This window comes from Falco punctatus (assembly GCF_963210335.1).
Source record: "Falco punctatus genome assembly, chromosome: 8".
In the NCBI taxonomy this organism is placed as follows: domain Eukaryota; kingdom Metazoa; phylum Chordata; class Aves; order Falconiformes; family Falconidae; genus Falco; species Falco punctatus.
The window spans coordinates 11,806,544-11,878,267 of NC_137588.1; the positions used below are offsets into that span (position 1 = coordinate 11,806,544).

The 71,724-nt window shown below is 40.6% G+C and overlaps 2 protein-coding genes across 2 annotated transcripts; both read left to right on the forward strand.

Moving 5' to 3' along the window:
• Positions 1–3,471: 3,471 nt before the first annotated feature.
• DUSP19 (dual specificity phosphatase 19) lies at positions 3,472–10,310 on the forward strand. Its single transcript, XM_080400774.1, has 4 exons — positions 3,472–3,765; positions 3,910–3,956; positions 4,977–5,129; positions 9,099–10,310. The coding sequence occupies exons 1-4, from the start codon at positions 3,546–3,548 to the stop codon at positions 9,318–9,320; spliced, it is 642 nt and encodes a 213-aa protein (XP_080256900.1). The 5' UTR covers positions 3,472–3,545; the 3' UTR covers positions 9,321–10,310.
• A 409-nt stretch (positions 10,311–10,719) lies between these two features.
• Positions 10,720–22,071, forward strand: NUP35 (nucleoporin 35). Its single transcript, XM_080400773.1, has 9 exons — positions 10,720–10,841; positions 11,596–11,766; positions 13,720–13,847; positions 15,511–15,571; positions 16,164–16,305; positions 16,682–16,751; positions 16,840–16,968; positions 17,525–17,692; positions 18,048–22,071. The coding sequence occupies exons 1-9, from the start codon at positions 10,823–10,825 to the stop codon at positions 18,123–18,125; spliced, it is 966 nt and encodes a 321-aa protein (XP_080256899.1). The 5' UTR covers positions 10,720–10,822; the 3' UTR covers positions 18,126–22,071.
• The last annotated feature ends 49,653 nt before the right edge of the window (positions 22,072–71,724 follow it).

A 71,724-nucleotide genomic window follows, 5' to 3' on the forward strand; every position in this document is an offset into this window, starting at 1 on the left:
TGTGTTGGCGCAAATGGTGGTGAAATAGTTACTATGCCAGGGGGCTTCTCCCACTCAAGTCAGTATGGATGTGGAGCTGTCAGTCCCAAGGGGCCCAAGTACCACGGTGTGCTTTGATGACAGTCTAACCTACATAGGGCAATTTCAGATTTAAGCTATTCTTTGCACTTGTTTCAAGTATGAGATCATCTTGAATACAGTCATTGCCAAATAGTGCAATACACTTCCAAAAAAGCTTATTAGAACTTTATACAATAGCATTATTATTTCCCTCTTTCTATTTTAAATAACTCCTGATGCATTCCATGGTCACACTTGCTTTTCTCATTACCACACTACATTCGTGATTCACAGTCATCCTGTGACCAACTGGTGCACACAGTTATTTTCAACTTCTCAGTTATTTTCAACTAATGAATGTACAGTCTGCAGCAGAGGCTTGTATTATTGGTTAGATATTAGTTGATAATATTTTGATTTTTGCCCAGTTTCTCTTACTCCTCAAAGTCATCTGGTTATTGCAGTTTGAAACATGATGCAATTAGTGTACTAATTAGGGTTTGATTCTCCGCTTCAGGTAAATCACTAACATAAGCAATCATCTCTCAATTTTTGGTGCATTTTACAATCAAGTTCAACCCTCTAACATACGCATTTTTCAGAGTGAAAGGCTGGTTTCTCAGATTTACCTGTCTGGAATGTCTGGTTATCATTTCTCTGATAGAAGGTAGCTCTTTTGCATTGATAAATACAGGCAGTACCTAGACCAAAATGAACAGTGGAAGGAAACAAATACAACAGAGAGATGACGTATCGTCATATGAGCTTTCTGAATATGTACAAGCAGTTTTCTGTAATAATTAGTGTCTGTGTTACACATTTCTTGGTTAATACCCACTAGAACAGGTTCTGCTGAATTTCTAGACAGACAAAACAGAAGAACCATGAACTTAAAAAAGATATAAAATTCTACTACATTTGCATTTGTAGGTAGCTTATTCAAGACCTGAAGATCCAGCAATACCATAAATGCATTCAACCAATGAAGCGAAGAGAGCATCCTGCTCCTACCATATATTTGGAGAAGTCTTCTACCCTCAGAAAAGCATGCAAGAGGGAGTGTTCATCTGTGAACTGAGATCCCCATTTTAAACTCTAATGTCACAATTCTCTTCTGTCTTGGAATGGAAAGTACAAACAACTTGACAGCAGCATGTAAACGCCTGTATTACAAAAACTAGTATCTGTGAATACTCAGGCTAGATCTAATGCTTATGATATGGACACTCTAATTACATAATAATATACTAATTCTGCATATAAACACCTGGGGAATATTTGGATTTCAGAGAGGTAGCAATAATACAGATTTTATGTCCAGTAGTGACCTCTGGTGTTTAAGCTATTTATAACAATGATAAACATTCCTAGCAGAAAATGACTTGTATACTTTGGCATCAGCTGCTTTTCTGTGTCCGCACATCTTGCAGGCTCTTCCTCAGAGGTTAAGGAACAACATGTAGTTGTATTATTAAGTTTAGTTGCAAGTATCTTACAGATCCGTCACAGTTTAGTCTTGCAAACGCCTACACAGCAAGCTCCATACTTGTATGGGGCAGAAGTTGGTTACAAAGCACATCCTACAGCCTTGCTGTTCTAAGGGCAGGCTTCTGGGTCTGGACTGCAAGCAAATTTTGCTCAGGCTTTGCCAATTTCCTGAGGCATGAGGCTCTCCGCATTCTTGCTGGATACCGTACTGTTCTTGGTCTTTCACAGCGGCAGCTGCAGCAAGCCAATGCAGCTTGAAAAACAGCCATGAAACACTATGAAATTGCTAGCTTAAAGCTTTCCATTGCTTTCTTGTTATTAATTGCATCAAAATTATGGAGTAGACCTTAACAAAAATGAATGAATCAACTTCTGCATTGTTATTAACTGCTGTGAGTCACAGTCCACTTTCAGAGAGGCTACTGAATACACATCCACCATGCAGAATATTACGAAACCTCCTACTTGTATTCAAAATTTAATTTTTGTTGCAGAAAGCAATTGCTGAGCATTATGAGAATTATGTTTTGTCCTGCAGTGTTCTGTTTGGCATCTTTGCTACCTTGATCCCTGATCCAGCCCAAATCCCTATTCTCTTCCTCTCCCTGCCCTAAGCATCTTCCTTGATCTTATCTCTTGGTTTAGAATCTTGCTTTTCCAGATGGTGTGGGCGGTGTTCTGCCTTTTTCAGATGAACTTGGGTTTACGTCTAATTCCTATCAGGAGATTGCCTCTGGCATTCCCAGAAATAACTTATGCTCTTGCAGTCCCTAACACCATTCTCTGTTTCTTGAATTGACAGGGCATTTGTAGACCTCTTTATGTGGAACTGAGTTGCCACTGTTCTGTACTGCGTTCTAGGGAACTATTAGAAGGACCTTTTCAGAGTCATCACATCCTGCCAGCACAGCTTTGAGAAATATTGTAACATCGAGAGGGGAAGTACCGTAATAATGCATCCTTATTTTACAAACCGGCATGGCGGATTGTTGAAAATGCCCTGAAATGTATGTTTGGCACAATTTAAGTTAACGGTATTACCATTTAACTGCACAAACAAAAATTTCACTTTTGTGGAACACTACAAATAGTACTCTGTAGAGAAGACGAGCACACAGGCATTGAGGGGATTGTGAATAAGGGAAACCAGTCTCACCTTGCCTCCCTTTTCTTCCTACATAGCCTCTTTGGTAAATTTAAGAAGAGGATTTTGTTTAGCCTTTGGCCACTAGCCCAGTGGTTCCGGAGGGAGGGTGTGTGTGGGAAAAAAATACCTAATTCAAGTATTTTCTAAGTGTTTTGCCATGAAGCAAGGCCTAATTACACTCAGACAGGCATTGCTGCGTGATTGGGTTTTCAAAACAGCAGCACTTATCTAATAAACAGGCATTGACAGTTGAAAGGCTGCTTTAATTAGACTGCTGCATTGTTCACTGCCAGACCAAAGCCCCACAAATACTAGTTAGAAAAAACCAACAACCAACCCACCACCAAATTTTTAGGTGAACCCAAAACTTTCTGACAGGCTTACAGTACTAAAAGAAAAGCACTGGCAAACCCCCTGTGACTGGCCCCGCTACAGAGCCCGGAGCGAGCTGGACGCCTCGCTGGGAGTCACTTCTCGCAGCGGTGGCCCCGGGGGCCAGGCACAGCCGGTAGGAGGCCACGGTGCCCACCCCGGTGAGGCCGGCCCGGTCCCCGCCGCCCAGAATGAAGCCGGGCGAGACAAGCCCCGCCGTGTCCCCGCGCCTGCACCCCGCCGCCGCCTCACGCCCCCTCAGCGCGGAGAGGCGACGTCCCCGCGCGTCCCGGCTCCGCGCGCCGAGGCTCCGCCCCCGAGGGCCCGGCAGCCAATAAGAGCGCTGGCGCTCGTCCGACAGAGGGGCGGGGCGCCGACGGAAGGGCGGGGCGCCGGGCGGAGGGGCGGGGCGCCGGACGGAGGGGCGGGGCGCCGGCGGGCCTTGCCGTCAGTCGCGGGCGAGCGGCGGCGCCGGGCGATGCACTCCCTCACCCAGGAGATCCGCAGCTTCTCCCGGGCCAACCTGCGGAGGCAGCGCACCCGCGTGACGACGCTGACGGGCAAGAGGATCATCGAGACGTGGCGCGGCGCCTGCCTGCAGGTGGAGGAGGAGGCGGAGGCGGCGCCCGGCGGCGGCTTCGTGCAGGACCTGAGCGCCGACCTCCAGGTCGGCGTCGTGAAACCCTGGCTGCTGCTGGGTGAGCGGGGCCGGGGGCCGCTGGGAGGACCGGGGGGGCGGGGGGACCGGGCGCCGGGTGCGGGAGGGGGCCCGGGGGCGTGGGGGGCCTGGCTGCAGCGGGGCAGCCCGCTTGGCGTAGCAACTGGGCCCCCTCTCTCCTCAGGGTCGCAGGATGCCGCTCACGACCTGGAGACGCTGAAAAAGTATAAGGTGAGGTGACACGGAGACCGGAGTGCACCTGGCGCAGTGTGGCTGGTGGAGTTCTTCTAAAAAAGGCTGGAATAGTCCCGAGTAACTTCAGGAAAATTGTATCACCTTGGCGGTGTTAGAAGCAGCTCCGTTTGCAGAGGGGCGGATGCCGGCGGCCTTCGGGAGAAGCCGGGGTGCTGCCAGCTGGGGGCTGGTGTGGAGGCGTCGATGGGACACGTCCTGCACTGTGCCATGTGTGTCGCCCTTTTGGAATGGGAGCAGCATCAGGCCGCCATGCCCTGTGCGGGTGGGTGGGACACACGAGGCAAAGCAGCAGCCCGAAGTCTGCCCCGAGCTTTGGTCTTTTCACTCTTCTGTGTCACAGTAGTGGGGCAATAAGGCCTTGGGGCAGCGGTGCTCCTGCAGGGCAGTGGGGCACTAGGCCGGCATCTGGGGGCCACATAAATGTCATTTCGCTGTAAGTTACAATAACCCACAACCTGGCCATAGCCTGGGCTGAGCAAGAGGGCAGGAGGCTAGAGGTGGTCTCACCTGCCAAGCGCAGGTATAGTTTACTTTGAAATCCTTCTGCTGCAGTAGATGGTACTAATAACTCAGTAGAAGAAAGATTGAGCTGATGGGTTAGGGCAGGGTTGAAATTTGGGTGATTTTTGTGTGGTCTGTGCTCTTACTCCTATAGCTTTCTCTTTTATTTTCCATCTGTGTGCTGACGACTCCTTTTTCTGTTGAAAATCCTTAATTTAGTTTGTGTTTGGTTGAGCACAGATCTTTTCCTCACAAAAAAAATCAAGGAAACTGAATTTTATCACAGTATATTTTAACATGCATTGAAACTTTGCTTGGAGAAAAGTATACCATAAACAGCATACATATGTACAACTGAATGCTGCTGTTCTGTAAGGTACAGTCTGTGTATGCCTAAAGAATAATTTACTGTTGCTACTACTGCTCATTTTGCTTGCTGTCTTCAGAAATTGTCTTTTTCTGGCCCCCCTCCCCCTTTTTTTTTTTTTGGCTTAGGTTACTCATGTTCTAAATGTGGCATATGGAGTCCAAAATGCCTTCCTCGATGACTTTATATACAAGACCATTTCTATTCTGGACCTCCCAGAAACTGACATCACCTCCTATTTCCCAGAATGTTTTGAGTTTATTGAGAAAGCCAAGATCCAGGTATGGTTTATCAATAATTAATGTTAGTAGTTATCCTGTTTAGATTATTTATTACACTACTTTAAAATCTAAAGCAGCTTTTTTTGTCAAAAGAAAGCATGGTACCAAATGAATAGTTTTGCCATTGCCTTTTCCAATTTTAGATAGACAATCCAAGCAATTTCTAAGCATTTCTAGAGACACGGTGCTGCTGTTAATCCCCATTCCCTGCAACGTTTTTTCAGAATGACTGTCTTACGTGTCTTAGAGAAGTTCTTCTTTAATACAGTTGGACTAGTAGCTGACTTTATCTAAAGAAATCCTTTTGTGAGTCCAAGTCACTACATCTGACAGAGGGGAAAGGAGAAACTTTACTTTCTGTACTTTATCCACTGGGGATGTTGTTCTGGATTAGAAGCAAGCCTAATAGGGCTTTTACAGATCTGTGTGGTTTGTCAGCAGTCATCCGCCATCCTTGTGCTTTTCCTTGGTTGTCTGTTGAAGATGAAACACATTGAGACAATTATTCACACACAATTACGTACCAAGACTGTCAAGAGAATGTGTTACTAGTCTTGGAGCCAACTTGTGATTTAACTGCTAACAAAATCCTGAAAAAGATGCAACATAGGAAATAGGGTGAGGGGGCTCCTTCTGGGGTCGTTTGGCAGATTTGTCTGTAACCAAGACCATCCCTGACTCATATTTATTAAGTTCAGGCTTACTGTGTAATTTACGACAGCCATTGCTTGGACCTTATTGCACGCTATTCCACCATATCTACTATATTCATTATTTATGTAGATTGGGATAAAAGAAGATAATCTTGTCCCAGCTTTCTTTGTGTCACACAGTGTTCTTTCCTTCTCTCATTTATCATTTACGAGGTATGTGATACGCATTGTTGCTTAATGACCTTTTCAAGGTTTCTAGTTACGGTTTCCACTTGATTTCTAAATGAGACTTACCATTCATAACTGCATCGTGTAGCTTTCTGCCTCTGGTGTTCATGTTCCAGTTACTGTTTTGTAAGCTAGGGAATTCTGAAAACTTTTACAGCAGTATTTATAGTTTTCTAATAGGAGAGTTGGGTGAAAGAGCAGGTGATTGATGGAAGAGATGTTCTTCAGGATCATTTCGTGAAGCATGTGATAGTAGTGTGCGGAGACAGAGCTCTGGAAGGTTTGAAGTACTTTATTTGCTTTGTTAAAGTAGCGCTAAAAGAGCTTATGATAAATTGTATCACAAATTATTATTCTGCTTAAGTAATCACAAAAAGATACTAGTTTCATGCCCTAACATGGGGGAGGGAGAGATGCTCACTGGTGAGAGAGTGTGATATATGAGAAATTATTACTAGAACGTGATTAACTTAATGGAGAAGTATGAGAGCACTTGAATTAGAGAATGCAAGTAAAGCTTGCACTGTTCAGTAAGTCATGCCAGCTGGTACTTGTAGCAGGATTGACTTTTCTAAAACTGTAACTGCTTAAGTCTGTAGATGCCATAGTACAAATTCTGATACTGATCAGAGCTCACCTTTTCTTCTAGGCTCCAAACTGGCAGGCAGATTTTCCGTGACATGTTAGGTGACCCATATCAGATCATAGTATGAGGGATTTTTTTTTATTGTTCTGTTTCATATTTAATTAGAAAAACTTTAAAATATTGCCTTTCCAGGGATCCATTTTCATGAATATCTCTCCTTATTGCTCCCTCTGTCCCTCCTAAAGAAAAAGCCCTGGCACCACTGCAAAGTAAAATAGGCTGTCAGGATCAGAGGAAGAAGTTCTTGGTAAATAGAGATTAATGTCCTATCTGCAGTCAGTTTCTCACTTTTATTCTGTATTCATATCTATATACAAAATCAGTTAAGAAGTAGCATGCCAAATGAATCTCTGTATAAAGCAACAATGGGATTTAGCAAGGAAAGCTAAATGTCCTTACGATTAAATTTGGTTTAGTGTTATTGCCCATGTTCATTCATGTCCAGTAATTTTCAGTTCTATTCCATGGATATCACTCTGTAATTTTTGGCAATGTACAACAGAACTGTCATTAAAAAATGAAATGCATAAATGTGAAAGAAGAAAATAAAGCATGAACTGCACAAAGAAAAAAGGACTGCTTCCAATGCTTGGTTTTTTTACCCTCACTGCCACTGCTAGATACTGATCTTGGTTATGGTACATTATGTCTAAAATAACTCCCACTGAATCAGTGAAAACTACTCCAGATCTACAGTGGATAAGCTTCAGCAATTGCTTTATTAGCAGTGGCATAAATATTTTCAATGTAATAATTTTGATGTCATTATTATAAAGGAGGTAGTGGATTTACAGGTCACCACTGGCACTTCCTCAGGTAGTTGAAATACATGTACAAATCTGCTTTCCACTCTGCCTAGTCTGTGTGATGAGGAGGCATGCCCCTCTGAATGTGAGAAAGGGAATGAAGATTACAATTCTCAGCAGGCAATGCAAAGTGGATGTGATTTTCATTGCAAAAAAGGGTGGTATTGTGGTTGATTGTGCTGGGATGCAGGAGCTTAGATTCAGTTCCTAGCTCTGTCATAATCTTGTGTTAACTTGAGCAAGTCATTCTTCTTGTCTCAGCTTGGCATTTCTTCAACAAGGATAATTACACTCAATTCCATACCACTTTGTCTTATTATTTAAACTGGAAGATTTTTGGAGCAGGAACCATTTTCTGCTCTGCGTGTTTATTAATATACTGGATAAATGCAACTCCTGGGTCTGTAACATAAACCATCAAGTTCCTGGAAAGGAACCCTGGTGGTTATGAGCTCTTCTTTTTTGTCCGAGTAAAATGCCCATTGAATAATTTGCACCTGCTAGGGCAGACAGAGCGGGCTGTTTATATCTAGAATAAACTCATTCAGCACATTGTGTCATGTATCAATATCTTTATTCAGAACATGTAGATGCTAGGGGGTTGGTTTTGTGGTTGTTTTGTTTTGGGTTTTTTTTTGGGGTGTGTGTGAAAGTGGCATTTGGCAGACAGTTTGGACTAAGCCTTCTTGAGTCATAGCCTGATGTACAAACACAACAGGATCATGAAGCCTGGGCCTTGCAAACGTTGGCTCACACTAGGTTGTCTAGTTGTCTCTGTGTTAACTCATGCCTGTTATTTCTTAATGAAACTTGTAGTGTTTGTTTAAAGAGTCATTCAGGTTTCAAAGATTGTGTGGGAAATGTTTAGGTAGGATAAAACCATTACTTTTACAGATAATTGAGGATAAGCCTGAATTTAAAACCCAGGAGAAACAGTTGTGACTTTATGCGAGTTTCGGTAGTTTCGGGTTTTACACCTTAGTCCCCAGTTAAGGGACTGTAGTTGTATCAGCCACTACAGTTGCGTCAGCACTGTGATGGGGAAGTAGACGTTTATTGCAAATCATGTGGTCTCTTTTCTGTTTTTTCTGTTTCTGTGCATGATCCTGCTTATCCAAAATCTTCATGGAAGAACTCCATAGCATGCAAGAAACGCGTGACTGAAATTCCAAGATGTTCTAAAATCTGCCTCTGTGCCTAGCTGTTTGCTGCCTTGTTATGTTTTTAACCTGGTAACAAGATACAGTCAAATAAATTCCTTGCCATATTTGAAATAAAATCTATTTTAATATTGGCAGCCAATTAGATCAGATATCTTAGTATTCCAGACATCTGTGATTTGTTTTTTATGTGAGGGGGCTGCTGTCTTGGGGAAAGGGACAGAGGAATGTTTTTTAGTTCTAAGGTATGAATTAGGTTTCAAGTATTTGATAACTATGAAGTGGCCTTGGTTCAAAAAATACTTAATTTGGGCTTATATATTTGTGTTTGGAGTCACTTGTATGTGTAAATATTTGCTTGGAACTCATCAAGGAGCTTTTAATAAGTCTTAACAGATTTTTATATAAGGTTTCTAGTACTTGTTACTATCTATTTAATGAAAATCCTGACTTAATGTTCCATTTGTTTCTTGAAGGATGGTGTGGTACTGGTCCACTGTAATGCAGGAGTCTCCCGTGCAGCGGCAGTAGTCACAGGTTTTCTAATGAATTCAGAAGGACTGAGTTTTGCTAGAGCCTTTTCCTTGGTGAAAAATGCAAGGCCCGCGGCTTGTCCAAATCCTGGCTTTATGGAGCAGCTTCACAAGTACCAAGAACAGAACATAAAGGCAAATGGAAGCATAAATGATCACGACTGATCAAAAGGGAGAAGTGAAACAATCTGTTTTGACTATACAGTAACAGATGTTGGATATACTGTAATCCGTCATTTTGCAGTCCCCTTTCACATGTGCACCTTAAAGTCTTTACATACTATTTTCTTACCCTTCTTTGACCCCCTTTTTTTCAGGCCAAATGGTATTCCACTGACTTCAGAGATGATTTTGCCCAGGAAGAAGCTCTTCCTAGAATGCTAATAAAAACATAAAGTTCAATTTTCCTTAAAATGCTAGAAAAAAACCCAGAACTGGTTGTTGGGTTTTTGGTTTTTTTTTGAACCATCAGAAAATGCAGGCAATAGAGAAAGGAAATAAAATGAGATAAGTTGCCCTGTTTAATACTAAACCACATTATGTATTCCAGTTGGTTTTAAAACCTAGGTAATAAAATGTTCATATAATAAAGTACCTTGGTACTGGATTTTAAATTCATATTGCAACTAAAGAGGATTTTATTGAATTTTGCGGGCTAGCCAGCCATTAAATATTTTTTGAAATGACAACAGATGGTCTTTTGAGGATGCTCAAAATGTGTAGGATGCTTTAATGCTTCATGCTTTTTACTGTTTCTCATCCAGTAGTGATTTGAAGTGCACTAACATGACGTTTCCAAAGTGCTAGAACCAGCCTATGAGGTTGGTGTTTGTTTGGGGTTTTTTTTGTAGATCATTTTGATGGAGATATGAAACATGTTTATAACAATCGATCTCAGACTTGATGCTAGTGTCCTATCATTGCACCCAGTCCTCAGTTGCTCACTCCATTCCACATCACCTGTAAAGAACAGATGTTGTAGAATAGGTAATTTTGACCCTCCTGACAGGTCTTGGGCATGTTTAAAAAAAAACACCAAACCAACCACAAAACTGCAAAAGATTTTAATAGCATTTTCTGTGGTCTTCACACCAGTTTTAAGCGGTTTGATATGTTAATATCAACAAAATAAAAAGAATACAGTGTTTGGATAAATTTTGTGCTGAAGTGATTTCAAAGGTTTGGTTTCAGGTGCGCGTCTGTGTCCATACCAGCTGGTCACGGCGCCTCCCGCTGGGCCGCGGGCGGGAAGGGCTGGCGGCCTTCTCCCGGGGGAGCAGGCTGTGCCGGGGCGGGTCCACGAGTTGTGGGGAATCATCTAGGCCACGCCGGTTCTTTCCCACCGGGGTGTGCGCGTTAACGACGGCCGCTAGCGGCCCGCAAGAATGAGGCGGGGTGGGGGCACGGGCCGGGCACCCCAGCGGGGCTGGCGGCTGCAGCCGGCGGCCGGGCCCGCGCCCCGCGCCGCTGTGAGGCCACGGCTCCCGCCCCGCGGCCTGAGAGCGGCGGCGCGGTGACGTTACGCCCCGTCCCGGCGCCGCGGCCGCTGGTAAGATGGCGGGCGGGGCGGAAGTGACGGTGGGGGGAAGTTCCGTCCCGTTTGAAAGCGCCCGGCGGAGCGGCCACGGCTTTTTCCCGCCGCTCGGGCCGACGTGGCCGCTTTCACCATGGAGGCGCCGCCCGCAGGTGAGCGGGCCCGCGCCCTCCCTGCCACTGTGCCCGCCTTGCCGCCGGTGCCTCCTTCGGCTCTGCCGGGCGCCGCCTCGCCTCGCTGCGTGCGGGCGTGGGGCGCTTCAGGTCGCGGCCGTCTCTCCGGGCGTGCCGGGCTCTGCCGCTCGGCGCCGCCCGCGCCTCTGTGGGCCAGTGAGGGGGTCGGGGCTGCGGCGGGCCCCCAGCCCCGGGCGGGGGGACGCGCTGGGGCAGCCTGGCGGCTGGAGCGGGTGAGGGGCCCCGGCGGCGGGTGCACGGGGTTACGCCACGCTGCCCGGGCCGCGTCCGCGCCGGAGGCACGCCGAGACCCGGGGGCAGCTCGGGGGCGCGGCGGGGCCGGCCGCGGGGAGGCCGCCGTGAGCCGGGCTGTGGCGCGGAGCTGGCTGGCTGGGGGGGAGGGGGCCTAGCCCGGGTGTGATGGCTCTTACAGGAGGAACGCCCTGAAAACAGCCCTAACATCGTAGCTGCCCGCAAAACCAGACACCCAGCCGTAACTGGTGTATTTTAAGAACAAAGTCTAAGCGTGGTGGTTCTTGTAGTTGCAAAAAATTCAAGCTTGTGATAATTTATCTTGCAAGTAACCGAAGTTTATTAGATCAGCCGTACTTGCTTACTGTGTGTCACTGTGTATCGTTTTATGTTTCTCTTATAGTGCCACTATTGAAGCACTGGAAAAGGTGCGATCACCTGGCTTCTTCCGGGGTTTTAAATTTTGTTTGCATTAACACAGGAGCTGAGCCGATGACTCTTGGCTCCCCGACATCTCCAAAGCTGGGAGCTAGTGCTCAGTTTCTTCCTGGATTCCTGATGGGCGATTTACCTGCGCCGGTGACTCCGCAACCACGCTCTTTGAGCGGCCCTTCAGTTGGTGTAATGGAAATGAGGTCTCCGCTGCTTACAGGTCTGGATTTGTTAAATGCTGAAAAGTTGTCCCAAAAGCAAAAGTTGGGTTTGTCTTACTCTTCTGCCTGAATGTTGCAGACTTGAATTCTTGTAGTTTTATAACTTGCTATAAATTAACCCAGCTCTTTGAATAAGTGAACACAAGTGTATTCAGTGGCATTTGGCTAAGTAGACTAAAGTTTAATAAAAGTTTTAAATGCAGCAGTTGTGATACCAGGAAAAGTTGCTTTTACATGGAAGGTAACATGAACATCTTCTAATATAAAATCAATTTCTATAGCTCTTTATATGTCAGTTGCATATGCAGCCATCAATGTTTTCTCTTTGTTTAAAACGGATTTGTGCTGGTAAACTAAATGCAGCTTCTGCAAGCTGCTGATTTCTTTGCAATGAATTCTAAAAAGTCACTCGGAGATTGTCAGAATTCTAAAAACTGGATGGAGAAAAACTAAGGAATGCCTCTTAATGAGTACCTAGTAGTTGTATTTACAGTCTTGATGTCTGCTGTAATCGGACTGGAGTAGTGACTTTTACGGACTGTAGGTGCTCATCTTTTTTCCAACTAGAAAAAGTCTTTACCTGTGTTTCTAAGATGATGGCATTATATGTCTGTTTTTCTTTCTTGAGAAGTGTGAGTAATTAACTTCTTCAATTTATTTCATGTCATGGGTGATCTTGGCTTTCTATTAAATCAGTTGGTGTAATCTAAATATCTGACAGTGCTAGCAAACTAGTAATTTTTTTTTTAAAATGAGGATAAAAGTACTGCAGATAGTTTTAGATATTAGTTTCTTTCAATTTCAAGCAGAATTGGACTTGAGGATCCTTATGGGTCCCTTCCAACTAGAGATATTCTGTTTGGTGGTCTGTTAGTCTCCTGCTTCTTGCTCTTGTCCACCACCACCCCACCTCCTGTCTCCCCCACATACAAACCTCTTAAGAAAATATTTATGAAATTGAAAAGTCATGTGAATTTCATCTAATTGTTTTTAAAAGAGTTTATTACAGCCTCAGAGTTTCTATTCTAGAAAAGGGGGAACCAGCAGGATACTATCACAGGTCTCCTGAAATGAGTGATTGAGTGTATCACTTAAACTGCAAACCTTGATGGGAGAGTGCTTTATATAATATACTGTAACAGTTCTTGAATGTGTTAAACAGTTCAAAGAGGAACTTTGAAGTTTTGAAGCTCAGAATTTAGTATTGAAAAGTACTTTGGAAAAGCCTAATTTTGAAACGTTTTGCAAGTGAAAACTGTTAAGTCAAACTAGTCCCCCTCACTCTGGGGTAAGCCCACACAAAGTGTGCAGAGATATGTCAAGATCTTGTCAAAGTCAAAAGTCAGTTTAATTCTCTGTTATACTGGTAGTCCCAAAGTTTACAAAATGAGGGAGCAGCTGGCTTAACTTGATCCTGACTAAACACAAGCTAGTCCCTGCTCTGAAGAGCTTACATTTTATTTGATATGAAATTACATGGGAAGGTAAGGGATTTTGATAGTGGGAACTTGACAGCATGTGCAATGTCTGTGTGCATTTTGGTATGGTTCTTTAGCATGTAGAATGTCCCAAGTCTTAAAAACCTTGCTTTTGCATCTCAGCTACAGGGGAGTTAGTCTCTGAAACATTTAAAATAACCTGCCCTAAAATAGGAAGATGTAGCTATGCTCAGAATTTCATAAAGAGAACAAGTGCATGTAAGTGGTGAATATACTATTTTAATAAGAGGTTTAAGTTTTAGATGATAACTTGTGTAAGGAGGCAGTTTGGCATGTGGTATTCTTATGTAGAACAGTAAAACCTGAACAGTTTGGTAGGCCAGATGGTTTTGCAAACGCCCAGTGAAACAAGTCTTTCATGGCTGAATTTACTGTTGAAGTTTCAAGAGCAAGTAGCAGTGGAGTAAGATTGCAAGTTCTGTCACGCTTTTCATTTGTTCCTTTTAATTGCAGGAGGATCTCCCCCACAACCAGTAGTCCCTACACATAAAGATAAGAGTGGTGCCCCACCAGTTAGAAGCATATATGATGAATTATCTAGTCCTGGGCTTGGATCAACACCTCTAACCTCAAGAAGACCAGTAAGTGGCTTAGGTACTGGCCTGTTAGCAGATATGAGGCAGCTTACTGCTTCAGTGATTTCTTTAACTCGGGTGTATAAACTGCTGTAACAAAAGTGACTGTTGAGTTGTCATATGCTGCTGTTCCTTAGGGTGTTTGGTGTGCATGTTCCTATGTAGTCAAAATGAGAGCTGCAGTCATGGAGCTATCTCCTATTGCTACTGATTTTTTTTCAATACTGTAGAGAACGAAAAATGAAAATCGCACCTCTGCTATGCTTTGTACATGACAAATGCAGACTTATTGCAACTTTTCACTTTGCAAATTTATTGGGCTGCTGATTGCCGGAAGAGTCCTAATATGTGCTCTTTTCTTTTAGTGGGCAGTAGAGGCACTTACTGAAATAGAAGGAATTTTGTGCAGAGTAAAACATCTAATTAAAATTTGGCCATGGATGTAGGGTTAATTTTGAAAGAGTAACATTAACATTTCTAGAAGGTCACTCTAATAATAAGCTCCACTACTTATGTCAGCTGAGCAGTCTAGTGTAAGTTGGTTCTTTTTTAGTGAACATGATTCTTTTGATTCAAGGAGAAGGCCTTTCACTGAATAAGCAGTCTTTGTATTGAGTGTTGCCTTCTGAAAAGTTTATTTTGAAAGTTCATGTTCTCTGTGAAGGACAGAATCAATACTGTCTTGAAAGAGTGGGTATCAACCCAAAACAACAAAACGGCGAGCAGCTATCAGAATGCTAGGTCTACTGGTGCTGCAGTTTGTTTGATCTTGTCCAAGAAATGACAGGATTCAAGCTAAAAATATGCTAAGTTTTTTTTCATATTGAAATACTTCTGTGTTTTAAAAAAAGTAACTGCTAGCAGCTAAAACCCAAAGTATACCTTCCTTCAGTGCAGGTGCACTAAGTAGTTGAGAGGGAAAGGAAGTCTGGTCATGAGGAATACAACTCGGGGTTATGCTCCCATTAGTTCTAAGTGCTTTAGTGAAAATCAAATGCTGGTACCTTAGGATACTGGTATCCTTTCCATCAGGATGACATGAATGTTGTGAGTTAATATACTACAGCAATAGTGAGATGCCCGTTTTGAAAAAGTTAAGCTATAAAGTTTCTGAGTATTGATACCCAAAGTGACTTTGTTTTACAAAGCATATGTGATTGGTGTTAGGGAATGTTTTTGTCAGCTCCTATTACCTAAAGCTCGCCCTAAGCCTAAATAAGCTGCCGCCTTGTATACCGGTAACTCTTGTTAGATGATAAAATACTATACAGACCCTGAATCGTGTTGCTTGTGTTGCTTCCCTTCTGTAGTTTGCCCTACATTCCTATACTATCTCTGATACCTGCATTTAAGCCTCTGATCAGGAAGGTTAACTGTGTTCTCTTCTAAGGCTTAGCAGTCAGCTGGAAATTCCAGAAGGTAATAGCTGAGCCCTACTGGATGTCCAGGCTATCTGCTAGGCTGTGTGCTAGAATGGAAAAACATTGTCAACTAACTTCATAATCGTGTATTAAATATACATGTAACTACCTGTTCTTACTCTTGAAAGTTAGGAGTGACTTAAGGCAAACAGTTAGTAATCTTTCCTGAAGTTACCTGGAAATGATCTCTTCTGATCTAAGAAGTGTACCTGTAAGAATGATTTGTTACTTTCTGTATTTTAATGCAGGCCAGCTTTTCTCTAACACAGAGCCCGTTGGTTGGAACTATGTCATCAACTCCTGGAACAGGTAGATGTCCTTTGAAAATGTATAATCTACTTTCTTACTGCTTTCCTTTACACAAAAGTCATCACTGTTCAAGCTACATCAACTTGCTAATTTGCAAAGGAGTTGCGTGTTTATTTGTTAGCTTTTCAAAAGGTATATAGATGTGAATAGGAAATATTTTTCCATTTTGAGACTGAATTTCAATCAACTTTGCTTACTCCTTATTCAAAACTTGTTGAGCTGAGCACAGAGGTGGTTGTACTTGAGTGAAGCAGCCTTCCATCTTCATAAGGTTTCCTGCCTTGTGTGTGAAACCATGGCTTCTTGCTGGTTGTTGTCTTTTGCTGCCTTGTTCCTTTTGGCTTCTGCATTAAGTTGCTGTTGTTTAGAGGTCAAGGAGAAAGCTAGGTTGCTTGTCATAACACTTAATAGCATGTTTGCAGGCATGAAGTTTGGATTGACTTACTTGTTAGTCTGTGTCTGCAAATCTCCATCAAACTCTTCCATATGCAAGTGAAATGATTGATACTGAATTTGTTCTTTCACTATAGGCTCTCAAGATTATCTGTCTGGCAAAAGTAATTTGTTAAACAATGCCATTTTGATTTAACAGCTTCAAGTGTGTTCAGTTCTGCAAGTATTGGGCAGCCTAGGAAGACTACTCTATCTCCTGCTCAGCTAGATCCTTTTTACACTCAGGGTGATTCCCTGACTTCAGAAGATCAGCTTGATGACACATGGGTAACTGTATTTGGGTGAGTTGATTCCCAAAACATTGGAAAAAAACACGGGTGAAGTCTTTGCAACATACGGAAAGAAGTACTTGGACGTTGCTGTTGTCTGGTGTTCCTAGGTTCTGCAGGACACACAATGCATGTATTGTAGTGAAGCACCTTAACTTAAGCTACATGTTAATTTTTTCAAGTTAAAAAGGCACTGTTCTGCTGTTAAGGTGTGCGGTGAAGTAAAAATGCCTAGAATAAAATATTCCTCAAGTCACTGCTGCTGAAAAGGCATTAACACACTGGTGTCTCTTGAATTTCTAAAAACCCTTCACAGGGTTTTATTTTTAGCACCAGAATTCTTAAACTACTCATCATAATTTTTTTAGTATTCTTTCTGTCTTTTCAGATTTCCTCAAGCATCAGCTTCCTATATTCTTCTACAGTTTGCTCAATATGGAAACATATTAAAGCATGTGGTATGTCTTACTTTTCGCAAATAGATCTCAAATTATCTGGTTCATTCTTCAAAGGGATAAATGTCACAGTTTTCACTTGATCTTTCAGATGTCCAACACAGGAAACTGGATGCATATTCGATACCAGTCTAAGCTTCAAGCCCGGAAAGCCTTAAGCAAAGATGGAAGAATTTTTGGTGAATCAATCATGATTGGTGTCAAACCGTGTATAGATAAAGTAAGTTAACAGCTGCTTTTATTTAAATATAAGGCACTCTGCTTTTGGGCTGCCTCTTTATTTTCCCTGACCTCTTTAGCATTTTTCCTTTTTTGAATTGCAAAGCATAGATAGTTCAGTTATAAAGGTATAGTCTATTATACCTTACATGAGTTCTTAAGTATTTGTCAAAATTTCCTGCTGAGAAGGGTCATTGTGGGAAATCCCTGTGCTTGTTGGAAGTTCCAATGCACAGAATTATGCTGATGTACAAGGTATGAAGTGAAACCGTAACGTAAGAGACAATGGAAATTAAAGAGTTGCCCAGACTGGAATTTGTGGGATTTAGGGGCTGTGATATATGTGTGATGGCAGATTTTGGCTGACGTTAGTACATGTAGTGAGCAGATTACAAGTTTCCACTACTTTGCAATGCTGTAATCCAATGTATAAATGATTGCAGCGAGGAAAATGCTTGGTGGTGGTATGTACTTGTGTGCTTTGTACTGACAGACAATTTACCTGTGGTCTTCTCTGTTTAGTATTTTTTTTTTACATTGTTAACCCTCTTTTTAAGAGTGTGATGGAAACCTTTGAAAGAAGTTCTACATCCCCAGTGTCTTCAGTTTTCACTCCACCTTCAAAATCTGTCAGCACACCAGTACAACCTGCAAATAATACCACAAGGATTTCTACAATGAGACCTCTTGCAACAGCATATAAAGCTTCCACTAGTGACTATCAGGTATTTTAAAGAAAACAGAAGCATGTGGTTTTGTGCTCTTTCCCTTCAGTTGTATGAGGCTGCACACACATGAAGTTGTGTGACCTTAGCCTTTATTTTCTCCTGTCATTTCCTTAAATATGGCGTTCAAGTACAAACTCGGTCTGTTCAGTCTCTCAAAAAATAAGAAAAAAAAATTGACTTGTCACTTTTCCAGAGGTTAGGGGCTTGTTTTGAAAATATTTTGAACATACTATGTCAAAATACAGTACCCCTAATGAAAAAAAAAAACAAACCTGGTTCCTGTAAGAAGAATTAATTATATGCTGACTGTTTCTTTTTATTTTCTCTCTTCCTCTTTCCCCCCGCCTTCTAGGTGGTTTCTGACAGACAAACTCCTAGGAAAGATGAAAGTATTGTATCTAAAGCAATGGAATATGTGTTCGGCTGGTAATACACAAGAGGAAGTAATACAAAGTTGGTCAGGGTTTGAAATATACAACTGGCATCTGTGGTTAGTTGTATAACTACTGGTGGCAGTAATTTAACTTACATCTCACCTGTTTTGCCTTCAGTTAATTCAGCAGACATGTAGCTTGCACTTTAAATGATGGCAATGTACACACGGTTTGAAAAACTGAGTAAGTGTAAATAAGTGCTTTTCCCCCATTTGTGCTCTGATTGCATGATTGTAGAAAAAATAGCAGCACTGACTTTTCCTCTGTAATTACTTCCCAGTAAGTTGGAAATGTTTAAAATGGCAGCTTTGTTTACTAATGCCTTTAATTTTATTGGGTGTTTTTTCCTGGAAAGGTGATGGGCAACCTGCTGGAAGAACGCTATACACAGCTGGCTCCCAGGGACAGGACTGCTTTTAGCATATGTGACTTAAATTTTTTTTTATTAAGATTCATTGCTGGTTTATAATCTCTGGCATCATGTTTTGAATGTCATAGCAACCTTATAACTCTTTGTATTATTAATAAAGCTAAATCAAGTTAAGGTTTTCTTAGGTGATTTTCTCAACAAGTATGAGTTCTGTTAGGAAAAACTATTTGCAGTAGTCAAAGTATGATGCTGCCTAATGTTTATTAAAGTGTTATCAGCAGAGCAGGTGCTGCTGATTTTACTTTAGTACCAACTAGTGTTAAAACTAGCTAATGTAGAAATCTCTCCATGGGTATTTCATAGCAGTGTGCACTTAAGAGGTAACAAACTGTAGCATTCTAACATAAAAATGTTGAGTAGAAATAGCTGAATAGACAAACGCAATGTGGCAGTGGCCAGAGCTGCCTTCATTTCAAGACTTTTCTAAGAAATTGTCTTTAAGGTATTGGCTGAATGATGATTGTGTTTTTCAAAAAAATTGAACTTCCAGCATCCTGAAGTTTCCATTTGGAGGTGAGCCTCTCCAGTAATCATATGTGTTATGTAAGCCCATAGTCTTCAATGAAGATAAAGGTCTCTTTCATCTGGGAAGAGAGCAAGTTTTCTTCAGTACTTGGGAAACTATGTGCAACTATTACTTTTTGAGTTTGTGGCTGTGTTTAGTGTGGGTCAACATCAGTATTTTAGTTTGGCTCAGTAGTGTGCTGTTCAGGTGAATGTTCAGACATACCCATTTCCATGCTTTTGCTTCACGCTGCAGTGTGGTCTTGGAGTTCTTCAGCTGCTCTTCTCTGATGAAATTAGAATGAAAAGATAAGTCCAGGATGCTCGGATGTCCCTCGGATACTAATGGGCACCCAGTTTACAGGATTAAGCTAGAGAGGGTCCTGAGTAAAATCCCCAAAGCACTTAGTGGGAAATAAGGTTTCTACCTCAGGGCACGTTGGTGCTTCGTTGTATGCTTTAGCAGTAACCTATGTACAAGTGGATTCGGAGATACTTGAGATGCATTTTACTGTATTTGCTGGCTGATGCTTTTGGACTATTGGTTGCTGCTCTTCCATTTGCATTTGATCACAGGGAGCTGCTTAAACCGAATTAATATCTGAATGTGTTTTCTCAGAAAACATCTGGCTTTTTCTTGGTGAAAAATGTTTGTTATGGAGATGGCTTCAGAAAGAAAATGGGTAGTTCAGCTAAATTCTTGTTTTGGTAGTTGCTTTGCGAAGCACACTTCTGGTGCACTTCAGACTTGTAATGATGTGTATTGGATTTAGCTTAGTGAAGTGATGAATAAGATTTAACTTGTATCAAGTAAGTCTGAAGCTAAATACATAAGGAAGGAGTTGGAGGCAAACTGGTCAGTAGTTTAGGACCTGTTTTATCGGTAAGTACCAGATGTAAAACTGTGCTGAGTTGTGGGTTTAGTGTGCTGTTTTTGTTTGGGGGGGGGGGGGGGGTATTTGCGTGTGAAAGGGCGGAGGATATTGAGAAGTACATGTGTGAAGAATCTCTGAAACACTTGGAAGGTCTTAAAGTAAACCTTTTCAAGGCTAGGTACTGTTGTTAGGTAGCATTGCATTTAAAAATCCAATTCTTCCTGTTTGTTAACTACGTACCTGCTGCTTTCCAACAAGGAAGGATTCTCTTCTAGCTGTAGCTAGATGTGATTTACATTAAAACCAAAGTCACAGACTTCAGCTAGTGATGTGTACCATACTTACGAAACTGTTTTGGTTTCAGTTGTATGGGGTTTGTTGTAAGACTCTGGAATATATTTTCCATAGGATTACGACTTTAGTTTAAAATAAAACTAATGAATAGTTTTTTTCTGTTATCTGCCTCCATCATAAGTATATTACTCAGGGATCTAATTTGCTTCTTTTAATACATAGATATGCACGGTTTTAAATTCTGGAAGGATTTGTTCTATTGTCTCAGTGGTAATTTCATTACATTTTTAACAGGTATTTTTTTGGTAAAGAATTTTATAACTTGGAGATAGCATTTATTTTTATTGTACTTTTTCCCCTCCCACCTCTCCTCAATTTTAGTTTTCTAGAACTTTCAAAATGACTGGTATTTGTTTGGGTAATCCATGTACAGTAACTTACAATGAAGATCAAATGTTATGAGTACTTTAGGTCTGCCTCTCATTCCAAGTTGCAGGCATCTACCTCCCCCCTGTGGCAGATCTTCAGAACTCTAATGAGAGGTTTTAACTGAATAGAATATGGTATCTTAGTTAAACTATTTAGGAAGTGCATAAACAGTACTGTGAGATAATAGCAGTGCTCAAATGTCTCATGGTTGAAGTGTTTCTGTAATAAAAGAAGAAAGGACAGAGTTTACTAAATATCTTAATTAGGGAGTAAGTCAGACTTCTAACTACTGCTTCAATGAATTAGTTCTTAAACTTTATTTAAAATCTTACCAGTGTTCACTAATTTTAATTGAGATGGACAAATTGTCCAATTTTTTTTAGCAGAATATACTGCAATATTCATTCTGTATGAACATAATTTTCTTCTTTCTAGTAGTCTGAGTGCATGTGTAAAAATGAGTCTCATGGGTTTTCTTTAATTTGGCTGTAGGTGACTAGACCACAGATGAGTCTGCAAAAAGGTACTGCTTAAGTATGTTTAGAAATAGTAAGCTGTTCAGTTAAGTGATGAAAACAAAATAAACTGGCTTACAAACAACTTGTAACCAGGAGTTGCTTTACTGAATTTTAGACTGCAGGTGAGAAGGCTCTAGAATAAAAATTCTAGATCTCTAGTAAAAACATCAGTCCTTGGGCAATTTCATGGCTTTGTGGTAATGCCTTTTTTAATTGTTTGGGCAAGAGTAAAAGGTGTTCTTTTGATGCGGTCTCTCTAAGCATCGAAGTGCAGACAGTACTGACTTTCACACTTCTGTTAGTGTTTCTAAATTAAAATTCAGCTGGTGTAGTTACCTTTAAAAATGAATTCATAATTAATAACTTTGTAAATTTTTTTGCCTTCTATTAAGGAATCTTTTGACTCAAGTTTAAGTTTTTGTGTAATACATCAATTGTGTTTCTAGCAACAAATTTATCTTTTCAACTTTCTGCAAGTAAAACTCATGTTGAAATCAAGAGCATGTTGGAGAAGCTGTGAATTCTTATGTCCTATATAATGTCATTATCTTGATTCTTCTTTAAGTTACTCAGTTTTGTAAGTGAAACTTCCAGCTTAAATAAAGAGGTTATTGTTGATGTAAGCAGATGCAGTTAAAGCAATCTAAAAATTCTGGTCTCTAGATGAAGTGGTGTTCTTTGTTCATTATGGTCCTCTTGTGTTTGAAGTTGGAGACTGATTAGAAACAGCATGAAAGTAAGGAATTGCTCTGAACAGTCATTGTTTTATTTTGCTCAATTGTTTATCACATCGGATTTTGGTACAGTTTACTGCAGGAATCAGTTTGAACATATCTGTCATTGTAGGGAAGAAATGAATTTTCCACATTAAAAATAGAGAACTCTTCAATGATACTGTTTTCCCCTTTCTGTTGTGTATGTCAGCCACCTAATTAGCTTCTTGTTTAGCTGCCCTTGGAGCCCTGTGTGTTCTGTGAGAATTTGTCCATTGTTGCAAAATCAAGTTCCAAAAAATGCTTTCTTTTTCGAGGATCTTTCCAATCTCCTGGTATTAAGGAGGTAGCCTTGAATATGTGAAGCTAGGATAACATGACAAATGGATGTGCTTGGAGATCTTGGAAATGATAGCTCGGTCACGTGGATTATCCAGTTATTAATAGACTGTTCTGAAACCTGAAGATAGTTCGGATTTGTTTATGAGGTAAAGTGGTGCAGCTGAATATTTTAGTTGGAACCCAGACTGGGCAAGTTTTTTTGAGTGCAAGTATGCTAACTGGTGGTAGTTCTCTTGCCAAAACTCCCGTTTCTTCCTGGCAACTAAACATGTATCTGGCTTGAAAGAATCATGGCTGCAACACTGGCTGTCATGACATAAAGCACTGTAAAATGAATTTATTAAGCTGTTTAGATCTTGTAATGTATTAATAATGTATGTTATTGATCCAAGTAGTGTCAGTTTCCAGTCTCCTGCTTGAAAATGCACAGCAGTCAGGCTGCAACAGACCTCAGACCTTGCTTCCATAAAGTCATAAAATGGTAACAAAATTTACTCTTTATTTCAGTTCTTTGCTGCAAAGTAACCAACTTCTCTTGCACCACATGCTTTCTGGGCTGGCAAGTACTTTGACTTGCTGGGCTTTCTCACCGAGTGCTCTTAGCTTTCCTTTTAAAGTTAGGAAATTTGATTTGTTTACTGTGTAGGATTGCATTGGTGGGTAAGATCACGCTGCTGACTTTAGTGGAATTGGTGGAAGGTCTGCAGTATTTTCCAAGCATGCAATATGATAGCATGTAGTATCACATTTCAATAGATGAAATACATTTACAATTGTCTATCATAGGATACTATAATGGGCTATTGATTTTTAGGTGCCACAGTTTCTTTGTAATTGAATTGTGCTTGTGAACGTATGAAAATCTTCATTTGCAGACTGAAGGTCATAAAGTAAAAATTGCACAGAGGTCAACCTTAAATACAAGCTAGAGAACAGTCTAATATTAATTACATTATTTTTCCAGATGACTGCATTAACAATGGAGCTTGCATGTATATTGAATACTATGAGTTTTGTTCTTGCTAATGGTAACTTGTAAAAAAAAAAAAGACATTAATTGTTTTTCCTATGCACACACTTAGACTTGCCAGCTTTCTAGTTTCTAGCAAATGTGGTGGCTCTTTAGAATAAAGAGGTATCAAACAGCTTTCCTCCAGGTACATTGTAGGAATGGGGTAGGATGAATGTATCTCTTCACTTAAAGGCTTAAAACATCTTTCTAAAAATCGATGTTGTGCAGACAATTGCATAATTAAGAATCTAAAACATACTTTTAATTATTCAAGACACATCTAGCCTAACAGATAATACAATGAATAACTGCAGTATTAGTATTTTAATGGAGTAGATGGTGGCAATGGCTGTCTTTTCAGCTTTTGACCATCTAGTCCTTGTTGAGCATCTTACTAATTGAGTTTTAAAATGTTTTTATTATTGGAAAAGGTCCTGAAAGACACAGAATCATGGATTATCTAGAGTTTGAAGGGACCCATAGGACAATAGAGTCTAGTTCCTGATACTACAGCTATGGCACTAGTACATGGTATAACTTGCTGCTAACAGTGGCAGCAGCTGGCATTCTGTGCCCCAGGAGGTGAAAACAAGTTTATTTGGATGAATTAAAGCTGTAATAGCATATCAAAATGTGGTGCAGGAACAGCTACATAGCTGCTTCACTTCTAGAAGACCTTTGTGGCATCTGACTCCAGATGGGTATATAATGAACCCTGAGAAATGGTATGTGTGTATACCAGATATTCAGGGTATTATTGATGGAATATATAATGTGACAAAGACCAGGTCAAGTGTAATTATTTATTCAAAAACTAATAAAATCTGTAAGGCATGAAGAGTAGTCTGAAAAAGCGATTGGGAAAGTTTTCTGCTGTACAAATACTTAATCACCAAACTACTGTAAAATACAACATGTATTAGAAGCTTATGTTCTGGTATCTTTGCCACTTCAGATGCATTTGAAAAGTTTAAGACACTGAACTTTGACACACAACTATAACAATGGTGCACTGACCTCTGAACCTTAACACTTGCATGAAGAGGTTATGTAGATATGTCATTTGCTTTCAGATCTATCACAGCATGAAGAGGGTAAGAAAAGGCTTAGGTAGTAGCATTTTCTCAGTATTCTTCCTCTGCCCCTTTTTTGTGCAATTAAAGTAGCACGATAGAAATTGTCACCTCTGTTTCTGAAAAAACTACCACCTCCCCACTGTGTTAAGTGGGTATTGCATGAAATGTGGCTGACTTACTGATGCTGTAAATGCTTGTAGTGAAAGAAGTGCACAGTATTTTCTCTACCTAACATGTTTTTGATTGGCATTCTGTGTAAGGTCTTTATTTTCTGGGTGAAGGATTGTTTTAACAATTGTAAGTGATTTTGTTGGTATCATTCTCTGACCATCAGGAATTGCTGAGACTTGAGTTCCTGCAGGATGCACTGGGAGTCACTGCACATGTAGCTTGTGTGAACTTTGATCTGGAAAAAAATTACATGTAAGGCATTTGATTCCACCATGTCTATGTTGGGTTCTGTTAGATTTTTGTCTCCTCCCTCAAAAATTCTGTGGGGTGAATTGGGAGAGGTTGGTTCCACTGAAAGATGTGCCATCTTTGTTGTAGAATGGAAAGACATGAGATCATGCTAGGTGGTGTTCAGACATAAAGCCGCTACATTGCTCATAAAGAGAAAGGTACACCGAAGCTCTACAAGGAATTGCTGCACCAGTATTTTAACCTACTGAAATTTGAGCTACAGTGTAAATAACACCTGGCAGTCACCTTGTTAGCCTCAGGTTGAGTATTGTTACTGAACATAAGGTAATGGGGTTTTCCTCTAATTAGATTTATATATATATATGTGCGCTGTATCGGAGTAAACTTATGCAATAATTTGCAGATGTAATTTAAATGCATTATTTTTTTATAACACATGAAAGCCAGAGAAAACCTTGAAGATGCAGTGTGACAGCAAGAAGGAATTCTTGAAGATACATTACTGAAAACAGAGGACTACTACCACAAAAGTTAGTCAATAGGACTGGAAAACTGTTATTTTTTTAAAAAATACAAACCCAAACCCCAAAACTTATTTATTGCAAGTAGTGTATACAGACTTTGATTTTTGGGTAGGTCTGATAGCTGACCAGATGATTTACTGTTAACTGCATTTGAAATGCCAGTTACAGAGTATATTGTAATTGTTCTCTGAAGCAACTAAGGTCCAAAAAAATCATTTTGCTTCAACTGTAAGTCTAATTGTTCTTTTCTGAAGTGTTACAATATTGTGTTTAATATCCCGTGTTTTTAATCCTAAGAATGTTTTCTCAAACTTTTGTCTCTTGAAGTTGGTGGGAATCCTAAAGTTGAAATCTCCAGCTTGACAATGGCAGTACTTAAATAGTTGGTGAGCTTGACAGTGTGTTAATGAATTCTGGGTGTATTTTATTCTTAACCTCATACAAACAAATATACTAATGTCATCAAAGAAAATTCAGTAAAATCGGGGTAAATTGTTACAGAGCTCACAGGCTAATGGAAGAAGGCCTCGTGTTTTCAGCACAACTCTGAAGTTGTCCGAACAGTCACCTGGAATGTTTTTTTGGTGTTTCTGTGGTGTGGGTTTTTTGTTTGTTTTTTGCAACAGCAGTCCAGCACCGTTAAGAGCTGATGGTGTAGGCTTTGTCTTCAGTACTACAAGGAGACTATAAATCTAGCCATTTTAAAAGGAAAAGAAATTAATTTGGCTGACTGCAGCAAACTTGAGCAGCAACCTGATCTGACACATGAGGTCACAGTGCTTGCCTAGGCATCTCTAGTTTCACATGTGTTGGGCTTAAATATGAACATCTTTTCCTACAGCTAGCTGCAAAACAGAAGAGGATCTGTTATTAACCTGCATATTGTTATTGTGGGTGGTTGATTGTCATTCCCTCTTGATCACAATTTTCTATCCTATCCGTTATTTTTATCCAACAGTTTTCTTCCCAATTTATTGCATGCTCAAGTTCAAAAAGAAATAGTTTTGCTTTCTGTGGAATACAAATAAATGTTCTACAGTGGAAAATGTCGCCCACCATTGCGCTGCCTTTATCCCTTTCCTAAGGGTACTTCAGTGGGCACGTGAAGCCTTTGCCTGTTACGTTGTGTCTGTGTTCCGAGATCAGCTGATCACCTCTGTTCTCATTGTATCTCAGGCTGACCTTGGCTCAGCAGGAAAAGCCTGCCTGAAAATAGACACCAATACTGGCAATTCGTATGATAAACTGGTGGATTCTTTTTATACATTTTAGCTGCAGAGATTCTAGGCAGGGAGGAAATTGTGTGATCTTTACCATGCAGGGAGAAAAAGCACAGGCATAGCAATAACACGAAAGATGATGGCTTAGAAGCTTTAGGTTACCATAAACGCCTGTTTCCAGGCTTTCATTCTTATGTGGAAAGGATCTTGCTCTTGCAGGAGAATCCCTCTCCAGAACCCAGGGATCTCCTCTCTTAATTGCTGAAGATTTTGCTTAGCAGAAATAATTGGAATATTATGATAAATGTGTCAAACCTGTAGGGATGCCTGAGACCACCTGGAACACAGAACTATTTGTTCTGGTGCCTACGCTTCTGTACTGGTTTTAGGCACTATGGCAAGAATGGGAGCCTTTTGTAAGCACTGTATAGACATTTTGGAAGAAGTAGGTACGAGCCCGCAGAACCTGGAACCTGGAAATGTGAGATTGTTGGAAATCAGGGGTCTTAATTTTGTAGGTATGAAAACTGATTAACTGAAAGATTAAATTACTTATTCCAGGGTTATACAGCTGATCTGGAGGAGCAGAACTTGTAGACCAGAGGCTGGTTTAGTACTGTAATAGAAAGAATTATTTGCTTCCTGCTAATGTCACCATGGAACTATAGCACTTTTTTTTTTACTTCACTGTTTGGTAGCTCCTGCTAGAAAACCTAAGGCTGCATTATGGCAATTTTTTTTTGCTGCCTAAACATACAGAGGTGGAAATGCCTGCTCCCTTATTTCCCACCCCTAGCTTTTGTGCCTGCTCAGTTTTTGCAAATAGGAAGCCAAGTTTGTTGAGAGCAGTAGGAATAATGCCCTTGTGCTACATTTTACCTTGTCATCTCAAAATCAAATAGCATCTCTCATCAGCCAAAAATCAGGAACTGCACACAAGTGTCACTGCAATGCAGCTGTTTTTGTGGCACAATAGCAAAGAAGGGAATAGAAATAGCAAAGGGGGGCTGCTGTGTCACTGAGCAGTAGCAGATACTAAATACATGAAGGTTAAGTCCTACTCTCGTGCAGAAACAATAGAAGTCTCAATAAGAGAGGCCAAAGAAATCTTGTGTTGCACAAAGGGGAGAGGGGAAAAAACACTCCTGTATGAAGTCTTAACTGTGGTACAGCTTCTGTAAGTGAGAGGAAAGAAAGCTTGCTTTTTTTTCCTTTCCAACAGAGGATTTGTCAGATTGAGATTTAAATGCCTAAGTTAACCTGCAAAATTGATATCTGTATCCCAATATTTGCATAAAAGTTTTATTAAATTTTAAAATTTTTGAGAAAAAAATTGAAATTTGGCAGGAATGTTTTTGGTGCCATTGAGACTTTTGTGACAAATGGAAATGATACCTCTAACTTTACACACACACACCCCCACACCCGGTTTTAATGATTTATATGGGTTACTGTATGTATTTTCTTCCCAAGGATAAGGAGTACAAGCTTAAAAGTAGCATCTTGGCAGTAGGAAGGCAGGCAGCTTCTGTTTAGCCTGTGCAAAACCAAAGTGTGTGTGTGTACCACAGGCTTGCAGGCCTTGACCACTGGGGAGGCCACGTGGGTTTGAAAGTTGGCAGAGATGCTTGCAAAAAGGGATGAGCTCATGACCTGGCATTTTGAAGCAGTGCAAGAAATAGTCTTCGGTATTGATCCAGTTCTAATTGGAATCTTAAAAGTGGCTGCTGCAACTTTTTGCTAGGTTTCATGTGGTCTCCCTACTGGCAGCCTGGTTTTGAACAAAGAACTTTGCAAAAGTTTCCCAGGATGGGAAAGACCTTTGTAAGATGTGAAAAGGACACTAGGGCTTGAGGCACAGGGCTGCTCAGGGTATCCTTGCCAGCTGAGTGCCTGCACCTGCACATTCTGTCCTTGGCATTTTCTGGTCAGACACGTTAGTCTTGCTTCTACCCACTAGAAATATGAGGGAGAAAAGGATGTCACTTTGTGTCTGATAGTGACTTCAAGAAAAGTCTAATTCACTGCACTCTAAAATTGCTGTATTGACTTTCAAGATTTAGGTCCTATTAATAGCAGTGATAGTAGATTGATTTTGAACTGCAGGTCTTGTATCATTTAGAAGAGATAAAGAATTGAATCAAACTGAAGATGTTATATTGTGCTTTTTTTTTTTAAAAAAAAAGGAAATTGGTGTGGGAGTGAGTGATAATTAGAGTATCTGCTGTTGTTTTGAAACAAAGTTTTTACAAAATTGAGCTAGGTTATCTAAACTGTGGTTACATCTACCAGTTTATAGGGTGATCAGTTTAGTTGATATCATTTAGATTTGTTTTCTTCCATCAGATGTTGGCAGTTTCAGCCCTTGTTTTGCTTCTGCCTCACCATGAGGGCACATGGAACTAGTTCTTCAATGGACTGAGTACTTGCACAAGATCACTCCTTAGGTAAGGGTGTTAACAGTAAACAAAAGCAGATAAAAACCCCTAAAGCACAGCAACAGATTCTGATGTTGGTTTACAAATTCTGTGTCAAGCTGACCTTAAAAGAAAGGAACAGTTCTTTTTTTGTTGTCTTATTTTATAGTGGTAATCTAACTCTTTGTATTGGCACAATCAAAAAAACTCACAGTATTATTAGTGTTTGAAATACAGAATCTATTACGTTGTTTTAAAATGGGAAATGTGATTTGGGCCCAAATCAGAAGTCAAATATCAGATTAATTCATAATTGATTGTAATTTCCATTTGTAAATCCTTCCCTACCAGACACGAGTCTTACTGGAGAAAAGTGATGCTCACCTAACTGGACTGTCAGGTTGTCCAATGTCACGTAATGAAGTTAAACTGCTCGTTCCTTAATTGATCGAATAGAAGGGAATCCTTCTATTGATGGAAATAAAATTACTTAAATTAACCCTTTATTTTTATATACTTACTTAAAAACATGTTTACATTTGAGAAAACGGAAAACCTGTAATTCCAAATACGATTTATGGTCATCCCTTTCATGTCTGGCTTAACTGGTTTGCAAATACTGTGAGGATCAGGCTGGTTTTGTGGGGGTACCTTTGTCCAACGGGGATTACTAGTTCCAGTGCCGTGTTGTGTTACTGCGGTTCTGGGACAGAGCTGGCTTCTTGTGTTCATGCTGGGCTGAATCTAGTAAGCTGTCCCTGCACAGGGCTTGCAGGGGAGCAAGGCACAGATGCACCCAGGCCTGTGTGGGTAGGGGAGCGTCTCGGTTTGGTTTATTCCAGTTGCCTACTACCCTATGTAATGGACAATTAATCATATAGGTAAGGTAAATAATCTTTTATGACTATTATAATCTGTAAATCTATATATTCCATATCCAACTATAGTATAAAATTGTTCATCTGCATGTAGGTGTTTATGCCCTGCTTTGTGTCCTAAGAAAGCTTAAAGCAGAACCACCAAAGCAAGTGGAAGAGAAAAAAGTTACAAAAAAAATAGGAGGAAGGTGGCACTGGGACCGTTACGATTCCCAAGGAAGGCTGTCATGGGGACACAGCAAACTGACCACCTCGCACTGTTGCAGTTATCTTCAGTGAGTGCTTTTGGGTTTTAAAATGCAGTGTTCTTCTGTCTTGCTTTGTAATTTCACTAAGAGTTTTCTTTGAATATATTCTCATATCAATAAATAAAATCTTTGAGGTATTTTATACCTTAACACTGTTGAAACAAACTGAGTACTGCTCAACTATTTCTTTATTTCTTATTTAAATATATACTGTAGGACAGCCCGACACCAGCCCTGGAAAGTACCTTTCCTTGGCAATGATCAGTTTAGGTTCATGTTCAGCCAGTCTGAGGATGAGGGTCCCAATTCCAGGAAGGACTATGTTAAGTTCTTATGATATCCCATTTAGCCAGTTATTCGGGGATATTTTCCATCTAGAAGATGTTTTATATAATGTTGACTTAAGTGTAGGCTTTACAGGAAGCCTGGAGTGTATTTTTTGTATCAATGCCTCGCTGAATAGAAAAAAACCAATGAGTATCAGAAATATGTTAATAGGAAACACATTTTTTTAAAAAATATAAAAATATTTTTCATTGTTTGTGCTTACTGTACCGGTAATACAATGCAAAACTTGCATAGGCTTACATGCATTCACGTGCAAAATTGACCTTGTTTTGTGTTCTTCAGATGTGAAAATGTTTGCAAAATAACTTACACAAAGCAGAGATTTGATCGCGGTCTTTAGTGATAATTAGCAAAAGGTTAGTTACGTTGAAATTCAAGTGTTTTTTTTTTCTTGCGATCTGAATGCAAGGTGACAAAAGACTGCTTAAGCAATTTTACGACAATACTGAAACTGTATGGAACGGGGTATGTTCTCAAGGTAATACTTCTTAAAATGCATCCAGCAACAGCTTAAACTAAGCAAGGTTAGACTGTATAAGCAAACCCTATTCTATCATTAGCTCTTTATGGTTCATTAGTTTTAACACTTGGAATTGGAATGCCACCTAGGTAAGAATGCATTGGATTATTTTCTGTGGCACTGTCTATCTTGATATACTGCTGACGCTGTTATTCTTGCGTCTAATGTATTCAAGTTGGCATGAATGTGAAAGGCATAATTCTCATTACATGTGCTAAGCCAGGCAGAGAGGGAAACAAGCTTGACTAAATGCTTGGATTTTAACCAATGGTGCAGCAAACTAATGTTGGTTCTGAAAATGAAAACTGTTACTGTATATTCATCAGCTGAAAACAGGGAGCTTTAAGGATCAAAACTTAAAATAAAAGAAGCTGAGGAGACTGGCAAGTTAACTTTCTTCAGTTTAAAAGCAACAGAATGAAAATTCCTGTGAATAATAAAATAAAGGTACTTGTTACTAATAACAATTGCTGATTTTATGCTGAAGGACATACTGTGTGACACTTATTTTGCGTTGATGCACTCCTTGGCAGCAGCAGACAATAAAAATGGATAGAAATTTTCAGTAAGCAGTAGCTGCTTCAAGAACTCTTGTAGGTCAGTTTTTCAGAATGTGCTTTAAAGCTAAGAAAGTTGCATCAGCAGAGTTCTAGTTGTCCTTGAGAGGTTGATACCAGCTTTGAACTCCTGGCTTTCACCGCAGTATGTAATTGTCCCACTGTGTTTGTGGGCTGGCAGTGCTCTTTATTTAGCACGCTGCCCTGCTCTTGGAGGCAAGCTATTCCCATTTACGCAGCTCAGCTTCTATAGCTTAAAAGCATTTTCATCTATTTTTTTCTGTTCCAAATGCCTGCAGAGTGCATGGCTATTTATTAGCATATGTGACAGCTTAAATGGCTCTTGTCAACAATTACCCATTTAGAAAAGTGGCACTCTTCATTTGTGATGTTGTAACGAAAATGATCTCTAAACAAGTCTCATGTTCCTTAAAATATGAAGTGGTATCTCTAAAATGTATTCCATGAGGTTGGAAACAATACAAAGAATAATTTGTGCTCTATAAAAGATCAATATGGAATAAAACATTAATTTTTTTCAACTTATCTTTGGAAGACCAACTTTTTCTTGTGCTTATCAGCAAAATTATGGCCCCGCATAAATCCTAGTGGTTACAACAATACTGTTTGACAAAAGGAGTTATGGTATAGGGTAGAGGGGGTAGCATGATTAAAAAACCAAAATGTCAAATGGAAAATAAAGGGAAAGAAAAAGGAGGGGGTTATTTCCAGCAGTTCCAACAACATTTGTTTTCCCGGAATGTTGGCCTTTCTCAAACTCTTTTTAACTGGTTTTTAAATGGAATGATAAATTCTGCCTGGAATGATAAATATCACTGAAACTGATAATTGGTAAAACACTCCTGTGTGATCAGGGTTTAAGCCCTGGAGTCCTGGTACACTGCCGACTGTGCTCTGTAGGGAAGTTGAATCTGCAGACTCTAGAAGTAGATTTGCCATTGTTGTTGCTAAGCAGCTTGGTGAATAACTACCTAAATCCAGGATGGATGCAAGAAAGTGCTCAGTAAGACGGAGTGGGGGGGAGTGAATGGATTTGCTTCTGGAATATTTGATGTGATGCTTCAGTTGGGAAACATAGAGAGAGGATCGTGCTGAGTAGCAGTCACACTTGCATAGTCTGAAAGCGTGTAAAATAACCTATGCTGGGTCACAGCTACTTAACGGGCAGCCTTTTCATGAAGAACACAGCCTGCGTGTGTCTACCTCTCTCTGTAATAGCCACCTGTGTTCTGTGTGTGACTGCAAGGAGCTCGGTAGTGTTTCCAAGATAGAAGTATTTTTTTCAGTAAAAGTTTAAGCATGAAAAGGCATTACTTGAACAAACTTGTATCCATCTACTATAATGTAAACCTGTTTGCTTTGTGCAGATGGAAATCAGCCTCAAACCTATTCAGTCTTTCTCACACTTTCACCATTCTGTCACTCAAGAATACAACTTCAAGCTGTTCGTAGCTAATACCAGAGCAGAGAAATACTTTGCTTACACGGAGAGAGCATGCATACTTAATAGTGTCTGTCTTATTGAAGCAGATAGAGCAATTACAATTATTTAATCGCTATAATATATGTGCATAATTACATGCATAATATGTGTATAATTTATGTGTAGACAAGGCGGGAAATATTCCTTTGCTGGGGAAGCAGGACTTAGAAAATTGAGAAGTGAGCTATCAAGATGTGAGAGATGACTGCAAATTTTAATGCCGTGCTTTCCCTTCTCATATTAATTGTTGCCATTTTATGAGCCTTTTTCTTGTGCAAGGGTTAGTCCTAACCCAAAACTCTGAGGAAAAAACCTGAAAGCTAGAGTGGAAGTGTGATGGACTATATGAGGGAAGGAATTTGAAATTTTCTGTGTTTACAGCACATCTTTATACCATATTTTCCTAGCATAATAGGGCTTATTTGATTTTTTCTAGTTTATTTTTCAAAACTCAGGGATGTCATCCCTGATTGCTGTAATAATAGTTTAGTTTTAACAGTTTACCAACCAAATACCTAATCCATGAGATCAAAAGGTCTTATCATGGCTCTGTAAGGGTGTCCCTATCCTAGAAGGTTCTAGACACAACTAGAAACACTACTGATACAAAGCTTTGACAGAAGTCCATAAATTGTCCTGTAAACCTTTATTTAACTGGAAGAAAAGGTGACCTACTCCATGAATAAAGAACGGATCATACTGAGCAGCCTGGGAACAGGTCAGAGCAAGCTATAGCTGTCATTTTTAACCACATTAAAATACTGCCCCTCAGCACTTCCTTATGCTAGTCTGTAGCCTAGGATTAGAGCAGCGTAACAAAACCTTTCATCCTATCCCTTGCCTTTCTTGCTTAGGTTTAGTTTCTTTTTCTGCAACAATTATCCCATTTCCCAAGGGTTTTCAAACTGAAAATGTATTGTAGGTAAACAGAATCTGTACTTTATGAACAAAGTCTCTGATATAGGAAAATATTGAAGAGGTAAATGCCTTTAATTTCCAAAACTACTTGTCTTTAGTTGGAGATTATGGGCTATGAAGAATGTTATTGTGCTGCTTGGTTTTCAAGTAACCTTGTTTTAAAGTAGCGTAATAGTTTCTGTGATAGTTTCTTAAAGGGCACTGACATCCCAAAGTAGCTGTCTTGGGTTTAATAAATATAGACAACCAGACTGTGAATATGTGATGTGTTAAAACCTGAATTAGTCTTATGTGCCACTGGCATTTTTGCTTTAATGACACATCACTTCACTTGGCATTTTTATTAGCAGCCACTATTTGTCTTTATTTTTAATGAAGCAAAATCTTACAGGGCTGCACTTTACTAGTGTTTTTCCCCTACTATTATTGGGGTGTGATTGTGGCTTTGAAAACTAATTTACTACTTACTACATTCCACTTCTACTGCCAGCTTGACTAAAAATGGCTTGATTCTGTACAAAAATAAAAAATGCACGGGTGAAAAGAGTCATATTAAAGAACATGCAGATTACAGTAGAGAGTAATACAACTGAGCAGAGGCTGTTGTCAGAACTTTAAGAACAGCTATATTTAGGTGTTTATAGTTGCAGTTTTGGTACTTTTCTTGAGGGGGGGGAAATGAGTTCTGAGGTGCATAAATATGTTATTCTGTCTCTTAGTCCAGGGAACCTCAGTTCCATTTTGAGGTGTGTTTGGTGGAGATGAACTTGCAGAGCTATTCACTCTGGTTTGAGTTTGTGTCACTATTCTATATGGCACCAACAGTACTAAACTGGTGATGTAGTTTCCCATGATTTTTGCTGTTACAGGTTGTCACAGTTTAACTCCAGCTGGCAACTGAGTACCACACAGCTGCTTGCGCACTCCCTCCTCTGCTGTCAGCTGGATGTGGGATGGGGAGGAGAATTGGGGGGGGGGGGGGGGGGGGCGGGGCAGAAAAGATGTGGGAGTTGAGATAAGAACAATTTAGTACTTTAAATAAAATTATAGCAGTAACAATTTAATGAAAACAGAGTGAGGGGAGAGGGATAAAATCCAAAAGGAAGGGGAAAAAATAAATGATTCACAGCACAACTGCTCACCACCCACTGACTGATGCCCAGCCGGTCCCTGAGCCACTGTCGGCAGGCCCTGGCCACCCCCCCACCCCCAGTTTATATACTCAGCACAACTTTCTATGGTGTGCAATATCCCTTTGGCTAGTTTGGGTCAGCTGTCCTGGCAGTGTGCCCTCCCAGTTTCCCATGCCCCGACAGTTTCTTAGAGGAGTTAATTTTCTGCTTTGGTAGAAAAGGATCAAAGACACTGTATGAAAGGCAACATATCGACATGCTTTTATACGTGGCATGCTACTAATAATAGTATACTATTGCAGTAGAAATAAAGCATAATAGGTAAGCAGACTGGGTGAAACTGGAGAATTTTCATCTATGCCACTGAAGGCAGCTCCATTGCTTTGGATGGAATTGTGATAACTTACAATACTTAAGTCTTGCCTTTGAGGTGATTCTTGAAAACGCGACAAGCTTGTCAAAAGCTGTAGGGAGGAATGTGAAAACTACAGGTATAGAATGCATGTGGCTACTTACAACATCTCTGCAGGGACCCAGTGAACAACATGGATTTATTTACAATGGAGGAAAAAAGTCCCTTAGCTTTTACCCTAGGACTTTGCTTTACATTCTGATTCTGTGAAATTCAGAGTAAATTCTGTAAGTGCTAACAAAACTTATCTCCTGCATGAAGTGTGTGTCTGAATCACCTTTTGAGAATTTTCAGAAATAGTTCAGCAGCTTTTGCACTGAATCCTAAAATAATTGGCCTCCTTCCTCCTTTTGTTTGAGAAGGAATTAAAAGTTTAGTTGGCTTCTTAGGAATGTTACTGATTATTGCACTGCACTCTGATTACTGTTTAGCTGCTGTGTTTGCCAGTGATAGAGTACTTGAACTTCAGAAATGTAGTGCTGGTGACCTTCAAGATGCTTTTCTTTGACCCTGTAGTGAAAAAAGTGCTTTCTGTGTAGCGGACCAAAGGTAGGAGTGTTACCAGAGACTAGGTTGTGTGCTGCAGGCCTCACCCGTTCTCTATAATGTGTTTGCCTGTTCTTAGGACCCTGAAGACCTGTGAACAGAAAACAATCAAGCCACAAGAGTATCTGAGCTCAACAGCTCTAAGTACTCAGGTGCCTGAGAAGACCAAAACCTTGCAGTGATGAATGCCAGGAATGATCAGGTACTAAACCGATACAGCCAACAGTCATACTTGTGTGACTATTGCTTATAGACCAAAATTCTCATTTTGCAGCAGTACGAGCATCGAAACTGAGCTGCGCTGCGCATCTCTGGTGAAGTGCCTGTAGTCTTCTCGTGGATCACTAGTAAGAAGCAGAGGATATGGTGGTACATATAGTCAGTTCAGTCAGAGTCGTGTCAGAGAATATCAAGGGTTAACAAGAAAAGCAAAGCTGTATAGATGTGTTTCACAATAAAGGTGCAACTGTCACTGCATAGTTTCTGTGCTTTTAATCTGGAGGGTGGCGAACTCCAACTACTGCAGACTTGGAATCTATTTGGAATAGTGGTAGGTGCAACCCCATAGCTGTTGTTTTCAAAGCTCGTTTTCCCGTCTTATGCATGCAAACGGACATCCAAATGCTTACTCTGCAGAAGCGTGGGTGCAAAAAACAGGCAGACACATTTTAATTAAACTTTATTAAATTTTTAAATAGATGAGTATTATAAGGCATTCTTGTTAAAGTTTGATGTCAAATGATCTCACAATTTTTCCAGGTTAGGAGTAACTTATTATAAGGCCAGGAAAAACAATCAGCTTTAAAATTGACGTTATCTACTCTTGTTCACTGTACTGCCTGCTGTTTGATGAAGATTAATCAATTCACCCCATGTTCTGTGCTGCAAATATAAAGGCTATGAAAGCCTCTTAATCTAAGTCTAAAATACTCTTGCTATTACTGAAATTGAATGTGCTGTGACCTGTCACCAAGTGGATGCACAAGGCTCATTCTTTTTCACTTTATAACATCTGTAGCTTTCCCATTAGCTAAACTGGCCAAATCGTTTGCGGTGTTAATTTGCTTAGTAAGGACTCTGGGCAGTGCGTGAAGATTGAGTGGACTCCTTTCCACGCATATGGTCCCACCAGTCTACACAGCAGCTGGGGTGGGTGGGAGGCAATTGGGCATGTGCAGGGATAGTGGTCTGCAGAAGAGGTTAAAACACTGGTGGTGGGCATCTTCCCTTCAGGATTTTGCACTGTAATAATCCCCAGCAAAACCTGGTGTTTTGGATTTTAAGATTATAAAAATTTTGGCATAAATTCATCCTGGAGAAGGTGGAACCTTCCTCATTGTTAAGCTTTGAGATGACTCAGTTTCTTCTTCACAGTGTAACTTTTAAAAAAAACCAACACATAAATTCAAAATCCAGCAGTTATAGTTTACTTTTTTCTCCAGGCAAAGTTGATGGATAAGAACTCGGCTGTTGCTTGTTTCCTGGGCAGACTGAAAGTCTTTCAGGGTTGTTTTGGTTTTTTTTCCTAAATAGATAGATAGATGAGGGAATCTATACCAGTTTAATGTAAGAAAACTCCTTGTCCATGACGTGATGTAATGTTTCATACTTGCTGTTCTATGAAAATGCTATTAATTGCTGGATTTATAGGTTGCTGTTGTTCTGAGGATCATTTGGATGAAGAGGCCGTGATAAAATCTCAGTGCTGAGGCTCTTATTTTCCAGAGGACTAAGGCACTGCCTGCACCTGTGGTCACACTGTAACACCCAGAGCCTGCTGGTGTCCCGAAGCGAGCGGCAGAGCGCGAGCGCTGGCTCTGTAGCCTCAGGCCCCTGTCAAACAGCAGAGGAGAGCCCTGAAGCAGCGCAGCGCTCTGGCAAGAGTAATTTTTCCAACAGCAGTGATGGAGCCTCAAAAAAACCCCAAACAAGAGAAAACCCCAAACCTTAAAAAATAAGCTTTGAAAACCTTTTTTCTAGCTGCTTAAAAGTATTAGCATAAAAAGCACTGAGGCGCGGGCATGGTGGTGGCGGCAGCGGCAGAATGGCATTTTTCTGTTTAGTTTCATTGCGGTTAGAAATACTTGTCTGTGAAGGAGCGACTCGCCACCAGGATTTTGTCGCCAGCCTTTTGGAGCTACAGAAAGACCTCAGGAGTGGGCTGATGGTGGTGAAACAGCGTTCCCCTTTCCGTTTTGGCATTGATCTGAGGTTTCAGGTCCATCACTCTCCAAGTGAAGGGCTCATGCTTCACAGCTTCTGAAGAGGCTGTAATCAGCAGTAGCCTGTTGAGGTGATGTTTGCTTGTATGAGTGTTTTGAAACAACAGAATGAGGAACTAGAAAGAGGCAGGCTGACTTCTTAACAAAATCCCAGAAGTAACAGAGTCACTTTGTGTGTTGAAAGAGCCTGCAGCCCAAGTCTCTTTTGTCTGAAAGTGACACATTAGTCTCAGAGTTCCTTCAAAACAGGAAAATTACTGGCCGGTGGGGCCATTTATTTTTGTTTCTGTGTGTTTAAGGAAAAAGAAACAGTAGATTGCCTGGATCAAAATGAGTAGTTCACTACAGATTTATTGTTTTTCCCTTCCCCACTCCTGATTCAGAGAACAAATACCCATGGGTGGTATTTTAAGGATGCTGTTCTGAATTTTGTTGCCTTTCCAGTTAAAATAAAATATAAACTTTGTAACTGCTAAGGAATTGGGTATATATAACTCCATGAAATAACAGATTCATGGTTGAATTTCTCTTAGCTATTTCTTTATCACACTCGGGGACTCAGCTGCATACTGAAGAGCAGAAAGTCATATGTAGGTTATTTTTTGACCAAATTTCCTCCCTTCTACAAAGAATCCTACAAGTAAAAGAAGTAGATACAATTAGTGTTGGGTAGTAGAGCAATAATGGCTAAGAAGGCATTACATTCTAAATTTCTAGTAGTCTTGGAACAGTAAAAAAGCCCCAAACAAAAAACCTAAACCACAAAAAAAAAAAGCCCCACCAAAACCCAGAAAACTTGGCTGAGAAGCTTGTTCCTGCTCTCAGAGAGCTTCTTGTGGTGCAAATCCACTGATGCCAGGAGGTAACTTAAATGGAGGATCTGCGAGGAGAACCTAGTGGCTACTGACTCTTACTCTGTAGCAGTCCTGGCAACTAGATGGCACACATGTATACTTCCTGATTTTTGGTTGTGACTCTTGTAATTTCTAACCAGTCCTTTTCTACTTAAAAGCAGCAAAAAACCGAGTATTCACATAGGAATAATCGCTCATTTTGCTGCCTGCATATTTGCTTTTTGATAACTATCATTAAGATTTTTATTTTTTTTTTAGTAGGGGGCTATAGGCTAATACAGATTGAGGGATCTATCATCTTGTTACCAATGGCAAAAATCAATATGCACAAGAAGAACAGAAGGGATGGGGAAAAAAGATGAAGTGAATTAACCTGCCTCAGACAATATAGTGGTAAAGCTGGACTAATCCTCGAGATACAGTGTAAAGATTTAGGGCTCATGCTCTCTGAACGAGCAGCTGTAGCAGTCTGAGACGTTACTACCCTTCGGCAGAGTGTTTCCATCCCCACAGCAGACATGATCTAGCTCATAGTCCTGCAGTTCGATGTGAACTGCTTCATCAGAGAGATGAGCAAAAGCTCCCTTGTGTGACAGGGACTGCAGGTCTGCTCTGCCCTGGTGGCACCGCAGCCCGCAGGGTGGGCAGCCGGAGCTGTGCCAACCTGGCCTGCAGCAGCGGTGCTCATCACAGCTGGCCTTGCCCCAGTCTGTCATTTGATCACATTTTTCTTTCTCCTGTATATGTGCTTAATTTTCCTGTTAAGAATGTGCTGCTGATAGATGCTGTGATTTGTGGGGTTTTTTTTAACCTGTAAACAGAAGCGGTACATAATAAATGAAAAAGTGAGAGGTGCATACATGTATTTTACCTGTAGTATGCAGAGACTGATTTGCTACACTCAAATGTTAATTTTAAATGGTCATTTAGATCAGGCTTCAGCAGCAGCAGCTGTTCTTTAAGAAGTGGCTGTTTGTAATGTTTGTCCATTTTGTGCGCTGTGTGTTTGTCCTCTAACACTGATGACTTAAGCAAGCAGGGTGCAAGACCATAGCAGGATCGAAGGGTCAGTGTGTGCCAGCTGTGCACACATCTTTAAGGCTCTTTGTTCCGACTCTTGATGTGCATATCTGTCCGTATTAAAAATCTCTGTGATCTGGATAGCTGTGAAATTCTTCAAACAAATGGAAAGCTTCATGTAAACATAATTTCCTCAGTAGCATAACTTTCATCTGCTTTGACTTACCAAGCTTTCTGGTAACTAGTGGAGAAATCCTCAGTGTCGGCATGAGGGCAGTGTGCAGGATTCATATTCATCTATTTGAAAACCTGTTCTGAAGTCTCTGAACTTGCTTCACAAATCAGTGGAGCAAAGTGGCTTTTGTGGAATTATTGCTGCAAATCAGATGAGAATAAAATAAAACCCACTATCTGGAGAATTAAATCTCAGAATAGGTTTTACTCTGAACTTGCACTCTATGTTGCAAAATGTGGTCTAAACATGGTTAAAACCTCTCACTAAGGGCTGTTATCCTTCTAGGTATCTATGAAAAGCAGTCGGAGTGAACAGTGCGTACATATCTAAAGGCTGATTTAATCCTTAGGGAAGTTATGTCTGGTTTTGGATTTCAGGATGTTCTCAAAGGATTGTTTTCTGTTTTGTGAAGATGCTGCAAAAAAGAAAGCAGAGATGGAATTTCCTCCTGTTTTCTTCCAGGCTTCTCCTTGAATGACTGTGCTGGCTAGCAGGTTCTGCAGTATGCTAAATGCAAGCCTGTAATCTTTTAACGCATTTAACACATAAACCAAAGTGCTTTTCGGTGTAGCCATATGCAGGCAAGTACATACATTTTTCTTCATTTTGTAAATCCTATTTTGTTGGTGTAGCTATGGCAAGTATTTTTTTAAATCAAGTTCAGACAAGGAGTGGGCACCGTATGTATACAGAAACTTGCCATCTGTCAGTACCTTTTCTGCACTGGAGGCACTGTCACCCATGGTGATACATGGTTAGATGAGAGGGGCATGACAGGGTGCTCAGTAAGGTGTTTGGAGTGTGATCAGCACAGACTTGTTTTGCAAGAGAACCAGTTTCCCAAGCTCTTACTACATGGTCAGGAGACTTGTGGTCTTTAAAGATGAAGGACAAAGCCCAGCCACTTAAGGTAGGGCTGTGGTTGCCTGTAATTCTCTATCGAACATTCCCCGGGGATTTTATGTAGGGCTATCCCTAATGCTCAAGACTCCTCTACACATGCATGAATGTACTATAGACATCACCAAATTCAGCTGTGTGTATTGTATAATTTAAGGTGACCAGTGGGAGCAATAACTTACGACATGTACTCTCTTTCACTGCTGGAGACGAAAAGCACCATATGTCTTTCTGGCACAGACGGGTGAGGGAAGCTCCTGCTTGTGAAAAATGAGTGAAACCCAGATCTTACCATATTGCCTCTGTGCTCTGACCTACCTTTTTGGCTGTGTAGCAACAAAAAAATGGTTTCTTTGATAGCTATACACCCTACATTTGAGGACCAGAAAGGGTCTGTTCCCAGCTGCTGTCCCTTTTGGGCTTCCTATTCTGCCACCTTCTTCTCGGTGGTACCAGAGGAAGGGCAGTCTTCTCAAACTCAAAACAAACCAGATACGAAACTACTGACAAAGTCACAGTTGTTGCCTCTTCTTGACATCAGTGGTTTTGGTAGAGAAGAGAGTTTCAACAAGTGATAGCCATTATGGGCGTTCTGTTCCTTAAAGATGTTACGAAACTTTTTTGGGGAAAAAAGCCCCACCTCGCTAATGTATATTAAAAATGTACTATGTGCTGGATATTCTAAGAGAAACAAATAGTAAGATTCAACAGAAAGGGCTTCTGGCAGAGGGGTTACTTCTGGGCATTTTTTAGTATGTTTGTTTCCTGATCTAAATATGAAAATGAAAAATTCAGAAAATTATTAGCATAGTCTAGAATGATTCATAATTCCTTCCTATGATTCAGCAAAACTATAGAAAATGACACTGACTTAAATCTGTAGGTTAATTTAAAATCCTTCTAGAGTTTCTGTTAAAGCAAAGCTTATCTGTTTGCAAGACCTGGCTTTTTGGGAGGATGGAAGTTTATACTTTGGAGAGCAGAGGGGGGACTCTACTGCAGTTTTCCTTCTTTTGTCGTGGTTTTTTTTTTTTTTTTTTTTTTTACTTAAACTGACAGCAAGATTCTGTCCTTGTCCTTTGTGTTCGTGAATCTCAGGAGAACAGCACATACCATTTCTGTGCTATTTGTATTTCTTCCTTCTGGTAATCTATTGGTACTTTCAGCCTAAATTGGGTCACCTTGAGGATTAAATAATGGCAGTATGGGAAGCCATTTCTGGAAGAAAGGCAATTGGTGTTTTGTTTGGGGTTTTTTTTGTGTGTGTGTTTTTTTTTTTTGTTTTGTTTTGCTGGATAAGAAAAGGGAAGCTTTTGTCCCCTGAAGACGATTCTTGAGTAGTTTTTTTATCTTTGGTGTTATTAAGTTATAATACAAAAGGTCTGGGACTGTTTTTCACGCTAACAGAATAATTAATCTTAATTGCATTGATTGTTTTACCATACTTTAGCAGGGAATTGATTAGAAATGGCTTTATATCACAAGACAGAGTAAGGTGTCTTATCCAAATGTCTGTGAGTTGGCAAAAACAGTAGCTACCATTTGGTGCGTGGAAAATGGCATTGCTTCAGCTACATTGCTCTAGTGATACGACCTCCCGTTTGCATCGTTCTTCAGCCTACTTGTGTGTAGAGATTCTGTCATGAAAACAGTAGATGATTCATCGTAATAGCACGTTTATGGCTCTGCTCCTAGGTTAGAGACAACCAAAGCATGACTGAAAGGGTTCAAACGCTAGCTTTGGTGGCTGGCCGTCTGTCAAAAGTGCAGCAATGCACTCGTGCCCCAGTGCTGAAACAGGGTCCGGACCTGCCCTTCCCTCACAGGGACCGAGCACTTGGTACATCTCTTCTGGAACCATTCTGAGATTTTTGTCATAATTTCAATGGCCTTTGGATACCTTTGAGTGCAATTTTTTTCTCTGGAAGAATTCAGCTGACGAGCAATTTTTCTTCCGTTACTGAGAATACCAGTTCTGTGTTTGAAAACGTACATGTTTTATGTATGTATCATACATATGTGTGTATATTATGTACATATTGAAGTCCGAAAGAGAATTACAGCTAAATGCAGCCCTTCAGTAGATGGACTTCATTCTTCATCTTTAAACACCATGGGTCTCCTTTGCATGTATTGCGACCTTTGGAAGCTGGCTCCCCTCCAGGTCTGTGCTGATCACACTCCAAACACCTTACTGAGTGCACTGAGATTAGAGATATATGTATATATATATAAAACTCTCAACACAGGAAGACTGGAGAGTCTGGAAATCCATGTGGAAATTGCATGCAAACTCTTGGCAAGCAGCCAGAGCAAATGTGAGAGAAAAATAATATCTTTTTTTCCAGATAGTGGGCAATTTTTGGTACTAGAGTCTCTCCTGGGCAGTTAGGGATGCACTTAACGTGTGGTAGAGCTGTAATTCTGTGTATTTCCCCATTATCCTTAGCTATAAATTTGTCTTCCAGCAACAGTGCTGCATGCTGAGAGTCAAGTGGGGCTTTTTACACCCATAACCATGATGATGGCTATTCTAATGAAATATATTGTGTACTTAATACCTTCATTTTAGGGCATGAAGTCAGTGGCAGGAATGGGGAGCCCAGTTCTCCAGCCTTCCAGCTGAGTACTTACTTAATAAGCCCAAACTGATGCTTTGTCAGCTCAGAGCAGCTGAAAATACTGGTTTTACTCTGTCTGGCTATGATTTCTAGCTGGATCATATTAGTGTCTAGGCTGTACCCATGTATTCTGATATACACATAAGGGATGTCAGGATAGGAGATGCCTGAAATGATAATCATTCTTATTTCTATTCAGTTTATTTCCTACAGGTCTTGCACTTACTGACTGCTGATTCATTGCTGTACAATTTTGGCTGGATGTCTAAATCCCTCCTGAGTGCCCTCAGTCTTGTAAATCCTGGAAACTGTTTTGTGCTTGCAACAGCAGTAGAGTGTTTCAGCCTCTGGAGACCTTCCATATATGCAGCCAGTGTCAGGACGAAATTATGGAGAAGCCAATTAGGACCCAAACCCAACAAATTCTCCACTGAGGTAGAGCATTTGGTGGAAAGATCTTGTTGCTGCTTACAGAGGTGTTTCTTTAGAAGCTCCAGCAGATCTAGGAACGGTTTGATTACTAGGGAGTTTCTCAAGGGGGCACTTGAAAAATTATGGCAACTTGAATTTTCAGGATGGTTTTCATGCCTGCCTTGTTTGCATGAGGCAGACTGACCTAGGATTTCAGTTTTTCCTGGATGCTTCTTGCTTTAACTTCTCTTTCTCTGCCTGTGAACTTGATGCAACTGAAGGAGGAGGGGAGGAAAGGGCAAAGACACTCAGCAGAAATCAGTCAACTACATGAAAAATACAGAAATGGTTTAAAGCTGGTTTTACTGCTGAGATGGGAAGGAGGGAAGGATTTTAAAGTGTCAGTAGGGCATAAGAGCTATTGCAGAGTCCATTTGTCCCTGGGTTTTGAATTCCCAAACAGATTTTTGAAATAACGTAGTATTTCATGTTTGACTTCAGCCATTTTAATATCTAACGGGGAGGAGGAATCCAGGGCAACAGTGTCAGCTGAATTGTAGGTGAATAAAATTACAGGCTGGGGCTGGAAGAGATTCTTTTCAGTGACATCTAGAATAGCCTGGGATTGCCAGGCAGGATGCCCTTCTCCCTGTTCACAGCCCCTCTCACCAAGAGCAAAGGAAATTCATCTTTAGGTTATTACTGTCACTGTAAAAATGTGTAAGATATTAATTAGCGCTGTTCAGTTATTTATTTGGCCAGTAGTATAAAGAGCTATTGAGATTTGTACTTGTGGTTTTGATGCAAGCGTGACTTGCCCATAGTCTAGAAGCAGAATAACGGGGTGCTGGAGCAGAAACTAACTTTGGGTCTCTGACCACTGAGTTAGGGACAAGAAAGGTAAATACAAGGAAGAAATGTTGCATGACATTCCAACCATGCCAGCCATCACTGCTGTATCTGTAGCATCAATCGCTGTGGTGCCTTAACTGTTTCACAGGGAAATTCAGTCTTTACAGTGTGGACTGTGGGGTTCTTAAGCAGGTTTTTCTGCTCCTCATCCTCACTAATTGTGTCAACTTTTAATAACTGCTTTTCAAGGGTCCAAATTTAAATGTAAAACCTGTGAAAATAGTAATTACTTTCTTCATGTCTTTTCTGCCTGGCTGAGAAAGCACTGAGGGACAGAAAAGGCATAAGACGAACAATTAGGTGACAGGCACGTTGTTGCGGAATTCTGAGCGTGGTTATTGCTTCTGTCAGCTGAAAAGTTGTGTCTGAAAGCAACTGCAAACCAAAATGTAACAGCCAGATAAATTTAAATGTAAAAGTAAAATACTCCTCTTCCACTTCTTATTTTTAAAAGGACACTAGGGAAGATGTTTGGGCATTTTGGAGAGACTGATGTGGTGCATCTCTGTGTCAGGGCTTGGAGCTTTGAGCCACGTATGGTTTTTGTGGCTAAAACCAGCAGCAACATACGGGCTAGAAATCAGCTGAATTTTTATCAGGCAAAAGCAGAACAAACTCTATGGCAGAAGGGTTTTCCCTGGAGCTGGGTTAGGAGTCACCCTGAGGGCCCTGAAGTTACCTGCAGCATTTGAGGATTAGATTTTTTTTTTTTATTTATTTGACCCAGGATTTTTTGTGACACAGCCATACTAACAGTTTATACACATTCTCCTAGACTTCCTGGTGGACTTGTAAAACGAATTTTCTAAACGCCTGGACTTGAGCAATTTAAAACACAGGCAGGAGCTGTTTGCAGCACCACCCACTAGCTGCGCTCCGGGCCTGCGGCGGGACGGGGAAATGTTTGCGGCAGTAGGAAACACGCATTTTGCGTTTCAAAAATAATAATAATAAAAGCCAGCTGCAAGGCGGCTGTCGTCTTTGCGGAGGCATGGCTGAGCGTGGCTGGGAGCGCCTGCTCGGCCTTCCCTTGCCGGGCCGCCACCTCGGCGCACAGGGAGCGCTGGGCGGCGTTACCGGGGTGCCGGTGGCGGCAGCTCCGCTTTAACCGTCCGGGAGAGGGACCGCAGCTCAGAGCGGTTCCCCGCTGGCCACGGCGGCCCCGCTGCTGCTGCCCGGCCCGGGAGGAGCGGCCGCAGGCGGTACCGGCACCGGCACCCCCTGCCCGGCCCGGGGGGAGCGGCCGCGGGCGGTACCGGCGCCCCCTGCCCAGCACGGGGACAAGCGGCCGGCAGATGGCGCCAGGGGCCTGCGGCGGCGGCACCCCCGGCGGGCCTGGCCTCCCTGAGGGCCGGGGCGGTTCCCTGAGGGCCGGGGGGCTTGCTGCACGCCGCGGCTCCATAGGAGTGATTTTATATGCTCTCACCTGAAGCTAACATAAACAAAAAAAACCCTCCGAATTTTAGACATTAGAAATATACCGGTTCGGTATTGTTTTGCTGAAGAAATCCGTTTGATGTGAGTCACGTTTCTGTAGTACTGCCCCTCTCCTTATAAACACTGCGGAAAACAGGACTAAATATTTAGGGAAGCCTTGACTTTGCTCAGCCCCTGTGCAGGGGGGAGCGTGGCCTGTCACCTGCGGTGGCCGCGGCAGGGGACAGGGTGGCTCTGGCACCTCGCCCCTGTGAGAAACAGGCCATGCTTAAAGCTGTGTCTGCAGTTTGAAACCAGTTGGTAGTTGAAAACCGGTTACTTTCTACCCCCAAACAGTAATTTCCTGATGTTAGTAATCAATACCAGACAAGACGCCTCTGTATTTCCACTTAATAACGATTAACGAAAGACTGCTTTTTGCAGAGATAGATGAACGCTTGCCCCCTTGCTCTGGGTGCTGCCCTGCTCATAGGAAACCAAAGGGTTAATGTGGTTGTGGGGTGGGGTGGGCAATGTCAGGCCAAAATGCTGTGACCAGCTTCCTAGAGAACCGCCTGAGATGCCCCTTCTGGTTATCAGCAGAGTTAATTACATCCCCTTGACAGCTCTTACTCAAAAAACCCCTACCCAAACAAACAAAAAAAATCCTGGCAGAGATACATCTGTGTGTACGCTGGGGTCGTGATTAGTAGGAGTCACAGTGACAGGGAAATGTTAGTAACAGAGCAGTGCAAAGGCAGTATGAATTAGTTTTCTGATTCTCTCAAAATGTGCCCACCGATCTGTCAAAACTTCTGAGAGGCTGTGGTGCTGAAAAATGCACGCTGAGGAACGCAGAGAAGTTGTAAAACTCTACAGAGGCTTGAATCCCTCGCAGCAGATGCTACTTCTATGTTCTGTTTTACTCTGTTTCTGGGGAAGCTACGCAAATGTAGCTTTAGAGCCGGAAGTGATGAGTGAGGAGAAAATCATGTCGTCTTTGGAGGTAAGAGTCAAACTGCATCTAGAAGAGCATGCACAAATTCCTTCCAGCATTATACGGGCTCGCTTCAACAATTTGCTCATAGTGTTTAAAAGAACCATTAAATTACTTGCCAACCTCCTGTTAATAATGGAAAAGTCCTCGTGGAGCTGAAGACCTGAACAATGGAGATGCCCCAAAAGTGCGATAGGTTTTATTGTAATCGTGAAACCACAGTCTATAAATATTTTAAAGCTCTTAAAATTGTGTTTCTAAATCTCCCTTTTGTGGGTTTCTGAATGCAGCGTTAATGTGAGCGAAATACTTCTGGGAAACCCAGGGAAAGGCAATCAGATTCAATTTAATACCAACTTACCTACTGTCTTGTGCCTGCTGGATTTTGGTGGTAAATCAGCCATAAGCCACTTGGTGTTTATTTTAACAAATGAGAGTACTGGGATCCAAGTTCACATCCCGAGTTCAAACGCTAACTTTTTAAGCTGCTGGGGCATGGAAGCATGGAAGAAACAGTTTAGTTCTTGTAGGAGGAAATATAGTTCTTGTTGTCATTTCTTAGATATCTTTTAGTTTAGCAGGCACTGATGCAATTCCTCCGGTTGACTGACAAGTCACAGAGTATGATGTGTCTTATCTGGAAAGTCTCACTGCACCACAGCCATCATGAGCAAGCAGAGCAGTACATCTGCCACATCTTGTGGGCTGATACAGAATATGTGATGTTACCGAGTTTTGAACCATTCTTCAGCTTTTAATTCTGCGGCCGTTTTTTAGTTTGGGAGTTTCTCATTTGCTTTACCGGAGGTTAATTTGCAACAGAACATCAGCTGGCCTTTCACTGAGAAGCAATGTCAGATTTGCTGACTGATGAGGTTTTTGAAAGCGCTTTCCTGCTAAACTGTTCCTGATTAATAAAATATGCAAAGGGAAAAGAAAAATTAGTCCTCCTTAGTTTTTTTGTACTTGCGACTAGTTTACATGTGTAGCATTTTTAAGACTTCTGTGGTCTCTTTTTTTTCAGCTACACTTAGATTGTTCTGCTTGCATTTTAAGCCATTCAGATGCAGACCTGGTTTAAACTGGAAACTGTGGTTGCATTAGCACAGGCTTGGTCTAAGCTAATAATCCTTGGTGAGGAGCAGAGTGCTACAGCAATACGGTTGAATGACTTTTTGATTGGAGATGTTGAGGGCCTGACTGATTTGGAGGATAAACTCTTCCACAGTCGCAGCCAAGAGGCAGTAGTCTGTAATGCTGGAATTCTTATGAAAACTATGAAAAAAACGTAAAACCCCAACCACTGTGCTTCTCAATGTGTAATTGCTACTGAGTCAAATCCTGAAGCCCATTGACTGTGTTTTGTCTGCGTAAAGGTAGAATCAATACCCAATGGCCCTAGGAAGCAAAATCTAACAAGTCTTACATTAGTCCTTCTTTAATAAAAGACAACTCACCGTTTTCTTTCCTTCTAGTTAGTCTTCTAGGCTAGAAGCAACATTAGAATTTATGTCAAAGGGAACAATGTGTGGCTGATCTGTGCAATCTTTGTGACCAGAGAGAAGTGCTCCCTTTCTCCAAGCATTTAGTTTCTCATTCCTTGGAAGACCTGCACATATAAGGTGACTGGCATGCTTGGCATTCGGGCAAGTAAGCATAAAGTACCTAAATGGGCCATCCAGTGTGTGACTGAGCCTGCCTTCTTTTCTTGGTTGTCCCTTGGGAGAAATGTCCTGTCTTTCCTTGCCTTTTTGCCCCTTGGCTGGCAGTCCCATGTTTCTCTCCTGGGTCAGCATTATGCCTGCATAGCTGTGAAATGCATTTGCTGCAGGTGGTCTGGATTTCTCTTTTGTGAGCGATTATTTTAGGAATAGTTTGATTTCACACTCCTCCTGGGAATTTGGGCACAATATGTTTGTTTGGGGACGTCAGCCCAGACCAATCAGTTTTACCAGACTCTTGCTTTTCAACTCATCCATATGATTGCAGTAGGTGTTCCTGCTTTTTAAGCCCACTGGATGTTTATGGACTCCTCTACTCACAAAGGATCTTTTCCTCTTCCCACACTTTGCACTGAGGCAAAAGGCACTTGCTGTTTTAACACACAGTGCAACAAACATGTATCAATGACTGCAGCAATTGATTAAAGTTAGTCAGGAAGAGTAAAACCAAGTCAGAAGCTTGCAGAGTTATGCTACTTACTAGATACCCTGCTAATACTCAGAAATCAAGTTTTTTAATCTCACATATTAAAGCCTCGGGCATTACTAAATTTAACAGATTATTTACCTTTTTGATTCTAAGGTTTAGGAATAGCACTGCTGATTTCTCTGTTCAGCAAAGGAAAGAGAGAGGTGTATACAGCCCACTATTTCCTGATAAAATTTATACATTGTCTGTATATAAAGCATCTTATGTTTATAATTTTAAGCCTGTCATTGTCACTTAAGCTTGACTTTCTGCCACACCCCAGTTATGGTTAGGGAAGTGTATCCAAGAATTCACTATAAACAAGTAACTTAAGAGATAATAAAATGCCAGAGTTTTAAGAATATTTTGTATCTTCAGACTAAATCTGCAAGCAGTGAACAAAAGTAATTGCTGTGCATTATTCTTTATCTTTTTGCATTTAATAGTCTGATTTGAATTCTGAATGCTTTGGCTAAGCAGCAATGCTGCAGGACTAGGACCCCTTCTGTCTCTTTTGAAGGATTTGATTTAGAATGCTAATTTTAAATAATTCCTCTGGTGGCAACTGAGTTAGCCTGGTAATTATTTAGATGAACCTGAACTAACTTTTTCAGGGGAAATATTTTAAGATTTCCCCCACTGAAACTCTGTATTTTTTATATTTGTGGTTTCTTCCAACTGAAATGTCTACTGTATCCTCAAAATCCTTCTCCCTTTTTCTTCCTTCCCAGGTAACAGCAAACAGGTACCTTCCGTATATCTTAGAGCAGTAAGTTATTAATGATTTCTGTAGGTTTTTCAAAGGTGATTGTTGCTCCCTTGGGTCAGGGCCATTTTCTTCATATCATTCGTATGCCTCCACCGCAAGTGATAAGCACCAGAACTGGAGCAGGGATGAGATGGGCAAAGGCATCTCACAGGCTGCGTCTTGCTTGAGACTGGTCCTCTCCGACGTGTCCTGAGGCCATTGCAGAACCTGGCAGAAACAAAGCAGAAGAGATTTATTGAAGAGGCTTTTGCAGTTAGGGCTACACAGATTATAGCAATCATCATAATGAATTTGGAATTCAGAGAAAAGGGCAAGTATCTAATCAAAATAGCATTGAGTCCCAAAGGAAAGATAAAATCAGTGAGATAGGAGGTCCAGCCTGATTTTTAAAGATTTATCATCCAATTTATTCACTTTAATACAGACAGATTAAAGCATAAAACCCAGTTATCACCATGCAAATATCAACAGGATTAAATAATGTAATCTTTGGAGACAAGTATTTAAGTCAAGTAATTTAGCCAATCAGTTAAAACTTTTCCTTCCCAAACATGTTTTTCACCTCCCTTATCTGCAATGCAGATCACTTGCATTCAGTTTGGTCTGCATGAATAATTTCCAGGAGGAGTTCGGGATGTGAAACAAGGAGAGAATGCCTGTAGAGCTTCTACAGTGGGCTGAGGCAACTGGACATCTGTGTGTTGAAAAAGGGCACTTCTGTACCTGCAGTGATCCTATGTGGATAACTAGATTGAAAAAGTCACCCCCTGCATCTGTGTCTTTTGTTCCATTGAGGAACTGATCTCACCTGTTGCTGGCATTTGTTGGACTGGAGGACAGTCAGCCACTTCTTCCCCAGTTCAGGCCTCTGGCTGTTGCAGCATGAAGAGATAACTAATGGAAACAGCCTGCACTATAAGTAGTTTATTAAAACCTTTGCCAGACTCAGAAAGAAAATTGTTAATGTAGTTGTAATAGAAACCAGGGGACAAGTGAAGCCTTTGTGACCATATGTGGCACGCTCAGTCCCTTCCTCCTTGTGATTTTTTTGCTTGAGGGTCAAGCGATCCCATCTAGTGAGCCAACTGGCCAAGCTCTTTTACACTCCCACTTGATTTCTTGTCCCAGCAAGTCCCTTTGGTGATCTCGCTGCCAGTGAGGCAGCGCCAGGGGCTGGGTAAAGGTGGTCGTCTTTGCCATGACCAGGTGATGTGATGTGATGTGTATGGGAAGCAGCAGGATTGCTATGTGTATGTTTTGCCTTGAATGCCAATATGTTTTGGTGTTTGGTTTCAAAGATGCCAAACCAGTTGCATCTTCTCAGCCCAGAACTGGCATAGGGAGGCAGCTCTTCTGGATCTAGCCTTTCTACTTCCTTCTCCCTATCTTCATCCCTGAATAAACAACCTCTTTTAATTGCCTTCCAAGTCTTGCAGGTTTTTTTTTTTTTTCCTTTGTTGTTATTCACAGCGCTGCTGCTCGGGTTGGCTTTGTTATTACAGCTGTTAATATTGTATGATAAAATGAATTGTTAATTGCTGAACCTCTGAAGAGCAGACAACAGGCTGCTTACAGCAGACGTGGGAGGCTGTCAGAGACTGCTGGGACCTAGTGTCAGATCAATCATGCACTGGAGGTTTGCATCAGAAGGTAGTTTTGAAAGTGAGGAAGCAGATCCAGTGTTAAGAATATCCCTCAGACTGATCAGTTCCTCCCTGCTGCTGAAAGGTGCTCCTTGAAATGTCAGTCCGGCTTAGCTATAAATTACTTGCTGGATGTAAGCGGTACTAGTTCGTGTTAGCACTGCCAGAAGCTGCTACAAATCACATTTCTTTTGATGTAGGAAAAGTTGGAAACTTCTTCTATGATAGGTTTGTCTGAAACTGTCCTGTATTGTAGGAGCTATTTAGAGACATTTACAATTTACAAAATGAACCATATCAGTACTCAAGGATGCTGATTTCTGTTTTCTCCTCTTTCCTTTCCTTATTTCAATAAGGACCAGCTGTCTCTGTGACTACTGCTGCCTGCCATTGTGTGACTGCTGTTATTTAAGGAAAGTTGATGCAGATTTGTTGTTTTCCCTTATTTTTATGAACATGTGAGGGTATTTTGCCTCCTAGGCAACACATTTTTCCCCCATCCTCAGCTCATTTTTAGCTCTCCCAACAGTATTAAGGAATACTATTTCGAAACACAGAAGGGAAAAATTGGAGAGCAGCTTGCCGAGTGGGTCCTTTAGTTTGAGACTAGACAAATCATTCCATATGAATTTCTGATGTGATATGACAGCTTAAAGAGCAAATGTAATTTCACGTTGCATTATTATTTATTGGATTTGTAACAAAACTGCAATTACAGGGGAACTTTGCTCATTCAGATCTTCTGAGACATGATCAGCATGCACAGTAGCAGAAGTTCATATTATTGCAATGTAGCTGTTGCTAGCACGAAAATGCATTCGTTAGAGACAGCGGTGAGGTTTTATTTAGAAATGGTGAATCTGATACTTAAAAGTGCACGCATTAAGTTCCAAAAAACACTTGTGGTGGCAGTGGCCCCAGAACAGTGGAGGTGGCAACTGACCTTCAGCACGGTCACATTCCTCTGAATCTCTTCAAATCGCTTCTATGAATTAAAGAAACTCTCTGTCTGCAGATGGATGTCCCATCTACGGTTTTGGCTTCTGCTTATGAACAGAGTTGGTGAAATTTCAGACCCTTTTCTACCTCTGCCAAAAAACCCCAACCGAACTCTGCAATATATATGTGCTGCTGTCACAGTCAGCAGAAAGGTAAAATATTAGTAGCAGACCAGTACTAAAGGTGTCGTGAATTAGATTTTCTTCCCCAATTCTTTTAAAATATGTTCATCATTTTTTCAAGAATTGAGAGACCACAATGTTGGAAAATGCACAGACAAACAAAATAACTAACTCCTATAAATGCAAATCCTCACTGCCTTCCATTTTTTCCCTCATATCTTACATCTTAGTCAGTAGGTAACAATGGAGGACGGATGGAGAGAACTATGGAGAAAGATCCTGGAGATCAGTCCAGCAGCCTTGGCTGCCTTTTAATCTATATTGATTTTTATTTCATCCAGAGAAATTAAAATTGCACTGATCAAATACAACAGCACTGTCTGACAACTGGCATTTGGGAAAATAGTCACTCACATGCACAATAGCGGCATGACTGTAAAGAAAGAGAAATCCTTGCTAGTCCACTTATTTCAAAAGGGCTTTAAGAGAAGGTGATATGCCCTGGTGTTGTTTTTTGTTTGTTTGGCATTTTTGAGAAATTGCACCTGAAGAATATTTTCACTTAGAATTCTAGATAGTAAGAAACTAGAAGGAGCTTGCAGAAGATAACAAAAGGCTTTTGACACTAGGGTTATCCATTTCTTCCTTTTTTCACAATGCACAGTGCTGTTGGATGGCTAGAATGTGGACAAATGCAGTGGATAGCAGATGTACAGGGTCCATCTCATGTCCAGCTGACAGCTCGCTGCCAGAAATGCAGTGCTACCGGGTGGACCTTGGTGGACCGCTGCAGACTGGTGCAGTGTGATGCATCTGATGAAGGTGGGGCTGCTGGCATGCGCTGGAAGCCATGGATGCATGCTTCTAGACTGGAATGGATTTGCATCCAGACAGCTCGGAGCATGGCTCGCATCTGCAGCGAGACCAGATAACATTCTCTGGGCTTTCATTCTCTACAGTTTTGTTCTTGCTAAAGAATCAGCCTAATCTATGTAATGGAGAACAACAACATCAGTATGAAGGAAGAGTGAGTAGGCTTTGCTGGAACTGGTCCATATTTTCTAAGTATAAGTTAATGATCAAATGTGACTGTAGGGAAACTAATTTTCTTGAGAGCATACATTTAAAAAGAGATATTAACACTGTAGTGTGGTAATCAGACACTGCAATATCCATGGTAAAATGCCAATGTTCCAGAGATCTGACAAATCCAGCATTTGTTATTTACCTATCCAAAATACTTGGCTTTGAAAAAGCAGTGCTGAGTGCCAGCAGAAGGGTGTTCATTACAAATTCAACACAACACGCAGTCAGCTTCAGCACAGAGCTAACTGCAGGGGTTTTCTTTGGCTCCATTTATAAGGTAGAAAGTATATTAATTGGCCCATAATTCAAGCTGCAATAAGGAAAGGAGAAAGATAAGATGAGCTGTGAAGGGAAGCGGCTAGATAGCTAGATTTGCTGGTGATTTTTGGGGAGCGAGTTGAGGGAAAAGAACACTTACCCTTGAGAACTGCACAAAATCATTTGTAAAGTCATTAGTCTTATGAATTATTTTGACCGTTATTGTTATTAATTATTTGTGCTGAAGTAGCACTTGGAGAAAAGAGTTATGCTAGAAATCCTATTCTACTGACTTCTGCAAAAGCACACAATAAAAAGACAATCTTTCCCCTGAATAGCTTTTAATCTTAATGCCTCTCTTTATTCACACTATTTTCTCATTTTCATAATTTAATTTGGTATTTCCATTCTCTCTTTTATTCTGGTATGTGGCACCTGAACCTCTTCCTGAGAGCTGTGTGTTGGTGTGTGATAAATATGAAATTCAAGTATTTGCACTCTTTTATGTCTCTGACTGTCCTGTGGTTTTCTTCTTCTCAGCCTGTGGTTCCTTTTCTCACAGTTAACTTTCCCTTTTTATTTTCTTGTTTCTTTTTCTGCTGTTTCTTCTATTGTCTCACTCTCCTTGTGTTTTTGGGGTTTTTTTTGTTTGTTTGGTTGGTTTTGGTTGTTTTTTTTTTTTTTTTTAAACTTTTCTCAAACTTATTATCTTTTCTATGCACTCTTTTTGTCTAACATTTTTGCTCTTGGTTCTCTTTCCAGTTTTGGGGAAGATCTGGGAAGAGGTAACTCTTGTCTTCGTTTGTCCTAGCTGCACTTTTGCTGGTGAATTGTCCTACCCCGCCTCACTTTCCATAACCGGCAAGAATCTGCCAACAAGTCATTAAGGGAAAGCACATCTTTTATCAGAGAAGTTGCTGCTGCACCGTGATTCAAGCCGATGGCTGGAAGGTCCAGCTGGGGCGCGGTTCTGGTTCTGGAGGGTCTTCAGTACAAAACTATTACACTGAATTTACTTGGGATATAGCCTGGATATTATAGAGTTTTACAAATCATGATCTTACTTTGTGAGATCCCTGGCAAAGTTCCAACATTGTCTGTTGGATCATGGGGAAGAAACAGAAACTAATCAAAAGGGAAAAAGTTAACTGTCGACAGCTTGTCCTTCTGCTCTACTATTAATTATGGTGGTTTTCCATAGTTTATGTTTGCAATAATTACAGCTATTTTGCCAAAGTAGCCTTTAAACAGGATTGTTGTTGTTGTCGCAACTGTTATTGTTCAAGAACTGCATTTTTCAATTATGGGAAATAGATGAGATACAGTATCTGTAACAGTCTCTTTTAATGATAACAACGGATATGGAAATTAGTCCAGAGTATAAAATTAAAGATATTTGAATAATTATAGTGTAATCAAGTCAAAATTACTGATGCCTTTATTTGAAGCTAGATTATGTGGAAAACAGCACAAGAAAATACATGCTTTGAAATCTGAAAGGCACCAGTATTTGATAGCATATTTGCATATATTGCACCAAATAAGTTTGTTTTATGTCTGTCAAAGATTTAAAATATAAATAACCATCACTAGGCTAGTTTTCAGAAGCTTGAGTATGTTGACAGAAACTCCTTTGTGGTTCAGTTTGCTGGCGTGTCTTAGATGTTTTGATATGGTGGATTTGCAGAATAAAGGTGAATTTAATGGTGCTCAACAAGGTGGCTCAGAAATGTCTGCATTATAAATGCCTGTTTATTGGATTTTCTTGGAAAAGGCTCAGTTTTCATCAGTCCCCTTCTTCCCTTTCTCATCTGATGCTACACATACTCTTTATTTAATGACAAATAAACAAAAAGGCAGGGAAGCCCAGGAGAGGTCAGAGACTTCAGTTCAAGGGACAAATATTCATTTTCTTCTTGTGTGTAAAAACCAACCAAACCAACCAAAACAAAAACCCCATACAAAACCCACAAAAAACCAATGCAAACAAATAACAAAAGAAAAACCCAAACTAACCAAACACCCCGCACTGCCCCTGATTTCAGGTTTTGAAGGAAACAACCTCTTCCATAATTCTGTAATAGCAAATGCTGACTTGCCAAACCAGAAGGAGAAGGAACAGTTCAAAGCTCTGGCAGGCTTCCAGCCGGTAAGTCTCAGGCACTGCCTGTGTCAAAGGAGAACTGAAAAAAATGCTGTGAACTCCAGTCTGTGTATTTATTTGTGCAAAAAGTGTGGCAAGAAAAATATTTGTATTATTTGACTTCATTGCAGAAGGTGATGAAGGTTATTGGTTGGCTGGTTTTTTTTTTTTGAGGGATTTAATTCCCAAAACTAATGTGAAATGTTGACAGCAAAGCCTTTATGAGAATTTTAAATCCTAAAACCAAGTGGCAGATAATTGTGGCTTTTTATATTAGTGGAGAGAAAGGCGTTAGAGTTCAGCCACTTGTGAAGTTGTTCAATACCAACAGCAATAAGAAATCTTTAGGAAAGTTGCTGCTGAAGTTGAAGTGAGCCCTGAGATTCGTCATGCAATGGGCAAAGTTGTCTCAACCAGTGATAAGGTGAATGATTCAAATGAGCCCTGGTGAGCTGGGAAACATTTTCAATAGTGTTGCTCCTTGTCCTCTTTGCATTTCTACCTGCCTTCTCCTTAGTTTTTTCAGGGCATAAACATGTTAGGTATCACAAGAGTAAAACCTCAGTAAATTCTGTCTAATCAGTCAGAGTATGAAGGACATGAAAAAGGGATGTTTTCAGTGAGGTTTTTGAGGAAAAGGAAGCAGAGATTTACTCTGTTAACAAGCGTAGATAGGAAATACATGAATTTCTGGTTTATGTCCTTTTTCCATGGTGACTGGAAATTAGCAAAAAAACAACTCAGCTCCCTCTTGTCCATAAAACGCTGCTAGCAACAGCGGTATAGCTGTATCTGATGTCAGGCTTATGAAATTTGACACAAATTAGAACTGCAAAAGGTAGACAGAAATATGGGAGCTGGTGGTCGAGAGTTATTTTACTGCCTTATGATAAACCCTTGCTGCATTCAAACAGAATTTTGAAACAACTAAGAATTTGGACTGGAATACCTAGTAAAAACAAGATTGCTGTTTTTAATCTTTACTTAATAAGAAAAGGTAGAGAATAAGGAAGATTTGGGGCTTCAATTCTTGATGCTTGGCTCTGGTCCAGAAAGCAAAATATAATTTATTTCGGGATGACCAAGCAGAAGTTCTTGGCAGTCTTGGGTAGTAATGGGAAGGGATTTTATCTGGCAGTTAAAATTACTCTGAACTACAGTTAGACTTCCTCTAGTGTTGTCTAATGAAACTTTCACAAGCCTTGTACGGTGATCTCCACGCATGGTCTCACGCTGCGTGGAGGGATCCACCATGGGATTCACAGGTGAGGAGCCCATGTTACAGGTCATAAAGCATTACCAAGTGTACAGAATTGAAAATGAGCAGGAAATATTATGTGTTAACAAACTGCATGACCTATTTTTACAGCAATCGGAACAGTTGTCAAAAGACTAAGTAGCCGGTTTTCGGAAATGGCTGAAAAACTTAATAAAGCCGAGTGGTTCATCAGTCTGGCTGAGGCAGCTAATGTTGCGGATGCATTATAGAGCTGAAGTTGATCCAAATGAGGCCCTTGGCATGTGCAACTAACGGGGGGAAGAAGTAAGTGGCACTTCCAAGTTTAAGAACTTGAAGTTCTTATGATATTGTATATATTTCATCTGCCTGCTACTAATTTTAGGAATTGTTTAGAATTTTGTTCATTGCCAGTTAAATTAATTCACTAATGAACTCAGCAGTGAATCTACATTGGGCTATATAGTTTTAAATCACTATTATTTTAGAATATCTGATCTAGTGGATATTTAGATAATGCCTTTGAAGAGCAAGAAGAAAATGGGGAAAAAAATTCGTTATTTTTATTTAGCTTTCAGTCATTTGTATGAGAAAAGAGCTTGAAATCTCCATTCAGATCAAGTATATCAGGTATTACCATGCAGTAGAATGAAGCCTTTTCCTGAGATCCAAGGAGGTAATCTTAGTGAGTTACAGAAGATCACAGCGGGGCCAGTGCAAGACACAGGACCAACCTTGAATTCAGTCAGGGTTACTATAATCAGAGTTTCTCAAGTTGGAAACCAATATGTGGTGTGCTGGGACTGTGCCATTAGAAACTGAATACACAAATAGCCTTTGCTGAAGTACAGGATACTTTTCTGCAACCATCTGAACAAAATTAGGAAGATTTAATTTTGTTTATGCAGTTTAATCTCCCTCTTTCCCACTTCCCCCTGCGCTGAAGCACAACCCCACCAGGTGTTACACCAAAAATACATCTGTTGAAGTCAATGGCAAAAATTAATGTGAACTAATGTGAGAAAAAATAAGCAGACTCCTACAAGCAAACTTACTTGTGTTTGTGGTAAGATTCAGGCAAAGTTTTGCAGAGTTCCCAGTGTATACTCCACCACCTTTACAGTGCCATGGTAGGCTTGAAATGACCAGGAGAAAAGGATTCGTTCCCCAGTCTACTTGAATGGGTTCCAGCTTGTGGTATAACCTCTACTATATTTGTGTTACTCTGTACTCAGCCTCTTGACAATACACAGTCAAGAAGTTGGGCTTTTTCTGCTCAAAAAGATACGTCATTCTAATAGGGAGGTGTTTCTGGTGTGAGAAAAGTCAAGGAAGAAAGGAAACTCCATTGTGCTTGTGGGTTTTCCATAACTGCTGCTAATCCAAGGCAGTTTGGTCATCATCAAAATCTTGTTTTTCTTCTAAAGGAAAGTTGCTATAAACTGTTTTGACTCTGTCTTCTAGTATCTAGAGGTTTAGACTGGCTATTAGGAAAAATTTCTTCACCAAAAGGGTGGTCAAGCATTGGAACAGGCTGCCCAGGGAAGTGGCTGAGTCACTATCCCTGGAGGTATTTACAAGATGTGTAGATGTGGCACTTAGGGACGTGGTTTAGTGGTGGACTTGGCAGTGCTGGGTTAACGGTTGGACTTGATGATCTTAAGGGTCTTTTCCAACCTGAACAATTCAATGATTCTGTGATTCTATCTGCATGTGGTTAGAGATAGCTGAAAAACATGTCAAAGTTGTTTCTGTTTTGCAGAGTTCAAACTGACCAATTTTGATTTTTACATTTTTTTAGACAGTAACAAACCAGATTCTCTTGGAAAAGGGAAATGTTGGCAAAAGAAGGTATTCTGTTTCAAAGAAAGTTTGTTATTGCTTTAACTTGATCCTAATTGTCAGTGAAGGAAAACACTGCTTAAAATAATGCTTCAATAATCGCCCTTATTTTTTTATTTTTTTGGGCTTTGTTCTTCCTTAAATCAGAACCCATTATTCATTTGAAATGTAAGAATAGTTTTTGTGAAATGTTAGAGTTAAGCGTTAGGTTATCCTGAGAGCATGATGTCACTGTCATAGACGTAGAGTTCTGTGGAGAATAATGTTTAACCATGTCCTATACAGTGCTCTGCCAAATAGTCCTCAAGACCTCCTTCTTCCTCATCCTTTAGCAATCACTAGTGAGTGTTTATGAACTAATTCAAAATTTACCATTTCCTATTAAAAATGTGGTTTCCTTCCTTATAGTGAATTATGCAAATAAGACCGTTATTCCTTCCCAGGGAGAAAACAAAACAGAAAAATAATGAAACAGATTGAAGAACTTTCTTCTCACAATGTGCATGTGATTGCCAGAGTCAGAAATATAATTGACAGAACAATTATACTTTCATTTCCTTGAACCATTCTTCCATGCCATTTCAAATCTAGCTTTGGCAGGTCAAAGAAAATAACTGTATGAGCCTATGCACTGCAGTCAAGGGGGGCTCTTTTCCACTGCATTTGACAATGATGTGAATGAGAGCTTTGACTCCCTGTTGGCTTACGGTGGTGAGCCACTTATTTTCAGGCAGTCTCCTGTCAACGAAATATCTTTAAAAAACCCAACCCTACAAATAGCATATAATAATGTTTATGTAAGAGGACTTGCTTCTTCCAGCAGCTAATCATGTGTCAAACATGAGAAATTTTTTTAAGCAATGCCTAAATAATAAATGAATCTTTTTAAGCTTAAAGCTAGGTTATTTTTATTCATTTTAAGTCAATTTCTACTGCTACAAAATGCCTACTTTGTATTGACAGCTGTGAAATAACCAAATGTGAGGTTTGAATCTTGCAAGCTTGTTTTACATAAATTTTCATATGCCCACATGTGCTGACTGAAGGTAGTGGGTCACACACAGATAAATGAATCTAGGTCAGACTATTAAATTACTGAAATCCAAATTCCACCCTCCACTAGAGCTGAACATGTCTCAAACATTTGAAGGATATAAAATCCAATCAGTACAGGCGAGTGGCGCTACATATTCCCATCTACAACAGAAACTGTGGAGTTCTTCCCTCTTTGGGAATTCTCCTTTCTCCCATAGGGACAGTCACTCTGCAGCCTTTCTCTCCAGGCACAGCAGACCAGTGTTAGTACAGGTAACTTCTAAGCAAGGCAACGGGCTTTTTGCAAAATGTACTGAGATGTACTGGTACCATTATAAGAAAAATACAGACCTACACTATGCTGAAATGACTTGGAGACACACAAGCAGCTTTCTCTTATCATAACTTGAATGACTTCAGCCGTGTTACAATTACAACAAAAAGATATCGGCATGCAGTAAATGTTTCTATTTAGACTGAACCAAACCCTGCTGATCTATACACAGCATCAGTGAAATGCAGATGTTTGTTTTTCTCATCAAAAATGTTTGTCTTCTAAGTTCAGAAATAAAATTCACTTTCTTTCCTTTTTTTGTCCTTCATGACAGATGATACTTAAGGAAAATATATACTTATTTGATGTAATGAAGCAGCAACTACAAATGACCTTTTTACTCTCTCATTTGCTTGCTTGTTATCTTTATATATGTGATTTTGGTATATCTTTAAAACTGTTTTCTGGATTTACTTAAAATATAAATATCTATACATATTTATGTTGTAGTTATACTTTCATTTGAAAAGTAATACTGTATTGTATTTTTCCTCACTAAAATTGTCTAAATAATGAGGCAAAGTACTGTAGTCATATCCTGAAGCCACGAAAGTTTTAGTGGTGATTAACCAATCGTAGGCAAAGACAGATCCAAAATACATTCCTGTCAACAGATTTTGATTTATGTCCTACATAAAATATTTGATGTGCTTCACTAACATTTGTGGTGCTTCTTGTCCCTTAGGTGCTTATGCCTGTTTATAGCAGATCCCAAGTTTTGAAGGTACATCTTTCAAATTCCCATGTATTGCCACAAATCACTTGCCATATGGGGTTTCCTCTGTACAGAGAAAGACATGCAGTGGTGGAATAAATAATTTACATTCAGCCAGTAGAAAGTGTCTTAAAACGTGCATTATTTGCATTGTCGGAGGAAGGAACGTCCAAGCTGGCAATAAGCGAACACACTAACAGACTCAATTGTCCTTCTGTGGCTGTGTCCTCCTTGTCCTCCTTGAGCATTGCCCTGAGGCACCTAACCCCTTTCGTCCTTCTTACCTAGGCAAGCTCTAGCACTTCCGAAATTCAGGACAGTGAAACTGTTAGACACCTCAGGTAAGATTCCTGCCAAGGGGTCCAGAATTTGAGGCCAATGCTCTCCTCTTTCCCAGCCCCCTTCATCAGAGACAAGCGTGCCCACGGTGGGAACACAGATGTCTCCCAGGCAGCTGCTGGCTAAGCTAATGTGTCTATTTGGTTGTCTGAAGCATTTTTTGGAGCCTAATTGCTGCTTTTCTTCAGCTCAGAGAAGAAGCAGTGTGAAGGAAGGCATTTTGCGTATACCTAAGTCTCTAAAAAGTCAGCAGAACTTTAAATAGTGCCCATTATGAAGCGTGTGGTTTCTAAATAGATATTTATATATTATACATTAATTGGAGACCTCTGGTATCAAAAGGCCGGCTAGCTTTCTGTAGAGTGTATTTTGAGTCTCAGTGTGCCTGCTGGATACTGCATTCCCCAGAGTCTTTTGTAAGAACAGCAGGAGAATTTTATTATGAAAGTGAGAACTAGGTGGCTCATTACCTTTGGAGTGCATCATTCCCCATAGGATCATCTAATTGTTTGCTGAATGATTCCAGTAGTCTTGCTCCAACAGCCTTGCTTGGGAAGAGGTGCTCTCTCTAGATTTATGATTAATTGCATGAATAGGTTGACTTTTTTCTTTGTATTTTCATCCTTGTTGAAATTTTTTTTAGAAGTACATTATTACAGGCTACACTCATGTAAGTGATATGTTGTGAATCTAACTCCTATTATGTTTATCCATTTTTATGCCTCTTAGGCTTTCTGTAACTGCTTCCACTTGGAGGCCGATTCTTTTTTAAAATCAGTGTAATTCCATTGACCATAGTGCTCTCGCGCCAGACAGTGAGAAGAAACTTTTCTGGAGTCTGTGCAAGTATGCTGACACGGCATCTGACCAGGTTTATTTGGTAACAGCTCATGAGCACAGCATTAATTGGAAGAGCATGTCAGAGACTTGAGAACAGAAAGAAAAGCAGAAATATTTGCTCCTTTCCAGACGTGCTGAGGAGGTGTCTGTGACTACGTGGCAAGATGATGGCTGGGCAGCAGTGGCACGGTTTCCAGAACAGTACTTATATACGACTTCAAAAGCATGGAAACAACAAAAGTGGAGCTGAGCAGAGATTCTTGCCCTGTTAATTCCGCTGTTAGAGCAACTTAAATGCTGCTCTAGATGGCATAATATCCATGTCAGGGATCCTACAGGGTTGTGAGGACAAAGCCTGGTTACCAGGCTTTCACAGAAATCCCAGGGACATCCCTGTTGTCTCAGCCACGTCCTTATGTCAGCTGTAGAGGTGATGGCTATGGCAAAGGTTAGTGCACTGATGATCTTCCCATGCTTGTTCCTTCTATAGGTGGATCTATCTCTTAGGGTTGTTCTTCTAAGCCTAAGCAATCCCAGTTCAGGGAGAACTTGTCCCAGTATCTCTACATCTAAAACCTTAGACCATAACTTTTTGAAAACAAAGGATTCCGAGATGACATCATGCTGGCAAAATAAGTCTTTTTAATTGAAAGCTTTTCTAGCTGGAATCTTTTCAGATGAGGAATGTAATTTATATTTATACCCTGTCCATGTAAGATTGAATAGGATAGCAGTGGTACAAGGTTATCTCTAGGAGCAGTCCAAGGACTAAGCTGTGCAAAATTACCTGCAATCAGATAGTTTCTGTCAGTGGGTATCCAGAGTAACTCACGGGTTGCCTAGCTCACAGAAACTCGTACAAAAATGCCTGTAGCCCAGCCTAATACAAGCAGGATCTTATATATTAACAGTGTATGTGTGGCGAGAGAGAAAAAGATTGCACAAATAGTATCTATAAAAAAGATTCATTTTATAGATAGTAATCTTACATGGACAGGGTATATATGTTGCACCCTGCTCTGGCTAGATGAACTTGCAGTAATGGTAACTTTGCCTCTAAACCGCCGTGCCCTTGCAGAATGAAATGTCTGGAGCTGTTTTGAATGCCCCCCTGACTGGAGATCCTCTGTGGGCAGGTGAGATGGCAGAGAGCAGTAAGGTTGGCAGGTTGAAGGGCATGGCCACCCGGTCCTTATGATACTGAATGTGGTGAGAAGCGCTCGCAGCTCTTGGTTAATTGTGTAGGAGTGGTTTTGAGCTTACTCCTCCCAGTCTTTCAAACAAGCCTGCCTTAAGAAGGATAGCTGGGAAAAGCTGGATCCTCTGCTCCCATTAATATCCCTCTGCCCTGTATTGCTTGCAGGGGAAGAATTTTGGCCATGAGCCTGCAAAGCTAGTTGTCCAAATCCAAGAAATCTCTAGCGGCAAACTAAGAAAACGGTAGGAGATATGAGTTTTGGACAGATAGCTCTCTCCTGTCCTTGTCAAATGTTTTTAAGGTCAGTTTGATGTACGGCTTATGAGCAATGACTAGGAACAGGCAAGTGTAACTCCCTTTATAGGAGTATGTTCTACTATTTCTATGACTGACTGGATATATTTCAGATGGTTTTAATCCACTTTAAAATAACATTGCTGAGTTGTTCCATCCTTTACCTGTCAAGTCATAGATTTCTTTCTTGTTTGGTCTGTAGGTTGTAGAGGCAGAGTCGGAGAAAAGGCCCTAGAAGCCTACCTCTGCGTGCCTGTTACCTGCAAAGAGAAAATCAGCTCCAACCTTGGAAACACTCATGTATTCACGTAATTCCATGCATTTGTTGTTCCACTGACTTCACTGAAAACACTCATGTATTTTAAGTTGAGCACGTGTTAAATTACCTTACCCAATCAGTGTCTATATGCATAAGTATATGTGTAATTGCCTGTGTATTCAGGGCCCTAATGGAAACCACAGCAAAATACGCAGTTGCATTTTGCATTCATTAACTGAGCAAAAGTCTCATTGAAGTCAGCAGTCATTTTGCTGAGTAAGGCCAAGAGGCATCTGGCCCATACAGCTCATCCCCATCTGTGACTCTTCATGTACAGGAATTAAAATACAGCACTCATGCACCAGGCTGCAAGTGAGGAAAGAGAGGTCTCATAGGGCTGCCACAAAAGTCACACAGCAATTTGCCCTGTCTGTGAGAAAAGTTGGTGTACTCCTCCAGGTGAGCAACAGGATCCGTTGTTCAGGTTGTTAAGGGAGGGTGGTGTCTTATAGCTTTCCTTATGATTTCCTGGTATTTAATTTGAAGGAGTTATTACTCAGTTTCTATTCAGTTTACTGATTTTTGAGAACTGATCCTTAGGTTTCAGTTTCTCTCAAAGTTTTATAAAGTGATCTTATGTACCAAACTCAGGAGTAGTTTACATCAGATGGTAGGAAGCCAAGGGAGTTGGATATTGCAGTGTCCAAGCTAAGTTCCCCTTCTGGAGTTTGCTCTGCTTCACAAAGACACACAGATAGATTTTCCTTAAGAAAAGGAGTGTGTGTTTGTGTCTCAGGGTGGGAGGACTCTGGGGTGTCATACAGAGAGGCACCAGGCATCGAGTACAGCCCTGTTCTTCCAGACAGAGTTCGGTGGGCTACGGGAACATCTACTATGGCATGGTCCTGGCTGAGCAACTGCCAATCCAGGAAAAAGTATCCTTAATCTAAGGTCTTTATTTTATTGTCTAATTCTTGAGAGTTTTTTTCCTAAATTGTCACGTTGTGTATAGAGTTACCTTGTAACCACTAAGCATACCCTGTTCAGAGCAGGGTGACAGCTCCACCTATTCAGGATAAACATGCAAACTCTGAATTCGGGACAGGTTTACCTAAGGATGCTATATGTGACAGTAGCAGCTTGGGACTGTCTCCTTGCTAGAAATGGGGTGTGAAGAAACAGCCTGCCTGCAGTGTTAGATGTGACTGAGCAAAAATCCCTGTTGCCAGTTCACAAGATTTTTCTGGTAAAACAGAAATTAGACTTTTGTAACAGATCAAAACCCAGAAGAACACACTTTTTTTGGTTATAATTCCACCGTATCATAGGGCCACAAAAGACTAGTGAGACTATTAAAAGTGTGTTCAGTTGGAAAGAGATAATAGAAAAGGATGGAACAATGCTGCTTGGATCTTTGTTATATTGTGGTACTACCCCATGACTATGCAACGTTGTAAAAGAGAGAAACGAATGTGATGGTTATCGAGTGTGTGGAATTAACATAGCAAAATTGTGATTTAAAGTAAAAGAATGATACTGTGTGAGTCACAGCAAAAAGAACAACTATAGGAGACTGGGGAGACAGATGAGTCAGAGCAACCATTTGTATCAGGAGTCTGAAGAAACTTAGTTAAATGCTGAAAATAAAGTCTCAAATGTTAGCTTAAATCACACAGTAATAGTTTACATAATGTTATAGCGCTTGTAAGGGGTTTTTTATATTACTTATGGTCCTAATAATCATACAAGTGTAAAGTTTTTTAAAAATGCTATTTTCAACAGCACAAAACAAACTGTTGGAGCATCAGCTGTAAGAGGACTAAAAGAAAAAGCTTAATAAATTCAAAGTAGGCTCTCGTAGTTCAAGGGCATCAGTTATCTTGTTTATATTTTGTAATTAACTTAGTAAAAGTTAGTAAGTCCCACTTTTTTGAACCAAAGAAGTTTCCATAAATTGTGGGACAGACTGTTTTTTAAAAAAGATGTGAACTTTTTGTAATTCTTGTAGTTTTCTAATCCCAATATTGAAGTCATAGTGAAGCAATGACTAAAGGGCAAATGAATGATTTTCCCTCCTCTGTTGTCTGTCAGAGGTCTAACACGGACCACTGCCATAGTTAACTTCCAACCTTAAAAAAAAAGGTTGCAGTTGGGCATAGAAAAAGTCTAGCAGTTGTGACGCTCAACTAAATTATTTTATGTCCTCTGTCTAAAAAATAGATTTCTCAGTTTGAGTTGAGGTTGAAGCTCATTGTATTTTCTGGGAGTGGAATCTTTACAGTCTCTCGTGCTTCCCCTCCCGCAGCCCGCAGGAGGGAGAGGCTGTGTTTCAGGCAGGAACGGCTTTGGATGTTTCAGAGGGGACAGGAGCAGCTCCCGGTGCCCACCTTTACTCAGACACCAGAAGGGAGAGGTGCAGATCCGCTGGCCGAGGTGAAGGGGATCGGCAGCAGAAGTACTGTCTGCAGTAGCAGGCTTAGGAATGGTCTGGGCACTAGGAAAAGGGAGGGTAGGAGTTATCAGTCAGGTAGCTCTTTGTGTTGGTTTTGACTGAGGCAGAGTTAATTTTCTTCACAGTAGCTGGTATGGGGCTGTGTTCTGGGTTTGTGCTGGGAACGGTGCTGACAATTCAGGGGTGTTTTCGTTACCCCTGAGCAGCGCTCACACAGAGCCCCGGCCTTTTCTGCCCCTGCCCCAGCCCACCGGCGAGCAGGCGGGGGGGCACAGGATGCTGGGAGGGGGCACAGCCGGGACAGCTGACCCCAACTGACCAAAGGGACATCCCATTCCATATGGTGTCATGCTCAGCGTGTAAAGCTGGGGAAGGAGAAGGAAGGGGGGACATTCTGAGCGGCGGCGTTTGTCTTCCCCACAGTCACCGCTCCATGCGATGGAGCCCGGCTGTGCTGGGGATGGCTGAGCCCCTGCCCGCCCAGGGGGAGCGGCGAGTGAGTGAGTGAGTGAGTGAGTGAGTGAGTGAGTGAGTGCCGCCTTTGGCTGTGCCTGTGTGCATGGCTCTTGGTTTGCTTATTGAACTGTCTTTATTTCAGCCTGCAGGACTTCTCACTTCTACTCTTCTGATTCTCTCCCCCATCCCACCGAGGGGGAGTGGGGCTTAGTTACTGGCTGGGGCTAAACCATGACACACCTGATGCAGTTGGAGATGGTGGAAAACTACAAGACTCATGGTGAAATGGAGTATAAAGGAAGGAGATTATTACTGGCAGTTGGTTGACCAGGAGACAGAGACACAGAGGAGAGGCTACAGGAAGCAAGAAGAATCCTCCAGGGCACTAGCAAGAAGGATATAACAAAGAATTGAAGAGTTACCAAGAAGTAATGATAGAGCTTTGTCTTCAGTTTGTTTGTTTGGTTTTTTTCCCATTGTAATTGTATTTCTCTTTCTGCATGTTTTACATTTCTGTGGCTGGCAGCAGTAACATGGCAAAACATGTAGTCTTGACTTCTTTACTGCTGATATGCTTAGTTAATGTGCAATTTGTTACACAGTTATTACTAAAAATAATTGCAAGATGGAACAAATACTGATTTTATAGTAACCACAATGAAAACAAACAGGAACTTAGTTTTAGGAAATGAGACAAGGTTTCAAAGCAAGATGTTTCTGTTTAGGCAATCTGGCTTGTTTTACATGAGGATCTTCTCTCTGAGAACGTACCCCATGGCACCTCCAATCTTCTGAAAGCAAGACGAATAACAAGTTTTCTCAGAAAGAGAGATTCTGCAACGTTCCGTAGATGGGAGTATACTTCTAGATGGCTTTGAATTCCAAAGAGGTAAACTGAAGAAATTTATCGTAAATGCCCCTTTTCTGCAGGTTAGAAAATGGATCCCCTGTTTTTGGTGTCACACAGAATAGTGTAAGACCTGACCTTTTAATGACTTTTTTCAATTCAGTTGAATAATTTCTACTCAGGGTTTATTTACTTCTGCAATGTCTTGCTTAATTTGATTTGTGAATCTTTCTATTATTTTTTTGTTTAAAAGTCACGGTTTTTAATTTCAGTTTTTCAAATGCCTCAGCCGTCACTTCTGTTATCCTTGACATTTCTGTGTCACCATAATATGAACTGCTGCAGTGGGAAACATAATCCTCTAATCTGGCTAGCTCAGATGCATTGTTCATATAGAGACATTTCGTCGTTCAGTGTATTTATTAACAGCTCTGAGCACTCTGTTCGTCTGGCATCTGCATTTGGAACAGTTTTATTAACGGAAACTGTAGTCAAACAAAAAAAATAAAAATAAGCTTATGCCTATGACTTATTCCACTAACTGGAATAACAGTGCTGGTTCATATGGTTATAGGATTCAATGCTGTACCTTTTGGTTCAAGAAGCTGTAAGACAGACATACACGTATATATATGCATATATACACATCTGTGTGTATATACATGTATGTGTGTATATATATATATGTACAGATCACCAGTAAATCTTTTATTGAAAGGACAGATCTGAATATTAATCCAAACTTTCCTAACTTTTCTGGGTAACCCTACAAATCATTTGTGATATCCGTTCAAGAAAGCAAACTATTTTGGCAGTTTCAGCTTTGCAGATGAGTGTTCAGTTTTCTGTAGAAAGAGATTTTTTTCCATTATATTTTTTCAGAACCTCAGTTTTAGGACATGGAACATTTTTGTCCAGTTTTAGTATTTAATTACTTTATTTCTCATCTATTACTCCCAAAGCTTTGCCGAGTTTGCTGTCCCTGGGTACCTTAACCGTGAGCCTAATGTAACAGTTTTATTCAGGTCTAGCATACAGAGACATTGGGACACTGAGGTTTGTCACTGTTTTGGTGGGCTATGTGTTTCAATAGCATCTTCTTTTCAAAAGTGCAATAGTTTTGTGCCTTTTCTGTCATTTCAGTGATGTTATACAAAACTGCCTGCAGGAGGTACTTTCAGGAATGGTGCCTGAGTTATTAGTCGATTGATGAATAGTTTGCTAATGGCCACTGCTGAAGTCAGAAAACTGGTCCAGATGAGTTTGCAGGAAAACTGATCTTCCACTTAGGCTTTTTTCTGAAGGCTAAAAAGGACACATAACAAAGAGTTTAATGTTTAATATAATACAAACTTAAATAATATTGTAAATAAATTTGTAAAAATAATATAAGCTGACTGTGGAAAAAGGTAAGTTTATAACATGCAATTGTTTTGAAGAAAGAAAAACTATTTTTCTCAAAAGTTATTAGGAAGCCCTTTGATATTGTAACACCATGCTCTTGGTGACACAAATCAGTGCTAGCTGGTTTCACCCTTTATTGACAATGACGTTTTGGATTTGGCAGTGTATGGAGAACTGTTTTCAGCTGAAGTTGTTTGCACAGTCTCTGAATGAAGCTATTGTAAAGAAAAAAATTTCATCAGAAGGCTACTGAGCGTTGCACTGAAATCACAGAAGTATCTGTGTATACTGCAACATAACATGCTACAAAAAACCCCACCATGAATACACACCCAAACAAAAAAAAACCCAAACCAAAACCAAACAAGGAAATGACTGCAAAAAGGTATATTTTGACAACCTCAGAAATAAACAGAGTCTTCACTGACAGTTTTGCCATTGCACTGTTACCGGGGGCTCTTGCCCCATAAATTCAAGACATCTGTCTTGTATCCTTGAACTGGTATCAGTTTCAAATTATTCTTTGTTGCTATCACACCTCTTGAACCTTCTCTCTTCAACTCATGATCTCTCCATAATTTTTCACCGGTTTACCCACCTTTGCCTCTTTCCGTATCTCTATGCTATTCCCTCCGTACGCTAGACTGGCAATACCAACCTTGCACATAGGTGTTTGTTACCCTCTCCGTCATCTTCCCTACTTAAATTTTCTCAAAAAGCTGTACATCAGTGCTTCTAATACAAATCCTGAGATTTTTGAGAGTCCTGTGACATCTGTAAAAACTAGAAATAGGCGGCTGTACATGCATACATCTTCAATTCACTAATATATTGCTAAAGGCAACTTTGTACGAAATGAAAAACCAAAAACTACTTCAGATACACAGAAAGACTTAGGTAAATATGCTAGCTTTCAGATATTTCCTTTCACAGCAAATTAACACTCAATATAGTTACAGTGTGAAATTCACTGGGTCCGAGTACTCAGCGCTTGTCCATTGTATTTATCATTTCTGTTCCCACTGACCCTTTCTAGGGAGTCATTGAGCCCAGTGTAATAATTTGCTGCAAATAGCCTTTATTCAAATGAGGAATTGCTGATGAGAATTATGAATTCACATAGTGATACCTCTTACAGGATTAGATCTAATAAAATGTCACCTGATACAATTTCTTATGGAAATGAGTTTTCTAGACCATTTCTCTCTTTCTAGTTGCGCTGTTACCTCTGCTGCCGCCATATTCCAAAGAAATTTATTGTTATTTTCATTTCTTTAATTTACACAAAATGTTTACTGAACATAATTGTTATGGCAAAGTCTCTTTTTGCAGGGCAAAGAGAATTGTGCACGAATAATTCAGTCTATTGAGTTATTCACAACCATTGTGTTTGCGCCCTACTGACACTGTATTTTTCTCTGAAAAATATTGGAAATTATTTTCACTGATGGGAAATAATGAGTCAATGAGATGAGAGACACTGGATTCAGTAAGCTTAATGCAAATTATTGTAGAAAGTTTTTAAAGTGTCTTTGTCCATAAAATATCGGTTGTTTTTTTCTTCCTCAAGGTTACTTTGAAAGCAAATATTTTGAGGCTGCCATAGACTTTTGGTTACTCTGAGAGCCAGTGAAGAAAGAAAATAAAAAATCCAGAGTAAGAGACAAGTAAGCAATGGTAATGACTAGAAAAATCCATGAGAAA

What these genes read in the sequence shown, in the direction of transcription:
- DUSP19 (XM_080400774.1), top strand. Translation starts at nt 3,546, where the DNA reads ATGCACTCCCTCACCCAGGAGATCCGCAGCTTCTCCCGGGCCAACCTG. An exon ending in GAAACCCTGGCTGCTGCTGG is followed by an intron (nt 3,766 to 3,909) that starts GTGAGCGGGGCC and finishes CTCTCTCCTCAG; the next exon opens with GGTCGCAGGATGCCGCTCAC. An exon ending in AGACGCTGAAAAAGTATAAG is followed by an intron (nt 3,957 to 4,976) that starts GTGAGGTGACAC and finishes TTTTTGGCTTAG; the next exon opens with GTTACTCATGTTCTAAATGT.
- NUP35 (XM_080400773.1), top strand. An exon ending in GAAACATATTAAAGCATGTG is followed by an intron (nt 16,752 to 16,839) that starts GTATGTCTTACT and finishes TTGATCTTTCAG; the next exon opens with ATGTCCAACACAGGAAACTG. An exon ending in TCAAACCGTGTATAGATAAA is followed by an intron (nt 16,969 to 17,524) that starts GTAAGTTAACAG and finishes CCTCTTTTTAAG; the next exon opens with AGTGTGATGGAAACCTTTGA.